Below are 69,395 nucleotides of genomic sequence, written 5' to 3' on the forward strand. Positions count from 1 at the left end.
TGGGCCTTGCATTTGCTCTTCCTTCTGCTCAGAATACCCTTCCCCATCTTGGTGTGAATAACTTTGCTCTCAGGTTCATGTATCAAAAATTCCACTGCAACAGGAACTCTCTCCCATTCCTGTATTATCCTATTCATAAGTTCATTGCTATCTGAGATTGTTTTATTTGCTTTGTTTATTTCTGAAACTATGATCTGATTCTCCTACTAGACCACCAATATCATGAGGGTGAGGGTTTAATCTGTCTTTGTCACTGCTTCATCCCCAGAACCTATTACAGAGCCAGGGATCAGTAGGTATCCAGGGTATTTATTAAATAAACAAATCAGTGCTATATGCCAGGCACTGTACTAGGGTCTTCAGATTCAACAATGAGGGAAAAGCAAAATCTGTTCCTTCTCCATGAATCACACAGCGATCCTCCCCGTGAGGAGCATGTCATAGAGATAGCCAGCTCTTGAACGACTTCCTAGCAACACTCTCTCTGAAGATGGGCAAGCCTTCTCTCTCCACCCAAAGAAGCTTTTCCAAAACACACACCACTCCAGAGCTAATGGCAAACCCACTGGTGTGCAATGGGGTGCTAATTTCAAAGATAATGAAATCTGAAAAACAATGCGTGTTAAATTTGGTGAAATGGTATGAATGACAGTCCACTGGCTTTGGAATATGCATCTTTTTATTGAATGTTTATCCCAAATTCGATAGCAAATGGGAAGAGGATGTAGTGAGAGGTGAGAGGCAGCTCCCAGTTTATCAAGCTAGAAGAGTGTAGCTCATTTTTCTTATGCTCTGAAAGGGCACAAGAGGTTTAAAATGTAAAAATGTTATGGTTCCATTTACAGGTGAATTGTCAAGACTCAAAGACATTACATGGCTGATCAAGGCCACACAGGTAGGAGGAGACTCAATGCTAGGGCTTCTGTGTCAAAATTCAGTATCTAAACTAATGTCCATCAGCTAATGAATGAATAAACACAATGCATTACAGGGAAATATTACTCAGCCAGCAGAAGGGCACATACTACATGGATGGGCCTTTATAATATTGTGCTAAGTGAAATAAGGCAGTCACGATAAGCCATATATTGTATTATTCCATTTATATGAATTATCCAGAACAGAGAAATCTATAGACACAGAGCAGATATGGTTACCAGGGGTTGGGAAAAGGGGGTGACTGTTAATAAGAATGGGGTTTCCTTTGGGAGTGGTGAAATGCCCTAGAATTAAATAAGGGCGTTGGTGCACAAACTTGTGAATGTATTGAATGTTACTAATGGTAAATTTTACGTTACATGTATTTCACCACAATTAGAAAGAAAGACTCAAACCAAAAAAAAAAAAAAAAAAAAAAAAAAAATCTGTTCCCTTTCCTCCCTGATACTGCTTAAAAAAAAATAAAATAAAATAAAAAAAAAAAATATATATATATATATATATATATATATATATATATATATATATATTTCATTGACTTCAGAGTGGAAGGAAGAAGGAGAAAGAGAGAAAGATCAATGATGAGAGAGAATCATTGATCAGTTGCCTCCTGCACACCCCCAACTGGGGACTGGGCCCGCAACCCAGGCATGTGCCCCCGACCAGAATCTAACCCAGGACCCCTCAGTCCACAGGCCAACACTCTATCCATTCAGCCAAACCAGCCAGGGTGCTCCCTGGTACTGCTGTAGCCAGTCTACAGGCTGGCATGGCCAGTGCCTACCATACAGTGGGCACTCGATAACTTGTAGAGAGAATTGGGCGAGGGGGTGGCTGCTGTTTAGGGACAGGAACTCTCCAGAGATGGCCTACATGCTGCTCGAGGTCACAGCCAGGATGTCCGGGGGTGTAGAAGAACAGAGAAAAAGAGAGATGAGGAGGTCTGAAGAAATCGGCAACAGGAGAAATGGGGCAGAGAGAAGAAAGAAGCAAAGAAAGGGGGAAGGGCCTAGGCCCAGGAGAAAGCAGGGCCAGAAGTAGATTCATGGGTGTGGATGGGTGTGAGAAGAGAAAAATTGAGAACTCCTACTGAGCATGGATTTCTTCAGGGGGTGATAAAAATGTTCTAAAACTGGCCATAGTGATGCAAAAAATAAATTTTAAAAAATCACCAAATAATAAGCTTTGAATGGACGAGTTGTATGGTCTATGAATGATCTCTCAATAAAGCCTTTGGATTTTTTTTAAGCCCTAATCTCAAGGCCCTCTTCTTGGGGAACACAAACTAAGACCTTTAGAGCCTGTCACTGTGCCTAGCACATAGTAGGTGTTGGGTATAAATGGAAGTACATTTAGTTATTCGGAATAACTAAATGAATGGAAAATAACTGCGAACACAGGCTTCATGGTAGTCACACAGACAACTTCAGAAAGAACTACAACTACCATTCCCCCAAGCTCACCCTCAGCCCTTGCCTCATCCCCCACTGGAAACAAATGGAAAATCTCACAGCAGATTGGAATTGTCTTCATGTCTGAAGGGAGGAGAGTGGCATGTATATGGGTGGCAAGGAGATGGTGAGGGCAAGGAAGGAGTGTGTGTGCATGTGAGTAAGTATGTATTTGTATGTGAGAGTGGGACATTTGCATCTGTGCCTGAGAATGTGTGTGAGTTTGCATGTGGTGTATGTGTGTGTGTGTGTGTGTGTGTGTGTGTATGTGTGCGAGCACACTCGCATGCATGTGTGGTGATGCAGAGTCCACAGGAATCTAGCAACAGAATCATTGGTGGTCTCCTAGCTGCAGACCACCTCCCAAGACAGAGCACCCAGCACCCACCCAGCCCCTTCGTGTTGCCCTTTGGCCCAGGAAGCCCCTGCTATTGGAGTCCCTGACTGTTGGGGGTACTGGCAACAGATCACTGTCACTTCCACAGATGGCCCCACCTGAGGCCCCTCGGCCAACACTCTCGGCTGTTCATTGCTCAGCTGGTCGCATCTACAGGACTGGGCGGCTGAGAGGAGAAAAAGGAGGCAAACTCCCAGCATAATCCAATGTTCCAGACCTTTTCTTGGCCACTAGCAATAAATTCAGTTCTTGACCGATTTAGGACATAATTCCTGTGAAAATGTGCTTCAATGACCTTGACTCAACATTCCACTCAACTGCCCTGGCCGCCTTCCTCTGCTGAGCTTCAGAGACTGGGATCCAAGCTGCCAGGCACCTCCTGCGAGGCTGTGCAAAGGTGGGAAACACGCTGGTGATCAATGTGAGGCCTGGCCCTACACTGACCCCTGGTAGACAGGTCCTTCCCCCCACCCATTTTCTTAGTGTGGTCACATTCTACTCTGACATGGGACAGCTTGCAGCCCTCCACCTTGTTGGCCACTAGGACCACCTTCCTTCCTCACACCCCACAGTTTCAGGGATTCCTGGCCACTGCCCCATCCACTCTGCAGGATCCTGAGAACTCTCATTCTAGCTGTTCCCAGGCCAGGAGCATTTCAGGGGCAGAAGAATAAGTCTTTCCGCTGGTTCCGGACTCCACCTCCCTGGGCACCGGCCCTTCCCACCTCCAGCAGATGGTCACAGCCACAAGCAGGAAAAGAAAAAGCATGGCACCCAACCCAGGTCTCCCCTGACGGTGCCTGCTGCCACCCTCCACCCTCTCTCTGACTCCTCCCCAGCAGAGAGCCCTGTCTACGTGTGATTGCCTTCGCCCATCCCAGTGCACCTGCTGACCATGTAGTCCGTTGTCATTCAACAAATATTTTTGGCCTATCTGCTCTGAGCTAGGGCCTGGCACAGTGCCCAGGGAGACCAAGATAAATGCTCTCAAGGACCTCAGACAAGTAGCACACATCATAATAAAAGCAAGGATAGTGTTTATAAAACACAAGAGAGCTCACCGTGTACAATCTCTGTGTGTTTGCTTGGTTGTGTGAATTGCTGTCTTAAGCATTTTACTTCTGCTAGGTCATGTAATTTTATAACAACCCCATAGCGTGGATATTACAGATACAGACGCTGAGGTTCAGAGAGGTTAGGTAACTTGTCCGAGGTCACCCCAGCTAGTAAAGGGAGTGAAGAAGAATTCTAGGTTGCTTCTGGATGAGCACAGGAGAGAGAAATGCAGGGGCCAGGGCACTCAGCTGCCTGGGGGGATAGTGGAGGTTGTTGGACCATCCACGTTCTCTTCTCAGACACTGAACTACCTTCAAGTCCGCTCTAAGCACAAGGGATTGGCAAGATTAAGTCTTAGTGTCAAAGCCCTTTCACACACTGAAGAACAGCAATGCGGGTCCTTGGCATGGAAGGGCGGGGAGGAAGGAAAGTCGTGGTGCCAATAATCTGTGACCAGGAGAGACCACTAGACACCATTTCTTTGGCACCTGGTACCACTGCATAAGGGGGTAGTCTGGGGGCCCCTTTATATCATCCACTCCCGTTGTACTATATACTTCCTTGGTCATAACTCACCACACCTCACGGTTTCATGGTCATTCTGTTTGTGTTTCCAAGTTCCCTGTGTCTTAACCAAGGTTGTGCCCCCTGCAGCCAGCACCATGCCTAGCCTGGAAGACACTACGGTTGTTGAGTGAATGGATTGGTTGGTGACTGAGGAAGCTGATCCCTACAGTAGCCTGGGAAGAGAGAAGAGATGGTATTATGCCCACTTATGGGCTTGGGGTAGCAACATGGCATGGCACAGCTATGGTGAGTCTATTTTGAAGAAGTGGCGTTAGAAGAAGTTTAAGTTTAAAAAATTTAGCTCTCCAAAAAAATTTCAGTCGTTGTACTGTTGCTATTTGGCTCTGTAGACTAATGAATTTGCTGACTACTGATCCAGCACATTCATGGAAGGCATTCTGTGTACCAGGCAGAGTTCTTGGCACCAACGACCCAGGCCAGCCCTGAGAGGACTCTCCGTCTAGCTGAGGAGACAGAGAAAGTTACTGATAGATCCTCCCTTTCTCCAGTTGATGGACAGACGTTAACTCCACCTGCAGCCAGAGATTCCTGAGCTCTGAACCACCAATCAGCACCTGCCAAATACCCTAAGCCCCCCCCCATTCCTAACCTAGGTCCCTAATCACCAATCAGCGTGTGCTGAGTGTTCTAAGCCCCGCCCCCTATCCTTAAAGGTGCTTGTACGCCCCTCGCTGGCGCTCTTCTGCTCCTCTCCGTGGAAGCAGCCGGCTGGGGTACCCTTCCCTCCAATAAAGCCTGTGTGTGTCCTGCCATCCCGGTCTCCGGTCTACCTTCTCTATTTAATCTATCAGTTACTTCTTTGAGGGGCCCAGACACTGAGATGAGAAATAGCACAATTTGTGGGCAGCAGACGTGGGGGTGCATCACAGGAATGTGTGAGGCAAGGAGGGGCAGGAGAGGGAGCAGGAGAAGCAAGCAGCGACATCACCGTCCTAACTGCTTTGCACAGAAAACTCGTTTAATCCTCACGAGTCTAGGAGGCAGGTGCTTTTAAAATTCTGACTCCACAGAGGAGGAAACAATGGCACCGAGAGGTTCAGTAATGTGCCCTTGGTCACACAGCAAAAAAGTAGCAGCAGGATCGGAACCTGGGAAGTGGGCTCTATGCTTCTGATTAGACACTGCACTGCCTTGGCAAGCAGGAGCCGAACCGTAGCCGGATTTTTTTCGGTCGTGCTAATGAAACAGAAGTTTTGGACTGGAACCCAGATTCTTAGTCTGTCAGAATCAAAGAATGAATCCACACACAGAAAGTGGTACAGCAAAGGTGGAGACTTAATGAAGAACAAGTACAGACTCCCACGTTGGGAGAGGGAAAGGGTCCCCCTGAGTTCCTTTTCCCTATGGCTCATAAAGGCTGCAGACTCTGGTGCCTTCATATCCCTTCTGATTGGTCACTATCCCTTAGGCTGGTTACTATAGTAACTCCTGGGCCCAAAGGTCGAACCTCACATGGGACAAGTGAGGGGTTCCCCCCCCCCCCCATTCCCTTCCTCATTGTTCTTTTCTTTCCGGCTTTCTTCCTTCTTTATTTTGTAAATATAGATCTTTTTGGCTACTTCCAGCTCCCCTGTCTTATGCAAATGCCACCTTCGCTGCTCCCTGTCTTAGGGAAATGTGACTACACCTGGCTTCCTTGTGTTATGGAGATGGACCTTCTTCAATCTGTAGCCCTGTGTTTTTCCATGGACCTCAATTCTTTTTTTTTTTTTTTAATATATATTTTATTGATTTTTTACAGAGAGAGAGGAAGAGGGATAGAGAGCCAGAAACATCAATGAGAGAGAAACATCAACCAGCTGCCTCCTGCACACCCCCTACCGGGGATATGTTTGCAACCAAGGTACATGCCCTTGACCAGAATCGAACCTGGGACCTTTCAGTCCACAGGCTGACACTCTATCCACTGAGCCAAACCAGTTTCGGAAATGGACCCCAATTCTAAAGACTCCCCAAGTCTGCCTATATTCCCCTAAAATTCCTGTTCCACTAAGGAGCCCAAGAGGACCTCACAGAGATGGGGAGACCTTGAGGACTTAAATGGGAGAGTCAGCTGCTCACACTGATCCAGGGGACCAGCCTGGAGCACCTGTGGAGGATGGGTTTTAGGGGCAAGGAAGAGAGATCTGATCTGTGAGTGTTATCAGTGGAAGTGAGGGATCCACCAGCGGAAGTGGTATCCCTTTCCCCACTGGGTGCTGGGAGTCAGGTCCTTACTCTATCTTGAGAAAAATAATCTTCTGAGACTGGCAGGGAGGATGAGTGATTTTTATTGGCATGGAATTACCTCCGGGGGCTTGCAAAGTCCCATTTCCCTTAGCCCGGTCCTTGGAGAGGCGTAGCTGGAGATCCAGAAGAGCTAAGAGCAGATCCAGTGTCCATGCCATGGCGGAAGAGCTGTGTCTGGTGTAGCACCGGGCTAGTTGCAGTCATTAGTCCATTGTGGTGGGTGGGGTCCACATGGCTGTGAGCCATGTAGGGAGATGTGAGAGCCCCCACATGCCAGGAACACAACGAGAGAGAGAGAGAGAGAGAGAGAGAGAGAGAGAGAGAGAGAGAGAGAGAGAGATCCTTTGTTTAGGAGCTTATGTATCTCAGATCGTCCCATGCTCACAGTGGCCATGCCTATTTGGAAGTTCCAGTGCTCACCCAGCTTCCAGTCCCAGTCTTGCTGCAGTGTCTGCTGCCTGTGGGGGGGGGGGGGGCACTCACAGGCCCTCCCATCTCCAGCCTGCCCTGCCCTGATGGTGGATGGGACTTTCCTCCTCTGGTTCCTTTGCCAGGTGTGGGAACGTTATCTTCCTCTATGTGACATGGCATTGAGACGCGTTGGTAAGCCGGGACAAGTGACATAGGGAAACTGAGACAGATAGCTACATGGCCAAGTAGTTTATAGCCATCTAGTAGGATCACTATCTTATCTTCCCTAACCAAGCACAATTAACAGGAAAGGGTTCACATGTCTCCCCAACTGGAGGGTAAATAGCTTAAATCACCCTACTCATGGAGACAGCAGAAATCCGGTTTGTGCCAACCACACCCAAGGATGGATGAAGTCAGGGACACAAATCTCACTTTGGCACTTCAGCATAATGCTGATGAGTATTCTATTGAGATCTTCCCCTAAGACCTCCCCTAAAACTCCCAACTGTGGGAACAGGTGAGAACCCTCCAGACAAAGACCCAGCCCGACCTCACCTTTCCCTCTCTCAGGGGTGCATCCTTATTTTTTCTCTCCTAAACTCTAAGGGTCCCTAAGAGACTTGCAACCAGGGGAGCAATGGGTAGTGGCAGCTCGTCCGGGCTGACCTGGAACCTGTCTCCAAGGCCCCCTTTTTTCTGTTCAGTGAAATGTCATGGCTCACTTCTTTCCTCTCACACTTCTACAGACAGAGCAGCCTGCCTGGTCCCTCCTGTTGCTTCTTCTACCCTAAGCCCTTCCTTCCCAGCTTTAATAAATATTGTCTTAAAATTACCTGGACTTGTGCTGAGAAAGCGTTCCTACACGAAATAAGAACCCATGGTGGGCAGTTAGATGCGAGCAGAGCAAGGACAGAGGGCCAGGCACAGGTCACCAGGGCAGAAAGCCCAGGTGCCTAGCAATGGGCAATTGTAGGGAGGGACCTCGCCCCCAGGATGACCTTTCCTCCCCCAGCACATTTCTGGTCATTCGGACACCCTGACCCGTTCGTTCCTCCTTAGAGATAACATCTAGGCCTCAGTTGTATTTCAGCTCCAGGCCCAGAAAAACAACAAAACCAGCCACAGCTGACCTCAGGACCAGCTGCATTGGATAATGACCCTGCCCAGGCGCCAGCCAACCCATCAGTGGAGACCTAGACCCTAAAGGACACACCTGGAAAGCTGCTGAATATTCTATTGATCCTCCCCTGGGGCCGCCCCTACAGTCTTAAACCGTTAGGACAGAGGACCCAGTCAGTGTGCTCTCCCTCCCGGGCACAGCAGCACCCTCCCCTCCATTCTCCTGTTTCCCTCTTCACTGTCCTCTGCCCTTCCCTCTGCCCCTCCTCTCCTCCTTTCCCCTCCTCCCAGGCGGGTTACCATTCCCTTCCTCACTCCCAGCTCCTAGGGCCCTTCCTTTGCCTCTCGTTTCCCCAGCCCAGAAGTAATTCTTCTACAATTACTTCTACCTCTGTGATTTTATAAATAATGTTCTCCTTATAGTTTCAGTCTTGATCTCTCACGGGAGGGGGGAGGGGAGGAGAGGGAGGCTGGCCAGGAGACCTAAGTGCTAATCCTGGCCCTGCTACTGACTTGCCCCGTGGCCTCAGGCAGCGGAAGGACAGAAGCTTTGAGCTTAGCTGTGCTCTCAGCCTCCTGGGAGCGGGGCGCCCACAGGGACGAGGAGGGCCCTGGGCAGCACACCCAGCCGGGTGTTTTAGCAACAAGCAGGACAACAGAGGGCTTAGCAGGAGCTTATTCTGCTGTTTCCGTCTGTGTGTCGGGACACGCCAGGCCGGCATCTGCACCTGGGCGAGCCTCTTGCTACAATAGCATTCCCCGCAGCTCAGTCACTGGGACCACACGGTAATCTGCTCAGGAAGAGCCCAGCCCTGCCTCAGCCTGGGGGGTGGAGGGGACATGTTTGGGGCACGGCCCCCGCCTGCCTTTGCAACCGCTCCTCTCACCTGCCTCCCTCTGTCCCACGCCCAGGGTGTCACCTTCAGATGCCCTACTGGCCCTCCAACCAGAGATCCGCTGATGGATCTCTCCCCACGGAAAGGAATCAAGGGGCACACTGGGAAAAGTGGTCCCAGTGCTGGGTGGTAGAGCGAGGGGTGTGGCCTCTCTCTGTTTAAAAGAGTTCTTGAATATTTTTAGTCTAAGGTAGAAGTGAGATGGCGGAGATTTGGCTTGAAGCCTCCTGAGCTTTCTGGAACGGAGCTGAGTGGGGCTGAGGGAGGAGGACCAAAGCCATTGGCGAGGACCTCCAAGACACAGTCCCCCTCATCCCCCCTCTCTCCTTCCCCTCCTGAGGTGCAAACTGACTGTGAACCCTGAGTCCTAGGGTGGGGCTGTCTGACCACAGGAATCTCTCTGACCCATGGTGTCCTCTTGGGCCACACAGTTCTTGGCCAATAAAACATCTCTGACCTGAACTCTCAGCATTTGATACTGGTCACCCCTCCCTCCATTTGGAAAACATCTCCTTCCTCAAATCACCAAAACGTGGCACAGTTCTCCTTTTCCTCAGTGTGTGTGTGTGTGTGGGGGGGGGAATGACCCACTCTCAGGAAACAAAACTAACAAGAAAGGATTCATTTATCCTTGTCTGTCCAGGGCTCAGGCGAAGAGCGATGAACTGGCCTGGGTGACCCCGAGGGCCGGTCTCCTCCAGCCCCTGCTCCGTCTTCCTCAGCCCAAGGCTGGCCCCCCTTGGGGTCCCAAATGGGTATCAAGGGTTCTTGGCCCCACCTGCCTCGTTGTTCACGTCCTGATGGAGGGGGCTTCTTTTTCCCAGCGTGGCCACGATCAGTGTGTGGTTCTCCTTGGCCGGACTCAAGACCAATGTCCCTCTTGAACCCATTATGGTTGCTGGGGCTGCCCCGTGCTCCCCCCGGGGGGAGGGGCTGCTGGGTGGGAGAGAGGATTGACTCCCTCCCCCTGGGCCGCCCCTTCTAGTCTCTGTCCCTGCCCCACACTGCTCCCCTACACCCTCACTCCCTCTCCCGGCTTCCTTGTGGTGAGTCCCTCCTTTCCTGTTTCTCAAGTCCTAACTTTCTTCCAGCACCCCACCCTGTATCCTGAGGCGTTTCTACTTGGTGTCCTCACACTCCTCCTCATATGAAGATACTCCTCTTTCCTCTGACATCGCCCCTTCCCCTCAGACACACCGCTGGGCCCCTCAGCTGGTCCCACTGTCCGAGTCCCATCAGGCCCGACATCTGCTGTTCGTCCAGACCCACACCCTCTCCTCATGTCTCCCGCCACTTTAGGCCTGGACCACAGAAACGTCCTCCTCCGCTTGCTCCCCGGTGTGCCTGTCTCCCAGTTCCCTTCCTGTGTGTGTGTGTTGCAAATAGGCCATTTATATATATACATTTAAAAAATTGTAGCCACAGTTTACATTCAATACCATTGTCACCAGTTTCAGGTGTCCAGCAGAGTGGCCAGAAAACCATGCACTCTGCAGAGTGGTCCCCTCACCCCCACTACCCAGCTGGCTTCACATCCCGTTATCTTGACATTGTTGACTATATTCGCCTGCCATCCACACTCATCGCTTTCCTATCAGCCTCTCTGAGGACTAGCTGAAACTCCCTTGTCTCCTGCCACACCCACCCTCAGAAGCCTCGATGTCTCCCCATCGCCCACATGACCACCCTCCTCTCTGAGCCTGGCATTCAGGCTCCTTCCGAAGGGTTTCATGGGCTCCCTGCTGCCCTCGCTCTGCTCTCTGTCACAGACCGCCGTCTGCTTTTAGAGACAGACCCTGAAGAACCGTGAGCATCCCTGCCCTTCCCTCTCCTCCCAAGGCCATCTAGGCCGCCTTCCCTGACCACTTCCGCCCGACAACTTCTTCGTCCCTGTCACATCTGTGTGTAAGTGCCCGTCTGCCCTTGAGCTCACAACTGCATAAAAAACAAACAAACAAAAAAACAACAACGGTGGACAGTCTGGCTGGTGTGCTCAGTGGTTGAGCATTGACCTATGAACCAGGAGGTCACGGTTCAATTCTCTATCAGGGCACATGTCCACGTTGTGTGCTTGGACCCTAGTGGGTGTCATGCAGGAGGCAGCTGATCTGTCATCATTGTGTTTCTCTCTCTCTTTCTCCCTTCCTCTCTGAAATCAATTTATATACGTGGCCCGTGGACAGAACAGTCACTGCCCTCTTGCATCCTGGGGAGCCTGTTCTTGGTAGAAATGAGCTCACATGTGTGGAAGCACTTGGAACAGTCTGAGTTCCATGGGGAGGAGGGCTGGTTTCTTGATTCACAGCCCAGAGGACAAGGGATGCTGGAAGAACCGCAGAAGGTGGAGCCCCAGGGGGACAGGTCTATAAGGACAGCTAAGGACGGCTGCTGACCAGGAGAGAGCCACACCTGGCATCAGAAGACAGGATTCGAGCTCCAATCCCAGACACACGGCTAACCGGCTGTGGGACCTAGGGCAGCCACTCAGCCGCTCTGGGCTTCGGTTCCCTCACCCGGGGAGGGGCATTCCCCACCTGCTCTGCATGCCAGGGCCATTGGGGATGACTGGGGGAGTGGGGGGGCTGTGAGAATAGACGAGAAGGAGGAAGTGTGGAGTGACCGGGCTTTATGGGGCCTGCCTCTGTGGGCACCAAGGGTGAGAAGGAAGTCTGAACCTCCTCCAGTGAGAAGCTATGCCCTCACCGGGCCGCCAGCAGGTCTCTGGGAGAACAGGAGCTGATCAAAGGCCAGGGTTGTCAACAGCAGGGTGGCACCTCTTCCCTCCAACTCCCACACCCCGGTGGCTGCCAGCGGGGCCTTCCTGCCCTCTAGTGGGCGCAGTTAGGAGGTGCACCAACTTCCACACCAGCAACAAGGTCTGGATTTCAGAATACCCCCTGGCATCTATGAATTTTGTCCTCCTAAGACTTCTCAACAGTCCTTCCAGGTCTGTGCCAGCATCTTTCTGCATCTCTCTCTCTCTCTCTCCCTCCTCTCTCTCTCTCTCTCTCTCTCTCTCTCTCTCTCTCTCTCCATATATATATTTGTTTGTTTGTTTTACAGAGAGGAAGGGAAAAGGGTAGAGTTAGAAACATCAATGAGACAGGAGCATCCATCAGCTGCCTCCTTCACACCCCCCACTGGGGATGTGCCCGCAACCAAGGTACATGCCCTTGACCGGAATTGAACCCGGGACCCTTCAGTCCACAGGCCAATGCTCTATCCACTGAGCCAAACCGGTTAGGGCAGCATCCACATCTTATAGGCTGAGATGCCCAGAGTAGGAGAGTAGGGGCTTGCACAAGCTCCTATAGTTCACGGTGGTGGAGCTGGGACCCCCAGGCCAGCAGTGTGTGCAGGGACCCAGGCCCCTTTAGGATTCCCCCGGGGAACTGGCTCAGGGCTGGGAACATGTGGGTTCGTTCTTGGAGGCGTTTATCACGCGAAAGCCTGCAGGCAGCTGGCTCCGGGTCGCCCATGGCCTCCTTCTGCTCCTTTGGAAGCCCCAAAACTGCCTCCCCTCCGACACGAGGGTGTCCCTGTGGCCCAGGCCCTTTCCCTCGGAGGTGGGGTCCGCACACTTTGTTGCAAAGGGCCGAATAGTAAATATTTGAAGCTTTGTGGACTGTATGGCCTCTGTTACCACTGTGGCAGGAATCCATCAGAGATAAGGCATAAGTGAACGAGCACACTGTGTTCCAATAAAACTTTATTTATTGAGATTTTTCACTTTATGTAATTTTCAGATGTCATCAAATATTATTCTTCTTTTGAAATTTTCAACCATTTGACAATGTACAAACCATTCTGGGCTTGTGGGCAGTCCAAAGAGAGGCAGGCAGTGGGCGGTCATGCCCAACCCTCCCTCTGGGATGCAAGAATTTGTCTTTAGTGTCCAGCTTTCCCTCCCTCGTCGGTTCCCTTGTTCCGGTTCTTCTTGCAATCCCCTCGATGCAATCCCCTCAAGGCGGCCAGAACCCTCCGTCCCGCCCTCAGTCCTCGGTTCTCTCCACCCTCTCTCCACAGACACGCACGCATACAGTGTCCCTAGCCTGGTGCAGGGGGTCCCGGCATGCACCCTCTTCCCACCACTCCTCAGTACAAAGCCTCTGTCCAGCTCCCCTGCAAGGGCACCAGCCCACCCGCTGGTCTTACACCCCCTCATCTGTGTCTTCTCCCCTCTCCAAACCCCAGCAGGGAGGTGGCCCACTGCCCGGAAAGCACCCCAGGGCTGCCATCACTCTGACGGGTCTAAATCCTGATTCCGGCACCTGTCAACACGTGGCGTGTCTTGTCCTTCTCTGGGTGTTCGTTTGGTCCATGTTTTACGCTGTGATCTTGGAGAAACGGTGGTGCTGGGATAGGAGGACTGAGCGAGGAGCCAGGGCACCTGGGCTCTGCTTCCAGCTCTGACCTGTGGGAGTTACGGTGCTGGGCGGTGAGAGCCGTTTGCATGGGGATGCACAGACCTGGTCTCAGAAGAAGCCTTGGGGCACACAGACCTGGATCTCAGAGGATGGCCCTGATGCACAGACATGGTCACAGAAGAGATAAGGATTTAGGCAGGCCCTAAACGGTTTGGCCCAGGGGATAGAGCGTCGACCTGTGGACTGAAAGGTCGCAGGTTCGACTCCATGTACCTTGGTTGCCGGCATATACCCAGTGGGGGTGTGCAGGAGGCAGCTGAATTGATGTTTCTCTCTCATCGATGTTTCTAACTCTCTATCCCTCTTCCTTCCTCTCTAAAAAAATCAATAAAATACATTTTTTAAAAAAGATTTAGACAGAGACCTCTCATCACTCCCCAAAATCCTGACTATGTGGGGTAATGAATGTGTTAACTAAACTTATTGTGGTCCTTCCACAATATATACATATTTCAAATCATCACACTGCACCTTAAACTTACACAGTGTTATGTCAATTACAACTAAGTAAATCTGGGAGGGCGGGGGGAAACCTGGAATAAAATATATGTATATTGAAATCAACAGCATAAAGATGGTCACATAGCCCTGGGAAAGGATGACGTCACTGGGAATGGAGAGTAAAAAGGAAAAATCCTGAAAAACACCCTCAGAGCCTGTCTTAACCCTCTGTGGCCAGGAGGTGGCGGCACAGGCCATTAAGGGGTGTTACGAGGGGCAGGAAAGAAGGGCTCAGGAGAGAAAGGTAGGCCCTCCCCCCAAAACTTTAACCTCCTGTTTGGGCAACAGTGCTTGGCACCACGTGTGGGAGGAAAGGGGATCTGAACCAGAGCATACATGGGTGTACATGTAGAACTTTTCCCAACCAAAAGCTTCCTGGATGGTGATCAGAGCACTGGACTAGGACCCCTTAGAGTAGCACAAACCCTGGGGAAAGCGGAGGAGCACAGGTTACCTGCTCCCAGGCTGCCTCGGTTCCAATCCCAGCTCTCCTGTTTACTGGCTGTGTGACCTTGAGCAAGTTACTTAACCTCTCTGTGTTCCAGCTCCTTTCTAGAATGAGAGTGTCTATCTCCACGGGGTTGTGTATTAGAGTAATTGATACACGAAAAGCTCTTAGACTGGTGCTTGGCGGGTAGAAAGTATTGTACTTCGTAAATCTCAGCAATTGATGCTGTTATCTTTAAGATCCCACACTGACCGGGAAACCCTCTAGGTCACTCCTTCGCGTGACGAGGCCCCAAGATCTCAGCCTGGGGGCTCAGAAAGGTGGCTGCCATCTTAGCTCAGCCACTGGGGGGTGGGGGGGAGGTGAGGAGAAGAGGGGTCCTGGCGGGGGCTTAGCAGGTCACGCCACCCCAGGAGCCTCAGATTTCTGAGGCAATGCCAACACTGGGGTCAGAGGGCACACACGACTCCCCCTGCTGCCCCAGTGCATCTCTGATCCTGAACCTGGGCTGCACATTAGGTGACTCAGGTTCCGAGGTCCTGGCTGGGTGACGCTGAGTGACTTATTTCCCTCTCTGACCTCAACGGTCCCTCTGGTTCTGGCACTGCCTGGCCTTTGGATCGGCCGGTGGCTCCTCTCTGCCGGTCTCCTCCGGCGTCCTGCCCCACCGCACTCCGGCGTCCTTGAGAAAGGCCCCTAGCCCATCCGTCTCCATCTTCCCGGTAGGATGCTTCTCGGGGCTCCGTGGGTGAGCCCGGGCTGCCATGTGGGCTCCTAGGAACCAGAGTCTAAAATCAGCCGAGAGGCTGGGCTGTGGAGGTCTGATGCCCAGGAGCAGGCTGCACTGAGGGAGGGGTAGCATCCAGTCGCCCCGGTGCCAGTCCTGGGACATGCAGCATCCGGAGCGCCTGCCTGCCATCATTTCCTGACTTTGTTGCTCAGGGCCTGTCCCTGCTCCAGCCTGCAGCCCTCCCCCTGGTGGGTGGGCTGGGGGGGTCTCGACACTTCCAGGCTGATAGAGCAAGAGAGAGGAGAGTCAGGAGGGGGGTGGTGGCATCAGGGAGACCTCCCTCCATTGCCAGGAGCCGGGGCTGGCAGGTCTCCCCCAAAAGGGCCTCTCTCCAGAAGGAGCACAAGCATGACCTCCTCCTGACCCTGCGCAGGTGCTGCGTGCCAGAGGGAGCCTCGGTTCTGCCTGGCGCTCCCCGGTCTCCGTAAGCAGCAGCGAGGAGCAGGGGCGCGGGCAGAGGAGGTGTCCTGGGCAGGGAAAGTCGAGAAATGATGAGCTGATGGCTTGTTCCAGAGTGTGGGGCACAGTTAATCCGTGCTGGTCAGGGAACTGAACCGAAACCGATAAGCAGGGCTGGCAAGATCATTGGCAACTCAGTGCGACGTGAAAGCACAGGACTCCTTGTTCAGAAAGTATTCCGGGCTTCAAGGAGGTGGCAGTGAGGCAGGAAGCCAAGGGGGGGCCCTTGTGAGCACAGGGCCTGTGAGATCGCACGAGCAAATGCTCATGAAGCCAGCACCCCCCCCATCCCCCACCCCCGCCCCAGGAGCTCTCCTTCCTTAAGCACCCACTACGCGCTAGACCTGTTCTGTCTGCTACCTCATCTAACTCCTGAGCAGCTCTGGGAGGCAGGGGGGTGGAGTCTCTCCATGGATGAGGAAACCTCGAGCAGGCAAACCACCTGCCTAAGGTCACGGGCCCTAGCGAGTGTGACCCGAGCCCAGACGCCTCGGAGGCCCGCGCTGTGCGCTCTGGATGGGGACTGCCTCTGTCCTCCGGCTTGGGCTGCCAGGGCTGGCATCTGAGTGCGGACACGCTGAGGTCAGAGCAGGGACGCCTCCCCAGTTTGACCTGCCCCGAGGGCTGGGGACTGAGGGCGTGGGGCAGTGCCTGGGGTCACTTGAGCATCCAGGTGCCAAGAAAACACTCTGGACTCAGCCAGACCTGGACTTGTGTTCAGCTCTGCTTCTCACCAAGTGACCAGGAAAGTCTCTTGACCTCATTAGGCCTCAGTTTGCTCACCTGAAAAACGGGATAACGGTGTCCACTTTGTGTTATCGTGAGGATTACGTAAAGTGCCTGACACCTAGCAGACACCCAGGAGAGTCCATCCCGTCAGAAAAACATTGGCTTGCCCTAACCAGTTTGGCTCAGTGGACAGAGCATCGGCCTGCGGACTCAAGGGTCCCAGGTTCGATTCCAGTCAAGGGCATGTACCTTGGTTGCGGGCACATACCCAGTGGGGAGTGTGCAGGAGACAGCTGATGGATGTCTCTCTCATCGATGTTTCTAACTCTCTATCCCTCTCCCTTCCTCTCTGAAAAAAAAAAACAAAAAACAATAAAATATATTAAAAAAGAAAAAGAAAAACATTGGCTTCCATCTCACCTCCACCCTCCATTTCTCTTCTATTCCCCCTCTCCTCCCTGGAGAGTAATCCAACTCCTTCTCCCTCTGAGCTCTCCTCCAGGCTGGTGAGGGCGCCCCCCCACCTCCCGCCCAGCAGCCTCTTCCAAGCCACTTGGCAGGGCTCTTTCACGAGGGTTTCAAGGTCCACCGTTAATCCCCTCGGGGAGAATGAAAACACCGAAGGTGGCGAAATGACCAACTTTCTGGATTCTCACAGTCCTGGCGCGTCTGGCTCCTCTCTGAGGTGGCACTGCCAGCCCTGATGCCCATGCCCGCCTGCCCTCACTCCCTGTGGGTCTCACTTTCCTCTTCTCTGGCTGGGGAAAGCGGCTGGCCCCTTCCTCCGGAAAGACCTCCTGCTCCCGGGACCCTCCCACCGGGCGGTCGGGGCAGAACCTGGTGCCTTCTGGTCTCGAGGGAGGCCTGTGGGTTCTGCCCGCTCCTGGCTGGAGTTCCTCCGCTCGACTTCCACCCCTCACAGGAGAGGCAGGTCCCTCGGGACAAAGTCCCCTCCAGTCCCAGAGGCCCAGACCAGGAAGCGGAGGCAGAAGGTTCAAAGCGGAAGTGGAGCTGAAACCGGTTTGGCTCAGTGGATAGAGCGTCGGCCTGCGGACTGAGGGGTCCTGGGTTCGATTCCGGTCAAGGACATGTACCTTGATTGCAGGCACATCCCCAGTGGGAGGTGTGCAGGAGGCAGCTGATCAATGTTTCTCTCTCATCGATGTTTCTAACTCTCTGTCCCTCTCTCTTCCTCTCTGTAAAAAAAAAAATCAATAAAATATATATATTTTTAAAAAAGCGGAGGTGAATAGTCCGGTGGAGGGATAAGTAAGCCCCAAGAGACCCTCCGTATCTGAGAAAAAAAGAGCAAGTCCTCCCCTCCCCCCCACTCCCCTTCCCCAGAACTCAGCCAACTGCGGCTTCGGCTGCCGAGCGACGCCTGCCCCTTTGCCCTCTCGGGGAGTAAATATTGGATCAGGTTCAGGCACCAGCTGTTTAACTAGGAGCGAAGCTGTGGGTTCATAAGAGGCTGAGGTCCTAGGAGAGGAAGGCTGCCCCGCACTGGTGCTCCAGGGGGACCCTGGCAGGCTCCCTGGGCAAACAGGGCAGCGGGCGTCCAGGAGGCCCCTCTCCTTCTCCAGGTGCACCAGGCTCTTGCCAGACACCAGCCCGGAGGCCGCACTGTCACCTGGATTGGCTTATCCTTGCCTGGGCGTTTGGTGAGAGGGTGTGATGTGGGACAGTCCGGCATATCCGGGAATGGTTCCTGGTGCTACCTGTGCAGACTGACCACCACCACCGCCTGGACACACGGTGCAGGTCCCCTGGTGGGGCCTGACTCACTCCGATGTGAGCTGACTGGCCCCATCTGTTCATTCGTGTGCGGGAGCCCTGGGCCCAGCTGACCATGCAGGTGTGTCTGAGCTGAGTGGGTCTGGCACCTGCCCCATCTCACAGTGTATGCACCTGGGAGGTCCCGGGACACCCCCCCCCCCACCCCCGTGGTTCTGGGATGGTGAACATAGCCCCCGCTCCTTCCTCAGGCCTCCATTTGTGCCCCCATCCCTGGGCCAGAGTCCTCTGGTTCCTGCCCCCTCCCACCTGCCAGGCCCCACTTCCACCTGTCAGGCCACACCTGGCTGCTCTGGGGCCCCAGCCCCCCTCAGGCAGCGGGAAAAGGGGAAGCTGGTGTGGGAGGGGCCCCGGGGAAATGACCTGTGGCTCCAGGGAGCCGTGGTCCCCAGAGCTGGGTTCAAGGTGGCAAAGGCCATAGAAGATCTGGACCCGGAAGCTTGCATCCTGCAGGCTGAGGTGGGAGAGGGACGCTGCCTTCCCTCCACAATGGACACAGGTCCCCATGCCCGGCCAAGGGCAGCGGAAGCGTGAGGCTCAGAGAGGGCGAGAGGCGCTCCCCTGGGCAGGCACGTCTAGGGCTGTGCTGACCTCAGAGGCCAGCACCGTGGGCAGCCACTGCCAGGCTGTCCTCACCTCCCGGGGTTGCAGGAAGCCGGAGCGGGAGCGGGAGCAGGGTTGGCCTGGAGCCAGTCAGAGCCAGGATGGCCCGGAGGAGATGGGCAGGAGCCAGAGGGGCTTGTGTCTATCTGCAAAGTTAATTCCCGGCGTCTAGGTGGGCGCTGGCCAGCTATCCAGCGGCTCAGTTTAAACGAAATGCCTCGCCAATGGATGCCAAACAGCGTCCACCGCTCCTCTCCGTGCCCTGGTTACAGGGGCTGTGTCTCCCTGCCTCTGCCCCAGTGAACCCCCTTTTGCCTGTGCCCAGTGGTTTTCTCCGTGGCTCTGTCCTCCCCCATCAGCCTCCAGCCGCTGGAGCCGGCTCTGAGCATTTCATCGTCAGGCCCCAGCCGCTCAGGCGAGGGGTGAGGGTGGGTGGCAGGGAACTGCGGGATGACCCGTGCCTCCACAGGAGTGCTCTTGTACCCCTCCCTGCCCCTCTGTGCACCTCCCCAGGCCCTGGCAGCTGCATCGCTCCTCTCCTCCCCTCCCCTCTCCTCCCCTCTCCTCCCTCTTCTCCGCTGCTCCCTCCTCGCTCTGGACCAGGCGGCAGCACGAGGGAGGATGCAGGAGCCCGAGAGCAGCCTCTCTGTCTGCCGCTGTGGTCATGGCCGGCTGGAGACGTGCATCCAGGGCAGGCCAATGCCATGGCAGCTCCAGCCGGATGTCTCCTCAGTGCATTTGCTCCCAGTGGATCTAGAAGAGGAGCCGAGGGCTCGGGGTGGGGATGGGGAGTGGGGGGAAGAACTGCTGGTGCCAGCCTCGGCCCCTCTTGCCTTTCCTATTGATTTGTGTTCAAAGCAAAAGCAAAAGCTCTGCTGTCAGCCAGCCCCCACCCTCTGTCATCAGAACAGTCTTGACCATGAGGGGGACTCCCCTCTCCCGAGAGACTTATCCAGTGAATTCTCCTACTCATATCTCCTTACGTCTCCACCGGCAGCTACCCACCCTTCCTTCAGCGTGACTGCCATCCGGCCTCTGGGGGCTGTCTTGTCGTCCCCCCCAAACCCCCCATGCCAGCCCTGCTCCAGCATCCATTCCTGTCAGCTCCCATCCGGTTGGAAACCAATGCAGTGTGTGTGTGTGTGTGTGTGTGTGTGTGTTTTGCGGGGGTGGGGGTGGGTGGGTGAGATGTTCTCAGGCGACCTGAGCAGGGACTTCACACCCGGCCTCTTCCTGGGCCTCACCCTAAGGCAGGTCCAGCTCAGGTCTCCCGGGGCGGCCCACGGGTGTGTTTGCTCTCGCCGGTCTGGCGCCCAGGTGGGAAGGCAGATCCTTCCTCTTATCCCAGGCCCTTTCACTTCCTCTCCCGGAGGACTTCCCAAATCTCCTCCCAAGGTCATGGGCGGGCCCCGGGCTCCCCACTCCCAACTCACTCCTCTCGTTCCCCTCCCCGCACCCCACCAGGCAGGGCCTGCAGCGTGGCCTCCTCCTCGCTCCCCCCTCCCCCCCAATGCACCTTGTCTCTGTCCTTCAGAGAGGGGCGGGCGTGCGCCTGGAAGAGCCAGGATTTGGTGTTTAATTATGGAGCAGGCACTTGGCAAGGAGGCAGCTCCCAGCAGAGTGCGTGCGGCGTCTCCGGGCCCCTGGCTAATGAGACGGCGCAGAGACAGCTGACAGAGGCAGGCGCTCATGGAGCGACCCTCCTGGCTGCGGAGGTCGGTGCTTCCTAATGAGATCAGGAGCAAAGGCCACCTCTTCCCCTCCTGTTCCCCTTCCTCCTCCTCCTCTCCCCTTTCCTCCACCTTTTCTCTTGAGTTCGCCCAGCCAGGAAACGGAGCTCTGGCCTCTACTAACATGTGATTGCGACCCGGACAAGCTCCTCCATGGCAGCGGGGGTCCCGCCAGCACTCTTCCTCCTGAGGGACCTGTTTGGAGCAGGGCCGGAGCCACACGTGGTGCTTGGGAGATGCAGAGAGGACGTTCAAGGTGCCCTGAGTGCCCTCCGGGCTGTCTTCCCTTCGCACCTGCTACAGCGTCAGCTCAGGCAGGTCCCCAGCCCTGGCCCACTGGGTCCTCATCGTCTCTGGATCCTGGAACCCTTCGGGCGAGCGTCTCCCCAAGCTCACCTGGCTCCCCCTCTATCACAAAGAAGGACGCTAATTGTCCTCCGATTAGGGTCCAAGGACAGGGCTGTTGTGCATTTAACCCTCACCAGGCCCGGCGGAAAAGGCACGGTGTTATCCCCGTTTTACAGATTAGGGAGTCGAGGTGCCCGGTGGAGAATAGTTTGCCTTTATCACACAGATAGAACTTGAATCCAGAAGACGGACTCCACCTGGACATGGTCACTTGTAGAGACTCTCTCTTCAGAAACATGCTCTGGCTCTCTCTCTTTTACACACACACACACACACACACACATTGACATATAAAGTTCTGGGTTTTCACAGACTCACTGAAGTCCTCCCCCTGCTCAGAGGTATAACCCTCCTGCCCCCTCTCTCTCCCCCCAATCCCCTGTGTCTGAGACCCAAACTATGAGAGACCTGAGAACAGGGACTGGGCCAAGCATCGTGCCCAGTGGGTAAATTGGTGTTTGCTGAAGGAAGAAACAGGGAAGTGAGGGAAAGAGGGAGCCGGGGAGGGAGGGCATGATCCCTGCCTTAAGAGGTTCAGCGTCTAGTGGGACAAGGTGGGCAAACTCAGCCCTACCTGGTTTGGCTCAGTGGATAGAGCATCAGCCAGCAGACAGAAAGGTCCCAGGTTCGATTCCAATCAAGGACACATGCCTGGGTTGCCGGCTCGGTCCCTAATTAGGGGGTGTGCAGGAGGCAGCCGACCAATGACTCTCTCTCATGATTGATGTTTCTATCTCTCTTCCTCCTCTGACATCAATAGAAATATATTTTTTAAAAAGATCAGGGCAAACTCAGATGCTTAAGTAACAGCTCAAAAGGAGGGAAGAGCCACCGCCGTCCAAGCAGGACCCACTATGCTCATTGGACAAAGCACCCAAATGACAGAAGGCTGCGGGTGCTGCAGGACTGGGTGGTGGGAGGACCAGGCGGCTGACGGAGGTGCCGTCAGGAAGAAGCCACCAAGGTGCAGCTGGCGCTCCTGACGCAGCTCTGTTTGCTTTCTCTCCAGGCCGAGGGGGCTGAGAGCTGGGCTGGGAGGCTGGGAGGCTGGCACGCTGCTCAGGCTCCTGCCTGCTCTGCCTCTTCCCAGCACAGCCTGCTGGCCCAGCAGCTCCCAGCACACCCCCTGCTCTTCCCCACCCGCCATTCGCCCCTTAGCTTCCCACAATCAGACTTCGGCCCAATCGGACCCCCACCTCCAGAACTGCCCTCGTCAAGGTCAGCAATCTCAGGCGACGGACCATCTCTGTTTGCCTAAGACTTTCAATTCTAGAACTTTCTGTTCTAGTCCCAGGAAAACCAGGACCCTTGGCCACTCTGTCGATGGCTTCCTAGTTGAGAGGAATGCCTTTCTTCTTGACCTCTAGGCTCCTCCTGGAGCCTCTGGCCTTCTTGACACCCTCTCTCTTCTCCTGTCCTGTCTTCCAGTGCAGCTAGAGCTAAAGGTGTGGTCTCTGGCCTCAGGAAACACAGCCCAGGGGAGAAGACAGACAGCCCCATTTGCTGGGAGAGAGGATGAGAGAAGCATGTAGATGGAACAGAAGAGCTTCAGACTGCGGAGTGATCAGCACTGAGAACTCGGACAACGAGTGTGAATACCCACGTCCCATGTGGCTCAGGATTCAGGCTCCGGAAGAAGGGCCACATGCAAATAAAAGAAATAAGACAAGAAATAATAATTTGGAAATATTGGGGGACCAGGCGGGAGCCCAACTCAAGAGGAAGGACTCTGCTTGGGCTCCGGTCTTGCCATCCTTTTATTCAATTTGGGAGACACCTATAGCCCTTAGGTAGGCAATGTCCAGTGACAGGCAGACTATCTTATCAGTAAGGATTTACATGACTGTCTGGTGGGGAAGCTGCTTCAGCTACCATTGTCTGGACTAAACAGTGGGTGTACAGCCCTGGCCTTTGCCAGAGCTCCAGGGTCACCAGCTTTCCGGGTTCCTTGTCCGCACCTCTCTGCTAGTGAAGACAATGAGTGGCTTCCCGAAAGAGATGGTACCTCCTGAGCTGGGCTTTGAAGAATGAATAGGAGTTTTCTAGAGACCAGATGAGGGAGGAAGCTTCTTTGGGTGGTGAGAATAGGAGCAAAGGCATGAAGCAGTGGGATTTAGTTGCGTGCACGAGGCAAGGCCATCAGTTTGATGTGGCTGATGAGAGAGGCAGAGACCCGGCTACCAGGACCTCCTGTGCCCTGCCTGTCTCACGAGTGAGTCCGTGAACGAGCTTCCAGAGATCCAGAGGCCCCCAGATGAGTGGGAAATACACATATATTTTTTTATGGCGAGTGAGTTCCACAGTTTCCTGCAGATTCTGAAGGAGGTCCTGGGGCCCCGAGGACCGCTGTGGGAGAGCTTCAGAAGCAGCTGGCAGCGTAGGCCACTGGCAGCTTCTCCTTTTTTTTTTCATTAGGGCCTCTCTGGGGAGACATGACTGTGGGGAGGACGATGAGCTATAAACGCTAGAAGCTAGTGTAGTGTAGGGGGGCCCCCGCGGGGTTGACGCTTCAGCCCTCTTCCTTGGCAGAAAAGTCAAGTCTTCCCGAGGCAGTCCGTGATCCCAGCCTGCGGGCCTGTCCAACAGGCCTTCTAGACATTTCCACCACGTTCTCCCTGGCCACAGCTGAAACCAGCGTCTGAGCCCGGCACATGCTAGAGACCATATAAACGTTTTCAGATTGAACTGAGGCCTGCTCTATGGGGTGGGTGGGCACAAGTAGGCTTATGGCTGTGAGTACACGAAACACCGAGTTTATCCTGCATTCTTATTGATTAACGATTGCATTGTTTTCCGTATGAACAGCTGTAAACCTACCACTGCAAACCCTCGGAATGAGCGCAGGAGCTGGATTTTAGGCTTTGATTTTAGATCTCTTTTGGAGATCAGCAACTCTTTTACCCAGAAGTCTCAACATTCTTAAGGTTTTTTGGAGGAAAATCTATAGTTCGTGCCGAAACAGGTGTGGCTCAGTGGATAGAGCGTCGGCCTGCAGACTGAAAGGTTCCGGGTTCGATTCCCGTCAAGGGCATGTACATTGGTTGTGGGCACATCCCCAGTAGGGGGTGTGCAAGAGGCAGCTGGTCGATGTTTCTCTCTCATCGACGTTTCTAGCTATCTATCCCTCTCCCTTCCTCTCTGTGGAAAATCAATAAAAATATATTTAAAAAAAAAAGAAGAAGAAAATCTATAGTTCCTTTCCTTACTTATCAGTTGAAAAGCAATGGCATACTCTGAGCACTCACTATAATACAAGTAGCAGTCTCTGAGCCCATCTCTATGTGAGCACACAGAGGCCCAGGGCTAGAGAATGGCCGTGGGAAGTCCAGTTTGACCATCCCTCCCTCCCCTCCCCCAGCCTGCACGGGGACCCTCTCGGTGACTGGCCGAGCCTTGTTGCTAGGGGCCACTTTCCCTTTCCTCCACTCTGTGTGGTGGTTTCCTTGCTGTGGCGATGCAGCGACCAGACGAATTGTGCTGTGCGTGTGGTATGTTTGGAAGGCACTGCTGGATGCAGAGGTGGAGTTCTAATTGGCTTGATGGTTGCTAGGGTCAACAGGGCTGTGATTGGCTGACTCTGTTTATGTGTCCCCCACCCTGTCCCAGAACCTTCTGGGGATGCAGCTGTTGCTCCCTCTGAAGTCTGGAGAGGCCATGCGTGGTGTGTGTGGGATGTGTGTGAGGGGGTGTGTGAGTGGGGGTGTGTGTGCACACTCGTGTGCATACACACACATGCTTGTACATGCGGCACTGCTTGGGGTGGTGATCCATCACTGGAAAGCAATGGCCTGGTTTTATTCAGAGGAGGAATAAGAACTGGCTAAATCCAGCCAAGTCCCGTTGTCCCTACTGACCACATCCCAGGGAGCTGGGCCACAGGGCCCGTCCACGGGCTCAGGTCTCTGCTGCCATTCTCCCTCCTCCCTGCCAAGCGCCTATCTGCCCCGGGGAGAGTTTTGCTTGTTTGTTGTTAAGATAACTTCTTAAAAAATAGATATTTTTATTGATTTCAGAGAGGAAGGGAGAGGGAGAGAAAGATAGAAACATCAATGATGAGAGAGAATCCTTAATTGGCTGCCTCCTGCATGCCCCACACTGGGGATCGTGCCCACAACCTGGGCATGCACCCTGACCTCCTGGTTCATAGGTAGACGCTCAACCATTGAGCCACTCGGGCCGGCTCACTTTCACATTCATACTCTCACTGAACCCTCCTGAGCGGAAGGCATTCCCACCCAGCATTCCTGTTGTGCAGAGGAGGAAAACAGGGGGCCCGGAGCAATGAGGTGACTCCTGCACCCCGCAGGGTGTGCCTGTATTGCATGGCATGGGAGGGCCAGAAGGAAGGGCCATGGCGATGTGCAGAAAGGAGAGAGCTGTTTGCTGAGCGCTCCCTGACTGAATGCTGAGCTCCCAGGGGAAAGTGGGGCAGGCTTAAATTTGTTTTGTTTTTTTCAGAAGCTATTCCCATACACTGCCCACACGATCTGTGAGTGCGAGCTGTTCCCAGCTCCCCGCTCAGCCCTCAGGCGCCCAGGGCTGCCTGTCCTGGCTGCGGAAGCGGGCATCGGGCTGCGGAGAAGGGAAACAAGCATGGGCTGGGCACAAGTGTCCATCCCACGGAAACCTCGCAGCGCCCTCACGGGAGCAGGACTGTGACCACCTCTGTGTGACAGGTGGGAACCCAGAGAGGCGAGGAACCGGTAGAGGTCACACCGTCTACGTGGCGTTACGTGGTTTCAAAGCGCAAGGTCCTGCTCAGTGCAGCAGGACGGGAGTCCTCGTGCGTGGGAGACCCAGGCTGAGCTGCATCCACTGAGTGAGCTTGTTGACAGAAGTATGGGGGGAAACAGCATGGACACCAAAGGGCTCAGAGGGAATTTTTGTATTTTAAAAATATATTTTATTGATTTTTCACAGAGAGGAAGGGAGAGGATAGAGAGTTAGAAACATCGATGAGAGAGAAACATCGGCCAGCTGCCTCCTGCACAACCCCCACTGGGGATGTGCCCGCAACCAAGGCACATGCCCTTGACCAGAATCGAACCCGGGACCTTTCAATTCACAGGCAGCTGCTCTATCCACTGAGCCAAACGGGTTTCGGCCAGAGGGAATTTTTAGAAAGGCACAGACAGGGCACAGACAAATTAGGACGGCTCCCCATCCAGCTAGTAGGCTCTGCCCACCTGCCCAGAGTCTCCCTCACCTGGTGCCCTTTTCTACCTGCCCATCTGGGACTGCCAGTGTCTCACCTGCCATTCGATGGGCTTCTTCTAGACAACCATCGGCTGCCTACCCCGACCCCGAGGAGCGAGAGAATGCCTTGAACACGGAGTATTTCGGAGATTCTGAATCACCATCCCATGCCGGGGGTGGGGGAGGATGCCACCGTCTCTGAGCAGGGGGCTGCCCCCACGTTGTTGAAGCTGTCACCTTTCCTCTGTGAAGCTGCCCCTGGTTTTCTCTGGATTCTTCCTCTGCCCCAGCCCTGAGGGCCTTGCAATGTGACTGTTCCCCTGTGAGTCCCTCTCCCTCGGGGTGTGACCTCCTTGAGAATAAGGAATGAGACTTAAAATCATCCCTCTATCACCTGGCTGGCATGGCTCAGTGGTTGAGCATCAACCTATGAACCAGGAGGTACCGGTCAGGAGGTCACGGTTCAATTTTCGGTCAGGGCACGTGCCCGGGTTGCAAGCTCAATCCCCAGTGTGGGGTGTGCAGGAGGCAGCCAATCAATAATTCGCTCTCATCATCGATGTTTCTAGCTCCCTCTCCTTCTCCCTTTCCTCTATGAAATCAATTATATATATACAAAAATCATCCCTATGTCTCAGGGGTCTGGCTCAGAGCAGGTGCTCAATGAATGCTTGTTGAATGGGCAACCAATGGTAATTGCATCTATTTATTTTTTTTTATTGAGTTTCCATGATGACCCAAGCCCGGTGCTTTGGTGCACATTATTTTTAATGTACAAGATCAATTTTAGTAATTCTGTTTTACAAATGGCAAAACAATGCTCAGAAAGGTTAAGTCGCTTACCTGCCCAAGGCCACTCAGCCAACACAGGGGGGTTCTGGGAGCCAGGGCATCCCTAAGGGGCTCCCCGCCTGGCCTAGCACACCCAGGGTTCCAACCCTGACACTCTCTGCTCCCTTGTCTTCTAGGCTGAAACAGGCACAAAGTTCTGTGACCCGGCCTCCTAACCGTCTCGAATGTAAATTCCCTCCTCTCCTTCCTCCGGCCTCTGCTCTAGTCTCAGCCTAGAACTGCTTGTTCACCAGGACTCACCTCCAAATTGGGGTTCTCGCCTCCAGGTTTGCCCTCACCATCAACCCTTCACCGGGCTGCCAGAGAGTGCGTCCGCACTCCCAGCCTGGTGATCGTCTCTCTCCTCTGCTCCACGTGGCTGTGTGTCCTCGGGAGGGTCCTGGCTCCTCATCAGGACGGAGTAGAAGGGTCTTCAGAAACCGGCATCTGCCTCCCTTTATGGCGTCACCTCCAGCCCCACTGCTTCTAAACTCTTGCCTCACAGAACTGTGTGTGTGTGTAAGGGGGGGCGGGGGGGGGAGATGGGGAAGGGGGGGCGGTGTTCTCTTGTCCATGCACTTTGCAGGCCGGGTGAGACCTCCTGGAAAAACAAACAAAAACCCTTCCCCGTCTCCAGGGCCCTCTCTTCCCATAGGCCTCAACTCCAGCAGCGAGTGACCCTCCAGACAGACAGCGCCACCTCAGTCCGGAGTGAGCATGTTGACAGGAGTATGGGGGGAATCCTCAAACACAGTTCCTTTTCCATAGCCCCTCTCTCTGCCCTCCCCTGCCTCCGCCTGGCCTCCTTGTCCCCCAGTCTTCTCATCACAGACATGGATTCTAGAACCAGGTAGGTTGCTTCCTCTCCCCAAGGCCTGGAGGTTCTAGATCCATCCCTCTTCACATCCCTTCAACACTCAGCAGTTGTTGTTTTTTATTTTTTTTAATTTATTTATTTATTAAAATTTATTTTATTGATTTCTCACAGAGAGGAAGGGAGAGAGATAGAGAGCCAGAAACGTGATGAGAGAGAAACATCGACCAGCTGCCTCTTGCACACCCCCCACCGGGGATGTGCCCGCAACCAAGGTACATGCCCTTGACCGGAATCGAACCTGGGACCCTCCAGTCCGCAGACCGACGCTCTACCGCTGAGCCAAACCGGCTTCGGCATCAGTTGTTGTTTTTTAAATTAAAAAAATGAATTGTGCCCTAACCAGTTTGGCTCAGTGGGTAGAGCGTCGGCCTGTGGACTCAAGGGTCCCAGGTCCGATTCCAGTCAAGGGCATGTACCTTGGTTTTGGGGAGTGTGCAGGAGGCATCTGACCGATGTTTCTCTCTTGTCGATGTTTCTAACTACCCCTCTCCCTTCCTCTCTGTAAAAAAAAATCAATAAAATATATTTTTAAAAAATGAATTGCATGTATTATTTTGTTAATCCTCACCGGAGGATATTTTTCCCATTGGTTTTTAGAGAGAGTGGAAAGGAGTGGGAGAGAAAGAAAGAAACATCGAGGTGAGAGAGATACATCGATTGGTTGCCTCCCACATGGGCCCCGGCCAGGGCCTGGGGTCCAGCCTGCGACCCAGGCATGTGCCCTGGGCCAGAATGGAACCTGAGACCCTCTAGTCACCGAGCCAAACCAACCAAGGCTCCGCAGTTTTATTATTTTTTATTTTATTATTTTTAATTTTTTTAAATATATTTTACTGATTTTTTACAAAGAGGAAGAGAGAGGGATAGAGAGCTAGAAACGTCGATGAGAGAGAAACATCGACCAGCTGCCTCTTGCACACCCCCTACTGGGGCTGTGCCCGCAACCAACGTACATGCCCCTGACCGGAATCGAACCTGGGACCTTTCAGTCCGAAGACCGACGCTCTACACTGAGCCAAACCGGTTTTCGGCCGCAGTTTTATTTTTAATAAAATAAAATAAAATAAAAAATCTAAAATAAATAAATAAATAAAATAAAATTTAAAAAATCTACCTGCCCTGGCAGAACACACGGAGGTGGCAAAGAGTTGGGAGCCCCTTCGCGGTTGCCCCTGCGGACTGCCTGCGGGACAGCCTCCTGCAGGGCCCAGCTGCTGCGTCCTCCACCACGCCCTCCCCGGAGTCTAGAGAGGCCCTACTGCCCGCTGTTGCTGGAGGGCAGATGGCTGGCCGGAGGGTGAGACCGTGGGGCCCAGTCTTCTGGACAGGAAATTGTTCTAATCTCAACAACTCCTTCTCCCCAGGGAGAGGCCCCGGCTCAAAGCCTAGGACCTAAAGGGCGGCGGTGACTTCCGATCAATCCTAGGAAAGGGTTCTTCCCAAGACACCTCCCCTGTGCCCCCGCCAGGACCCCCAAACCAAGGAGGCCACGCCCACTGGCAGGGCAGAGGACACAGACCTTGCTTTGGTGCCCATCAGGCCTGAGGAGCCACCCCCTCTCCTCCCAGCGCTCAGGAGGAAGCAGGGCTGGGGGACCCCAAGGGGCCACTTGGCCTGTCCCCCCATCTCAGTCTTCCTTTGATGCCTGAAGTCGGATGTGCGGGTGGAGTGGCCACGGGCTGGGGTCCTAATCGTGGCTTGTCATGAACTGCTCGTGGGGCTTTGGGCCAGTTCACCCCCTTTCGGGACCTCAGTTTCCCCTCATGTACATGAAAGCTGGACCAGTCCGTCAGTATTCTTGGACGCTTCAGCTTCTCAGTGGACCTGCAGGGCCCCATTCTGGAAGGACAAACTGAAAGAGCCTCCGGGTAGGAAGTGGGGGTGATGGCTATTGGTAGGGCTCCTTCAGGCCCTAGAATTGGGGCCATCCAGGCGGGAGCTTTGTACGTCAAGGGAAGTGACAAGTCCCAGAGGACAGGGCAGAGGAAGGGCCCCAGGGCTACTGCTGCCAAGAACTCTAAAGGGCCGAAAACCAGTATGGCTCAGTGGATAGAGGGTAGGCCTGCGGACCAAAAGGTCCCAGGTTCGATTCCGGTCAAGGGCATGTACCTTGGTTGCAGGCACATCCCCAGTAGGGTGTGTACAGGAGGCAGCTGATCAGTGTTTCTCTCTCATTGATGTTTCTAATCCCTCTTTCTTCCTCTATATAAAAAATCAATAAAATATATTTAAAAAAAAAAAAAAAGAACTCTGAAGGCCAGACTGACCTACTGGACCTGTCTGTGCACCTTCCCTCCCGCCAGGCGCTGGGCGCAGGGTCAGGCTCAGAAGGTGGGGGAGCTCAGGCCCCTCAGTCAATCACCCGGGGCCTGGCCCCGTCCTGGGGTGCTCCAGCCCAGAGGGTCTCACCCCTTCGTCAAGGCTCTCCCGCCAGCCCCAGAGGAGGGCCGGCAGGCAGAGCCCAGGCCTGGGACCCAGGCCGGAAGCGGTGCTCGCGCAGGGTGCCCCGAGTGGGCGAAAGGGGTGGGCGCCCCGGGCAGAGGGAGCCGCGGAGATTGGCAGCTGCTGTGCTGCCCGGGAGGGACGGGGAGGAGTCAGCTTGTACACGTGAAAAACTCCGGCGGCGGGGCCGGGCTTTCCCTTCCTCCTCCTCCTCCTCCTCCTCCCCCTCCTGCTCCCCACCTTCCTCCCTCCTCCCCTCCCCTCCCCTGCACCCTCCCAGCCAGCTCAGGTTGCAGCCGCTCGGGGAGCCGCTCACCTTTCGGGAGCAGGGCCGGCACCTCGGAGCCGGGGCAGGGACCCCGACCGGGCGCGGGGCGCGGGGCGCGGCGCCCACCCCGGGGCCCGGGACGCGCGGTGAGTCCCGCCGGCCGGGCCGGGAAGGAGGGGCGCGGGGGGCACCGCGGCGCCAGCGGAACGGAGCAAAGGTGAGCTGGGCAGCTCTTAAAGGCGCCGCTGCCCCTGCTGGGGGCGAGCGGGTGGGGGAGCCTGGGGCAGGCTGGGGCAGCGGCGGCGTGGGAGATGGGGGGGGTCGCGAGGCGTTGCTGGGGGTGGCGGGCGATGCCAGTCTCCCGTCCCAGGTGCTCCGGAGGGAGGGCGAGTTTGCATTCTCTCCCCCGCACCCCCCACTCCCTCTCCTCCCCGGAGTCCGCATCGGGACTCCCCTGGACCCCCCGAGCTCGGGCTGAACCCTGGCAAGCAAAGTTTTCCACTCGGCGGCCGACCTGGCCAGGCTTTCCGAGCGCCCTTCCTCCTGGGGAGGGCAAGGGTCAGGCGGCTCCGGCGACGAGGAGGGAACCGGCGAGTGTGGGGCCAGATCGCTGCCCCAAGGGCTTTCGGGGATCCCCGGGGAACTTTCTAGAGCCCAGCTGGGCGGGCGAGGCGGGGCGCCCTGGGGTGAAGGGGGAGGCTCTGCAGGGTCCGGCGCTGGAGGTGGTGGGAGGGGGTGGGCGCAGCCTCTGGGGTTTGCCGCCTCCGCTCCCTCCCCACCCAGGAGCCCAGAGGGGCATGGCCCCGGGGGAGCCCCGGCCCAGGGTTAACGGCCTCCCTGGGGGGTGGGGGGAGGAGCGGGGAATGGTGGGCGCCTGCGGGGGAAGGCATGGGCAGGAGGGCGGTGCTGTGCGGGGCCAGGATCCGCGTGGGAGATGCGGTGCGGAGGACCAGGACGCAGGCCTGTGCTGGAAGCGCCTGTGAGACAGCGGCTGGTTTTCTGTGCGGTGGGGTCCCCATCCCGCCAGGCACCCCTGGCCTCTTCCTGGTGCTCTCTGCACCCCTTCCTGGCACAGGGGTGGGAGCTGGGGAAGCGCGGAGCGGAGGTCAGCCCTGAGAACCCCACCCCAGGCCCGGCCAGCCCTCAGAGGTTGCCCAACGGTGGCTGGGGCCCTGGGTGACTCACTGACACCAGTGGTGTGGCCCTCCTGTGTCAGCGTCCTGTGGGGTTTGGCATGCTCGGTGGCCTTTCCCGCTGGGGCCGGCCACGCAGCACCGTCCTGGCCCCTGGCCCGAGGGAGCCCAATCCTCAAAGACACCCAGTCCCCTCAGGCCCCCTGCCTGGAGCCTGGCCTTGGCAGGGGCTGGGGCCACAGTGGCTCAGGGTTCGGGGAAAGTGAGGCAACGTTGGCTCCTGGGTTTGGGTCTGCATCCTGCAGGCGGGCTGGAGGGGTCACGCTGCCAAAGCCGCCATCTAGGACGGCCCTGCCCCGGTGCCTGCTGCGTAGCTGATGGGCCAGGGAGGCCGACCTCCTCCCACTCCTGCAAACGCACTGCCCATTGGGTTCCCGGGAGACTCCCCGCCGTCATGCTCCCCAAACTCGCCGGGTCTCCAGAGCTAGAGGAGCTTCAGTGGGTTGCCCTGGTGGCCACCATAGAGTGTCTACTCCGTGCCGAACAGAGTGTCACATGGCTGTAGGAGTGGGTGTTGTGTGTCGTCCCCCCCCCCCCCCCCCCCCCCCCCCCGTCCCAGGGGAGGACACAGCTGCTCTGAGAGACCAGCTTTCCCAGAGTTGCAGAGGTGGGAGCCAGGCCACGTCGAGGGGACCCCCAGCTCCCTGCTCAGCCTCTGCCCCATCAAAGGAGAGAGACCCCAGCCCACCCGGACTCCTCTGGCTCCCGCTCAGCCCCAGGGGAGGGGAAGGAAGGATGGGGGTGATGCTCCTGTAAGAGATCCCTGTGTGTCCTGTGCCAGGCAGAGCCAGCCTCTCCATGGGGTGCAGGAGAAGGGGCACCAGATCTGAGGAGCGAGTAGGTTCCTGGTCTGGGATCTCATGCGCTCAGATGCCCGCCTTGGAAGCTGGATCCCTCGTCCCTCCTCCCCGTCCCCTCTCCCGGGGCCTCTGGGAGACAGAACTGCCTTCTAGCTGCATTTGTTTTCCCTATCCTCTGCCCACCTGTGCCTTCTGTGCCCGGGCACACAGGCTCCATGCTGCTGGGCGGAGCTTGGCTCAGCTCCTACCCCAACCTTGTCTCTCCTTTCCCTGCGACACCCCATTTGTACTTTTTGTCCAGCATCTCCTTTGCTCTCCCCTGACTCCTTCTCTCCGTGTCTCATTTGAGGTCTAAAGAAGGTGGGAGGAGGGGCCGGACGGAGGCCCGCTCCAGCACACACCAGCTGTGCGACTCCTCTCTCCCGGCAAATTTCTGAGCCTCTTCCCCCGGCCTCGGCCGCCTCATCTGGGAAACGGGGATCCTGATCGGAGGGTTGTTGCGTGGATGACGTGAAGGAGCACGGTTCCTGGCACGCGGCAGCGGCTGCGTGACCAGGCGCTGTTCGTACCGCTGCTGGTTATTTAGTAAGGGATTTCCTGGTCTTGGCGCTGCGCTGGCTCTGGGGCAGAAAGAGACCGAGGCAGGCTTTCCTGATCCCGTCAGGCCCGGCTCTCGGTCTCTCTCCTGCGCGTCCAGGCTCGGGAGGAAGGCTCTGCCTAAGAGAATGAGGGGACTGGGGCGCAGGCTGGATGGAAACCTGCGGGAGGAAGCCAGGAATCTGTGCCGTGGGGACATCCTCTAGCTCCCAGGATGAGTGAGGTAGGCACTGGGAGCTGGGAACCTTCAGCCTCCTCCTCTGAGGCCTCCGGGGCAGGCCTCTTCCCCCGGGGGTAAGACGCCCCCCTCCCCCAGCACTTAATTAATTGCAGTCCCTGTTCTGCTCTGTTGTCCATGAGGGAGTGGCTGGCCTGGGTCCAGACTCACCTGATTAACTTCTCGATCCCTTTGGGAACGAGTCACATTTCTCTTCCCCGGCCCCGTGTCCCGCCATAACCCCTTCTCCTCTCCCCACCTGGACCCTTCACCTTTGTCCTCCCGGCGTTCGCTGCTGAGTGGGCACTTCCCCACCTCCGGGGGCGGGAGCAGACAAGCACAAGCAGGGGAGTCTTGTCTTGTTCTGGTCCCCACAGCTATGAACACACAGGCAGAGCCCACACCCAGGCTGGGCTCACGTAGGTCAGGGACAGGGTCAAACACCCAGGACCTGACACACCTGTGGCTGGGCCCACAGGGGCTCCGAGCGGGACACGGGGGCACAGCCGCCCATCGGGAGGAGGAGAGCAGCGGCCCATCTCAGCCAGCCCTCCTGTGTGAGGGAGCGCCATCTGCTCCTGACACCTCCTCGGTGGTGCCGTCTGCAGGGGAGGAGGGATCAGGCGGCGATGGGTTTGGCTTTGAACCGAAAAGGGTCTTGATGCTCTCTTTAAAAAAAAAAAAAAAATTTTTTTTAAAAATTTTTTACAGAGAGGAGGGGAGAAGGATAGAGAGTTAGAAACATTGATGAGAGAGAAACATCGATCAGCTGCCTCCTGCACACCCCCCACTGGGGATGTGCCCGCAACAAAGGTACAAGCCCTTGACGGGAATCGAACCTGGGACCTTTCAGTCTGCAGGCTGACGCTCTATCCACTGAGCCAAAGTGGTTTCAGCTTGACGCTCTCTGGTCACAGGAGTGGCCCCTGAGGAGACAGCTGTTCCGGACTTCGAAGGGGACCGTGAGTGATGAGACCCCGGTCCTGGAACTCGGCATGATGGTCCCTCCCTGTGCCTCTGCCCCACCCCCAACACTCACGTCTTCCCTTGTAGGGGTGTCGAACTCAATCAGAGAAGGGGCCAAAATCTAAAATCCAGCCTAAATCGCGGGCCGAATGGTTTACTGAACAGTCATAAACTGTCATTGTGATGGAAACGCAGAGGAGTGCAGTGATGACAGCGCGGTGTGGGCCACATTGCAAGGCCTGGCGGGACGGATTTGGCCCGCGGGCCTTGTGTTTGACACATGTGCCTTAGGGGCTGGGATGACTCTGTAATGGCTGGTGCAGTCGTTCATTTTCTGCCTGTTGAGCGTCTCCCTCCTGTCAACGGCCAGGGTGGATGCCACGTATGGGCTTTGGGGTCAGGGGTCAGCTCACATCCTGCCTCTGCCATTCCGTAAGTGGCTGCCTAGAAGAGGGAACTTGCTCACCCGTGTTTGTTTCCTCATTTGGCAAATGGGGAGAGTAATTAGCGTTACTTCATGTGGTTGTGCGGATTCCAATGAGATAATGCCCACAAACGCTGAGCTACTTAGTTGTTTATCCTTACCTGAGGATATTTTTCCATTGCCTTTTTTTTTTTTTTTTAAGAAGGTGGGAAGGAAGGAGAAGGCAGAGAGATAGAGATAGAGAGAGAGAGAGAGAGAGAGAGAGAGAGTCAGACATCAATTGGTTGTCTCTTGTATGCACCCTGGCTGGGACTGGGAATCAAACCTGCCACCCAGGTACATGCCCTCGACTGGGAATCGAACCCACAGCCCTTTGGTGCATGGGCCGACGCTCTAACCATCTAGCCACACTGACCAGGGCCACCGTCTCCTAACTTCTTGCCTTACGTGGTAGGGTGGGTGCTAGATTCTAGTGCCATACAGGCACCGGATGCTCCGGGGCAAGGCTTGGCCAACCGTGGCTCTTGGCCAAAGCCAGCCTGTTTCAGGAGGGCCCATGAGCTAAGAATGTGCTCTGCAGTTTTATGTGGCTGGGGAAAATTCCACAGGAGACGCTAATATTTTGTGACACTTGAGAATTGTACACAATTCAAATGTTATTGCCCACGAGTCCAGCTCACTGAGTTTCCATCCGTCTGAGGGCACTGGCCCCTGGGTCGGAGTCTGGGGTTGCTGCAGAGACTGAATGGCCCCGGAGCCTGAAGCACGGGCCGCCTGGCTTTGCCAGAAGACGCTTGTTGACCCTGCTCCAGATAATTCCCGTCCTCCCAAGGCTGGCGCTGAACAGCCCTGGAATCTCGGCCTAAAAATACTTTGCTTTCACTTAGAAAGAAGTGTTACTTCTTTCGACCTGAGCAGGGAATGCTCATTATGGGAAATATTAGATGATGTAAATCAGCAAAAAGAAGGCTTAAAATCACCCACAATTCTGCCCCCCAGGGGTAACTACTGTCAGCATCTTAACACCTTTCTGGACTATAGATGGTGTTCGCATGTACATGTGTACATGGATGACACGTGTCTATCTAGCACACAGAGAGCTTTTACAAGTTGTACACGTCTGCCTTTTTTTTTTTTTTTTTTTTTTTTTTTGCTTAAAAACACATCTCGGATTATTCACTGTCTCTCGTTGTCCTAAACCCACTGGGGTGATTCTTGTATCTCTGACCCCCGGTGAGGGGGTGGGCATCCAGGCAGAGGTGCCCGGCAGGCGGCCGGCCCTGCCCGTGTGAGAGTCAGGGGCGCAGTGGGCCACAGTCACGAGCACATGGGTGGTGGTTTCCACCGCTGGAAAACATGAGGTCACCAGGAAGAGCGTGCACAAAGGGCCCAAGAGGGAACTCTGGGGAGTGCCGACGCACAGGGACAGGGAGAGGAAGTGAGTCCGCCAGACACAGATACGGAGGGAGAAGTACCCTGTTTCCCCGAAAATAAGACAGTGTCTTATATTAATTTTTGCTCCCAAAGATGCGCTAGGTCTTATTTTCAGGGGATGTCTTATTTTTCCATGAAGAAGAATACGGTACACATTTATTGTTAAATGAAAATAAAGGAAATTTATTACCTGTATACGTTACGGTAGTACGGTAGTTGTCAACACAAACCAGACAAACTGTGAATCCTACAGTATCAAGAATTTGCTCATTTATTCAATGACAGTCACGTCATCATCTTCTGGAACATCATCCTAACAATCCAATTCCTGAATTTCCTGGTGAATTTCTTGTGACTCCATTTCTTTCAGAATCAGTGGACCAAATCTCTCATGTTTAGCCTGGGGGGGGGCCTTATTTTCAGGGGGATGCCTTATAGTTCACTCAGAAGGAAACCTGTAAGTAGGTCTTATTTTCGGAGGATGTCTTATTTTCGGGGAAACACGGTAGGAGGAGAAGCAGGAGGAGAAGCTGGAGGAGAAGCAGGAGGCCAAGGGAAGGGAAGGTATGGAGCCCAGGACAATGCCTGGAGCCCAGCAGCTACTTGTGAAATTAGGAAGTGACAGAGAGACTAGCTCCTCCCTTCAAGAAGGGTGCCACGGATGGGGCAATTAGAGGGCAGGTGAACAGCCACGTGCAGCCGCTGCCCAGAGGTGCCTTCGAGACAGGGAGCAGTGTGTGTGTGTGTGGGGGGGGGGGGGGGGGGTAGGAGAGTCCCGGTGGAAGCAGTCGCCTGGGCCCAGCCTGGCGGCTGGGAGGCCAGTAGGCACGTGAGAGGCGGCGCGGAGAAGGCTGGCCCGGTTCTGTTGGAATGCGGACAGGGGGTAGCGCGGGCCCGCCTGGGGGCGGGTGGGGCTGAGAGTGGAGTATAAATAGGAACACGGTCCAGAAATGCTGGGAAGCCCTTCCCCGCTGCCCTCCCTGCTCCTGAGGCCGAGGGGTCCCCGGGGACGGCAGCCCGGACGGCCCCCGCCGTTCCGTTGCTAAAGTTGGGCATGGCGAGAGCCGCTCACCGGGGTCCCGTGACAGGTTCTCATGTCGGGACGAGGGGAGGCCGGGGAGTGGGTGGATTTGCTGCTCTTCCCCCCCCCCCCTGGTTTGAAGGAGATGGTGAGCACGTGTGAGCGCCCTTCTTTGGGACTGAAGGTCGGCCTTAGAGAAGTCTCTGGACTCGGGGCTTTTGAAACCATGGGCGGTAGGTAGGCGAGGGGCCTTCTCTGAGGATCTTGAATGTAGTGGGCGAGGCTCTCCTCTGCCTAGAAGGCAAGGCTGCCTGGAAGCAGGGAGAGGTGGGGATGGAGGTCTTGCCTCGTCGGCCTCTGGTCTGGGAGGCTCTGCGCCAGGACCCCGCTGACAGACTCTGCATGGCGCCTGGTCCCCTCTGATCACCTGCAAATCCAAAGCCTCGCCAGAGGCCGCGGGCCAGCGGCAGCCGGGGCTCCAGAAAGAACATACCGGAAGGTGATCTCTGTGCCTCCATTTCCCTAGGGCTGCTGCGGGGCCACAAAGAGGGGCTGGAGGTGGGGAGGTCAGGGAGTCAGGGGGGTCAAGGTCTAAGTCTGAGCTTGGGTTGTGTGCCTGACCCATGAGTCTCTGGAAATGTGCCCCTGAGAGATGGGAGCCTATGAGGACGCCCCCTGCCACCCTCCCCCACCCCATGAGCCCGGAGGCCGCAGCTTTTTAAAAAAATATATATTTTATTGATTTTTTCACAGAGAGGAAGGGAGAGAGATAGAGAGCTAGAAATATCGATGAGAGAGAAACATCGACCAGCTGCCTCTTGCACACCCCCTACTGGGGATGTGCCTGCAACCAAGGTCCATGCCCTTGACCGGAATCAAACCTGGGACCTTTCAGTCCTCAGATGGACGCTCTATCCACTGAGCCAAACCGGTTTTGGCAGAGGCCGCAGCTTGATGACTGTTCGGTTGGAATCTCTCGTGAGGACTTTTCCCAGCCCGAGGCCACCCTCACTGTGGGCGGCCCCTGCCAGCCAGGAGACCTCTGCAGGCCTCACTTAGGAAGCTGCTGCCACTCAGGAAGCCGCCCCCTCTGCCCCTGCCCACCCGCTCTCCCCACTGCCATCGAGGCCAAGAGCTGGCCGGAGGAGGGTTAGGTTAGGCTGAGGCTTTGAGTCCAGGCAGGAACTGACGGTCTTCTGTCCGTCATCTTGCCTCCAAACAGCTCCCGGAAGGAGGAACTCCCAGCTTTCCTCTCGCCAGTCAGGGGAGGGTCGGCCCTGGGCCAGGCCCTGGGTCGGGCATGGGGTGTAATGATGAGTCGGACCCAGTGCTTGTCCTTAACAAACTCACAGGTAAACGGGGGAAACAGACACGTGAACAGGACAGGTTGCCCGGGGCTCTGCTTGGGGGGTGTCCAGATGCTGTGGGGCCCGGAGGAGGGGCTGGCCCGGCTGGGGCCGGCGGGGTTTCCGGCTGGAGGAAACAGGGGCAGCGCCGCAGGTGTGTAGGGGAGGTTGCTCCTGGATGGAGCCCTGAGGACATGAGCACTTCGCTGGCTTTCCCTGGTCGCTGGCCCTTCGAGGCCCCGGCCCGCCATCCAGGGTCCCACTTCCCGCTGAGAGCCGGGAGCAGCCAGGCGGAACAATGCCCCGGGGAGTCCAGGGCCGCTTCGCTTGCTCTAGTGCGGTGGTGGGCAAACTGCGGCTCGTGAGCTGCTGCGGTTGGCCGCTCTGTTGGCGAACGAGTTTGCCAACCACTGCGTCAGGCATTACCCTCACCCAGAAGTTTTGACTTCAGGTGAAAGACATTGGTACGTTATTAAAATATTTTAAAAGTGTTTTCCCCTAAGGCAGTGGTCGGCAAACTCTTTCGTCAACGGAGCGGCACACTACAGCTCACGAGCCGCCTGTGGCTCGAGAGCCGAAGTTCGCCGGCCACTGCTCTGGTGTGTCCAGAGAGAGGGCAGGGCCAGGCCCACCCTAAACCCTACCTACCGAGGGTGCGGCTGCCCTGATGGGGAGAAACCTGGACCCAGGTCCCTCATGGGCCAAAGGAGCCGGGAAGGGAGCCAGATGTCTGTACACAGACAGACGGAGTGTCCTGGCGACTCAGCAACGCAGGCCTGTCCTCAGTGGGGCTGAGGCTCTCCATCTGTGGAGGGAAGAGGCTTGAACAAGCCTTAAGGTACAGTGGCCTGGGTCTGAGCCCCTGGGAGGTCCTGGTCCCTGATGCCATGCAAGGTGCTGCCCCGGGGTGTGGGGGTGGGGAATGTTGACTGCTCTTGGCCTGAAGGGCACCCCAGTCTGGCTGCACGCAGAAAGGAAGCATCTCGTTTCTCCTGGAGGAAGGAGGCGGTGTCCCATGCGGCTTCTCAGGCGAAGGACACTGGCGTTGAGGAGGAGGTGGGGTCACCAAGGGGACATGAGGAAGGGCGTCCAAGGGCAAGTGAGAGGCTCGTTTCCTCTGCGAGCGAGTGCCCAGCACATTCCCCGGAGGGGTGAGAGCCGAGGCAGGGAGGCAGGGGCGGCAGCATCGGAGGTCCGCCCTGCCGGGCCCTCCAGTCGGGGCTTCTCCCCGAGGGCAGTGTCCCATGGAAGGGGAGTGACGGCATCAGAAAGCCGCCGAGAAAGGGAAGCAATGGCAGGCAGAGGGGAAGTTAGGTGTTATCCCCACGTAGCAGACAAGGGAACGGAGGCTCAGGTGTCTGCCCAGGTGGGAGAGCTGGGATTTCTCCCCGGACTTCAAGCTGCAGACTTTGGGAGAGCAGGCCTGGGTGGCACCGGGCGCTCACTGCGAGCCGTGCCACCCGGCTGAGCCCCAGGCGCTGGGCCTCCCTCCCCACCTGGCGTCCCTCCTGGAGTTTCGTGCACCTCGCTCTCGGAAGGCCTTCCCTCCTCCCTCTGCATCCTGCATTCCAAGCAGAGGCTGTGGGGATCCTCTCGGAGCCCTGAGCCCTGAGTGTCTGTGCATTGGCAGGGCGATGCAGGCCGCGCAGTCTTCCTAGATTCTTGCCACCCAGAGGGCCCAGGCTGGCCGCCTGGCCTGCAGGTGGGAGCTGGGCGGGGCGAGGTCTGTGCTGAGGGCCCAGGGCTTCGGCTTCTGCCCTTGCCTCCCGGCTTCAGGCAGCTTCCCCTGAGGTTCCTCCCAGGCGAGGAAACTAAAACCTCAGGCTGTGCCGGCAGGGCAGGGTCGGTGAGAGGGTGAAGGGAGAGATGCTCTCTTTGGCTCCCTGCAGGCACCTTTCTCACGGGGCGGGGAGGGAGTGTCTGAGGTCTCAGCTCCTGACGTCTGCGCACTTGGTCGGCCGTGGCCTCCGGTTCTTTTGAAACCTGCCCAGAGGCCCCACGCGGCTGAGGGGCCGAGGTGGGGGCAGGGAGTGGGCCGCAGAGGGGATCAGCAGAAGGTGGTCAGCCTTGGGACTGAGGGTCAGACCCGCTGGGCTCCAGAAGGTGTGCCGTTGGAAGGGATCTCCTTCAGCCTCTGCCCCAGGGCCTCGGGAGACTGAGATCCAAAACACAACACCACAAAACAAACAACACGGAACGAGGGAAGTGTCCCACCGGCACCCGGAACCGAGCGCGTACTCCTCGGGGCTGGGAAACAGCCGGCCCAAGCCAGCAGCCGGAGGCGGGGGTCAGAGCGGGTCCTGGGGGCTCCGGGAAGCTTCTGAAGACCCAAGACCAGAACTGCATGCAGGGGCCTGGCCTGGAGCAGAGCGAGGGTGGCAGGGAGGGAGGAGGAGAGCAGAGCCAGAGAGGAAGGGGGCCCAGACCGTGAAGGGCCTTGGGTGCAGGCTGGGAGTGGTGCTTCATTCGGGAGGTTGTCTCTTGTATGCACGCTGCACCCAGGCCTCCAGCCTGCACCCAGGCCTCCAGCTGCTCCCGGAGGTGAAGAAGGGAAGCTGACCCCCACCCTCCTCAGAGCACCTCTGGGCTGTGAGGGGTGTCCGAGGAGCTTTCCGTGGGGCCCCTTTCCGGGCACATCACGTCTGAGCGGGAAAGGGGAGGAGAGCTGACCTTTTTCTGGGCGCCTCCCCGGGGCGGGTGCCGTGTCGTGTCAGCTCACGCATCGTCTCCACGCACATGTCCTCTGGCCATCGGACACTTGCCCAAATCCCACTCCTCCCCGCGCCAGGCAAGCCCTGCTCCCAGCATTCCTCACGCCCATCCTCCCGGCTGCTCTGGCCCGAAGCCTCCGAGCCCTGCTTGGCCCCTGTCTCACAGCCCAGGGGCAGCCCTTCTGCGCGGGCCTTCGGCTCCCCACCTTGCAGATGCCTCCAGAACCCTCCCTCTCCTCCCCACCCCGCTGCTCCCACACTGACCCAGACTCCGCCATCTCTCTCTCTGGACCTCTGATAGCCTCCTGCCCACAGTCTGTTCTCAACCCCACAGCCAGAGGGAGCTGCTTAAAACCTAAGTGGCTCGGCCATAACCGGTTTGACTCAGTGGATAGAGCATCGGCCTGCAGACTCAAGGGTCCAGGGTCTGATTCCCGTCAGGGGCATGTGCCTTGGTTACGGGCACATCCCCAGTTGGGGGTGTGCAGGAGGCATCTGATCGGTGCTTCTCTCTCGTCGATGTTTCTAACTCTCTATTCCTCTCCCTTCCTATCTGTAAATATATATATATATATATATATATATATATATATATATATATATATATAAAATAAAATCTAAGTGGCTCGACTGGTGGGCTTCAATGGTTGAGCATCAACCAGGAGGTCATGGTTCGATTCCTGGTCAGGGCACATGCCCAGGTTGTGGGCTTGATCCCCGGTCGGGGGCGTGCAGGAGGCAGCCAATCGTTGATTCTCATCATTGATGTTTCTATCTCTTTCTCCCTCTCCTTTCTTCTCTAAGATCCGTAAGAATATATCGAGATACTTTAAAAAGCAATATATCGTTGTAAAAAATTAAATCACATCTGAGTGGGATCATATCTCTCATCCACTTGCACCCTCCCAAGTCCTGAGGGGCCCCAACGCAATCTGCTCTGCTCGGTGCTCCCCTCTGGCCTCCTCTCCAGCCAGGCCCCCACTTCTGCCTCAGGACCTTTGCCCCTGCTGTTCCCTCGCTCACCTGCTTCCCCAGATTCCACACCACCAGCCTCCTTCCCTGGCCTACTTGGAATTTTCCCAGGAAGACGCCACCCACCATCTCCGGGAGGCCTCCCGGCCGCCCGAGTCAGGTTGCCACGCCCCCGCCGCTCTCGCCTCCCAGCCGTGTCTCCTCCATCGCCCCGCCACCGCCCAACGTGCCCTGGTGGTGACTTCATTTACGTCTCTGCCCGCGCCCACCCTCCCTGCCTGGACTAGGACGCAATGAAGTGGGGGGGGGGGGGGGGATATGCATGTCTGTTTTGCTCACAAGACTCCTGGTGTCAACCACCGTTCCTGGCACATAGTAGTTGTTCGACACGTAATCATCGAACGAGTGCCCAGAGCCAAAGCGGAGGATTCTATAACGTGACCCCCATCCTGCAGCCTGCTGGTGGTGGCACCCGATTTAAGCCCGGGCGGGCTTCTCGTTCAGGGTGGGGGTGGGGGAGGCTGGAGGAGGAGAGAGCCACACGGCCTCGGGCACAGGGAGGGGGACTCGGGGACGGGCAGTGGGGAGCGCGCCAGGTCGGAGACCACGTGGCTCCTTTCTCCTCCTCACGTGGCGACTCCAGGAGGTTCTGAGCGAGTCCGTTCCCCTCTGTGAGCCTGGGGTCCCCGTGGCCAGCGAGGGGTCGGGACGGTGCCTGGTGCCCAGGTCCCGGGACTCCAGCCCTGGCTCCTGGATAGGCAGTGGCCTCCGGGCGAGTGTCCGTTTCCTCCTGGCCCGGCGCCGCCTCCTTCCTCCTGTGCCGTCCACGCCTCCGGCAGCGGCAGGACGTTCGGGGCTGGCCGGTGTGTGCCCAGGAGGAAGCAGGAGGCAGGCAGGCAGGGAGCTTTTCAGACGTACCTGGGCATGGGGCACAGGAAGGAAGGCCTGTGCAGGGCGCTCTCCCTGCCCTGCCCCACAGCTCCCCGCTCCGGAGGGCGCTGTGCCCCTTCCCCATCCCCCACCCCACCCCACCCCAGCCAGCACCCCTGGGCGCCCATCTCCCTCTTGCCCTGGCACCAGTTGCACGAGGACAAGCCCAGCTGGCTCCCTGGCCTGGGGACAAAGGCCACCCTGTGCCCGGCCCCGGGCTGGCCTCGCGCAGGGTCACACTGGGCCCTTCTGTCCCCATATGGGGGTGGGGGCAGACACCACAAGGTGACAGGCCATTTTCCTGTCCCCCTCCCCCCCGCGGCTCCCAAATCGGAGGAGCGGACGCTCCCCAGGGAAAAGCGACAGAGGCATCTTGTGTCTTGACCTAAGAAACAACAGACCATTCACTGCCCAGTCTGCCCTGTCACCCCCAAGACCCTGCTGGGCTCAATGCCCCGATTGTCCCCCGCGGAGAGAGGCAGCCACTCTCTGCCCTGGTCACCACCCTGCCACCTGCTCCCCTGTCGCCCTCCGGAAGTCCATCCCTGCCTCTAACCTCCATCGCGCCCGCTGCTGCCGCCACAGCCACTTCCCCTCGGTCTCTCCGCGGGCCGGGGGACCACAGCCGGTCCCCATCCCTCCGCCTTGCCTGCCCCAGTCAGCTGTCCCGGTCCCACCCGCCTCGGCTCCCCGTCCCAACACCCCCAACCCAAGCGGGTGACTCCTTGCTTTTGAGGGAACAGGGGGAGGGTAGGTGCCATTCAGGCCTGGGCCTCCTTTGTTGTGCAGAAGTTGGGGGCCTCCCCCCCCCCCCGTGGCTTTCAATGAGCCCCCCGCCCTCCTACACAGCGAGAGCAAGGATATGAGGGTCCTGGTGGCGGATTGCTGAGCACACACAGCTTTACAGGGGCAGGGGGTCTCCTGTTTTCAGAAGGGGGCGTGGCTGGCCCTCTTGGCAGAGCTCAAACCTCAGGGAGCCCAGTGCCTGGCTCCCCCGACCCCCTGGGTAACGGTGATCGAGTCTGGGGTGTCAGTTGTGCCTGGCAGACATTCCCTTCCCTTCTCGGGGGTCCTCCTGCTCCACTCCATGTGCTCTCCACCCTCAGCTGCTCCCCAGGTCCGAGGATACCCCATTGCGGCCAGGCCGGCAGGCGGGACCCGGGTTCGTCACCCGCTCTTCCTTGGGCCTCGCGCTTCCACCGTGGCTCCTGCCAGATCCCGGGGAGGCTTTTTATTAAGATGCTTTTTCCCGGTGCCATCCTCAGATCCTCAGTTCCAGAACCAGAGTGAGACCCAAGAATCTGAATTTTTTAAAATATATTTTTTATTGTTTTTTTTTTTTTTACAAAGAGTAAGGGAGAGGGATAGAGAGTTAGAAACATCAATGAGAGAGAAACATCGATCAGCTGCCTCCTGCAATATCCCCTACTGGGGATGTTCCCCGCAGCCAAGGTACATGCCCTTGACCGGAATCGAACCTGGGACCTTCCAGTCCGCAGGCTGATGCTCAATCCACTGAGCCAAACCGGTTAGGGCTGGAATCTGAATTTTTTTAAAAAACATATTTTTATTGCATTCCAAGCGGAAGGGAGAGATAGAGAGAAACAGGAACATTAATGTTGAGAGAGAATCGTTGATCAGCTGCCTCCCGCATGCCTGCAACCAGAGCGTGTGCCCTGACCAGGAATCGAACCGTGACCTCCTGGTTCCTAGGTCGACGCTCCACCACCACTGAGCCACGCCGGCCGGACGGGAATCTGAACTTTTTACAAAACCTCCTGGTGATGCCCATGTCCTGCCAGCCTTGTGAACCACTGACCCTTACCATGGAGCCGTCTCCATGCTCCCGTCATGCTGGGCAGTGAGTGATAGGCAGGGTATGCCGAGGCCCCCTGTCACTGGGCCCCTAGGCCCCTCTAGCACAATGCCTGGCACACAGTAGGTACTCAGTCCTCGTTTGTTGAGCAGAACTGAGCGAGACTTCAGGGCCCACTGACCGAGGAAGGCTTAGCTGGCAGTGTGGACCCAAGGCCTGGGTTCTGAGAGGCACAAGCCCGAGGAAGGAAGCTTGGCCATGCCCGGTGTAGTGTTGGGGCTCCGGGGAGTTGGGGGGCCCAACCTTAAGTGCATTTGGGGGCAGCCAGGAATGTTCGGGCCCAGGGAAGGGAGGGACCCTTGGCAGGGTTCTTTCCGGCCGAGGACAGGAGGATGTGATCATTAGGCCAAGCAAACATGTTACTGACCCATAATCCCTTAAACCAGGAGGATTCGGGAGGGGCCTGGTTGCCTTGGCAACTGGGTAGTAGCCAGTGACAGGGCTGAGAGCATCCTCTGGGGATGGGCAGTGTCTGGTGCGTGGGTAAAGCTGGGAGGGGGTGCAGGACCGGCCCCCATGCCTTCCTGGCAGATGTGTGGGTGGGGGGCCCTTGCGAGAGTCCTTGGCCCCGGCCCCACTGCAGCTGAGGGAGCGTGGGCAGCGCAGGATGAGGGGATGGCCGCAGAGGGAGCTTATGAAACGGTGGCGGGAGGAGGGACAGCCCCAGTCTGGCTTTTCCGGGCAGGACACGGAAGGAAGGGTCTTCGGGAGGAAGCAGTGCACAAGTCCCCTCGCTCGGAGGCAAGAGGGCTGAGGAGCTGCAGGGGGAACCCCTCCGGCTGGGGAAAGGGCCCCCAAGAGCCAGCAGAGCGGCCCACCCCTCCCCCGCTGTCCTCTGCAGTAGATGCCCTTCCCACTTGGGGCTCCTCGGGGGGCCTCTCTGAGTTTCCCCTGAGACCTTCAGCGGCTCCTGCCCTTCCCCTTTTCAGCTGCAGAGACGGGGCTGGGCCAGCTCAGGGGCACCCACCTCCTCCCTCACTTCCCGGGACAAGCCAGCCAGAGCCTCCAGGATGAATGGGGTTTGGACCAGACTCTGTCGCGAAGGTGTAAGCCAGGATGATACTTAGTGTGTAGGCATCCGTCCGTGAGGCTGCAGACAGGTCCAAGCTCACACAGAGGTTGGTAAAGAGCTGGTGCCCTCCCTGCCACTCAGCCTTCCCTCCAGACCTCCAGCCGCTAAAAGGTCCCCCTCTGGCCCCGGGAGGCCTCCAGGACCCCCTGGGCCCGTCCTGCTGCCATGATGAGCGGTGCCGCCCGTTCTGCCGGGTCCTCCTGTGCGTGTTTCCTGGGAGCAGGGAAGCCCAGGTCGGCCCCCAGGGAGGAGAGGCCTGGGAGCTGGAGCCGGTGCAGAAGGCTCAGCCCGGCTCCCCGGGCAGGGCCCCAGAGCGTGACGGAGAGACGGAGACACGCCGCTCCCTGTGGCCGCCTTCTCACGCTGGCCCTCCTCCCCGCTGCCTCAGGACCGCTGCCTGCCTGCCCGGCCGATCATGAATAAGATGAAGAACTTCAAGCGCCGCTTCTCCCTGTCCGTGCCCCGCACCGAGACCATCGAGGAGTCCCTGACGGAGTTCGCAGAGCAGTTCAGCCAGCTGCACAGCCGGGACCAGGAGGGTGAGGCCACTCCCCCAACACCCCTCCTGGCCCTGGACCCCGCAGGCCACACCCCACACCGCACACCCCACACCGCACACCCCACACCGCACACCCCACACCCCACACCGCACACCCCACACCCCACACCGCACACCCCACACCCCACACCCCACACCCCACACCCAACATCCCACACCCCACACCCCACACCCCACACCCCACACCCCACACCGGCACTGCTGGCCGTGGGGGAGGACAGAGGGAGGACGGGGACTTCCCCCGGGCAGAGGGGCAGGGAGGGCAGCTGATGCCTCTCCCTCTCAGATCTGCAGCTCGGTCCTCTTGGCAGAGACGCCCCGCCAGAGCCCAGCACCCTCTCCCCCACAGACGGCCTGGAGGAGCCCAGGCCGCCGTCCCCCGGCAGGCAGTACCGGCGGCCGAGCCAGCGCCGCTTCTCCATGGAGGTGAGGGCTCGGGCCGTCCCGTGGGGCCTGGCAGGACGCAGCCGCTCACGCGTGCCCAGGAGGGAGGTGGCCCTGGAGCCAGACCTCACGGGCTCCGATGCCAGCTCGGCCATTGATTAGTGCGGTGACCTTGAGCAAGCTCCTCCGCCTCTGTGCGCTGCAGTCACCTTGTGCTCACATGGGCACCATGAAGATTAGATGAGCTAACGCATGCCAAGCACTTGGGACAGTCCTGGTACATAGCAAGGGTTTGACAACCGAACTATTGTTCTTGTGAGCCAGGGACCCGAGCGTATGAATTACAGTGTCCGCAGGAGCCCCAGTGCACAGGTGGGAACACTGGCCAAGAGGGGTCAGGGCCTCCAGAGGACACATAGCCACCAGGCTGGGTGTTCGTGGAGGCAGTTGGGAGCCTGGGTCGCAGCCAGGGGCGCGGCCCCGCTGAGTTGCTCTACAGGGAAGGCCAGGCCCAGGGTGTGAGGCACGGCTCTCACAGCACCAGCTGCCCTGGAGCAAACACTGCCCACGTCTCATCCCGGCCCCTGCAGGACATCAGCAAGAGGCTCTCCCTGCCCGTGGACATCCGCCTGCCCCAGGAATTCCTGCAGAAGCTGCAGCTGGAGAGCCCAGAGATGCCCAAACCGCTGAGCCGCATGTCCCGCCGAGCGTCCCTGGTGAGTCCCCAGAGCATCCGTCAGAGATAACCAGGGTGGGACACCATCTCCCAAACATGGACACGCACATGGCTCGGCCTGTGCTGAGGCCGCAGCAGTTCCTAGGGATGGCCCTGGGCCTCTGGCGCCACCTGCTGGTCATAGCGGATTCCTACAGACCTACATCCTTGGTCAGCATTCACTCTATGGGTGGGTCCCACCAGGGCTGGTGGTGAGCCTCTGGGCCCCAGGGTCTCCACTGCAGTGACATCAATAGACCAGCCGGTGCCTGCTTTCCAGTCCTGGCTGCTCTCGTATTTCCTTGGGAGCATTTTCCTCAACACCGACTCTGGTTCCCACCCTGGGTACCCACAGAATCAGACTCTGGCCCGGGGTCTGTATTGTGAAGGGTTGGGTATCACTGAGCTGGAGGAAGTGAGCTGACGAGAGAGGCTCCTGGGGTGCAGGGGTGTGAACTGGGCAGTCGAGGTGCCGGGGAGGGAAAGACAGAGTCCCTGCGTGACCTCACACAGACCGAGCTAGACAGGGTGCTCCCAAGGCCTTCCTCCTTTAGCCCAGCGGGAGAGGGGAGAGGAGAAGAGGGAGGGTCTGTGGCCTCCGTTGTTCTCTCTTCCCCATGGGGGTCTTGTTACCTTTCCTCCTGGGGAGGTGGGGTGGGGGAGGGGTGGTGAGGCCTTCAGCTCACAGGACCCCACGTCTCTTCCTCTCAGTCAGACATCGGCTTTGGGAAACTGGAAACGTACGTGAAACTGGACAAACTGGGGGAGGTAAGAGGCTGGGTCTGGCCTTCTCAGGGCAGCCAGCAGGATGGTGAGGAGTGACAGGGTCTTGCCCCGCCCGCCCTGACCTATCCCCTCGCTGCCCCTGCCCACAGGGGCACACGGTCCCGGCTGGGCAGCTGGGCTCAGCCTTTGGCAGGTGCTGAGGGGCGTCTAGGTGCTGGAGGAGGGTGTGAGGATGGAGTGGCCCGTAGGCTCTGGGCAGGATCCAGTGTATTTTTAAACATATATATAATTTTTTTTTAATTGATTTTTTTTTTTTTTTTTACAGAGAGGAAGGGAGAGGGATAGAGAGTTAGAAACATCTATGAGCGAGAAACATAGATCAGCTGCCTCCTGCACACCCCCCACTGGGGATGTGCCCACAACCCAGGTACATACCCTTGCCCGGAATCGAACCTGGGACCTTTCAGTCCGCAGGCTGACGCTCTGTCCACTGAGCTAAACCGGTTAGGGCTCCGGTGTATTTTTTTTCATGCAAGTATTTCTTGTCTGAGTTCGAACCCGAACCTGACCAGGTACCGGCTCTGTGGCCTTGGGCCCGCTCTGCGCCCGCTCTGTGCCTCGGGTTCCTCCTCTGTCAGACGGGGACCTGACTGGCCGCCCGCACAGGCCTGCTGGGGGTTGGCACTCGGTGCCTGGCATGCAGCTAAGGGCTGTCAGCTGCTCCTGAGACCACAGGCTTCATGTGTGAGGCTGCAGGCGGGCGGAGGGGTGCAGAGCGGAGGAAGACAGCCCTTTCCCTGCAGAAACCCAGGGACCTACGCAAACAGCAGCCGCAGGAAGAACACACGGGCGTTAGGATGGAGGGGCCCTGTGCGGTCTGCTGGGGGCTGGGGAGGACAGTCACACTGAGCGGGAGGAGCTGGGGATGCTTCACAGAGAGAAGGAGGGGGAAGGGGACAGGGTGCTCCCACTGGAGTCAGAGCCCCAGCCGGGGCACAAGTCGGGGGGGTGGGGGCTGGGCAGAGGAGAGCAGCACCCGAGCGTTGCCGGGGCCACGGGGTGCTTCTCCCCAGGGCACCTACGCCACCGTCTTCAAAGGGCGCAGCAAGCTGACGGAGAACCTCGTGGCCCTGAAGGAGATCCGGCTGGAGCACGAGGAGGGCGCGCCCTGCACCGCCATCCGAGAGGGTACAGCGCCCCCTGGGGTCCTGAGCCCCGGGGGTCTCCGGGGAGGGGCCTGGGGGGGAGGTGGGTCATTGCAGGAAGAGGGGGCCTGAGCGGCAGGCGGGGTGCTGGGACCCAGGTGGCCTGTCTCCCCAGTGTCTCTGCTGAAGAACCTGAAGCACGCCAACATCGTCACCCTGCACGACCTCATCCACACGGAGCGGTCCCTCACGCTGGTGTTCGAGTACCTGGTGAGCGGGAGCCTCTCCCCTCAGGGCGGGGGCGGGGGCGGGGGCGGGGACGGGGGGAGAGGGGATGTCCCAGGTCTTGTTCTAGAATCAGTTCTCCGATGTTCCAGGCCCAAGGGCAGCTTGGAGCAGGGACCTGTCCCACTCCTGGGCTTCGGCCTACGCGGAGCAGGTGGGGTGGGAGACGGATGGGGGGTGGGGGGCTTCCAGCCGGTGACAGGATGGGGCACGGCTGAGGGGCTGAGCGGCTCTGTCTTCCAGGACAGTGACCTGAAGCAGTACCTAGACCACTGTGGGAACCTCATGAGCATGCACAACGTCAAGGTGAGCGCCTCTGGCAGGGACCCCGCACGCACGCAGGCCCCCTCCACCTCGGCACCCGCCTGTCCTCAAGCCCAGCGTGGGAGCTCCCTCCCCTCCAAGGGCCCTGGCTGGCGAGGCTGCCGAGGCTGGCGAGGCTGCTCAGAGCTTCCGAGGAAGACGGAGGGAGGGGCAGTGCCCTTCAGAGAGGACCAGGCACTGCGCGGAGCGCCTCAGCCCACCTCCCAGACACACCCTCTGCAGCTGTCTTGCTGTTGATATTCTCCTCCCCCCCCCCCCCACCATGAGTGCTCCCGCCTGTCAGCTGGAGCAGGAGTCTCCTGGCAGGATGGGGCAGCTCAGAGGGACGAAGGACCTCCTCTGGTGTCTGTCAGAGAACCAAGCGCATCCCCCCATCTCCCCAAGCTGGGCTTCCCGGCCTAGGACTGTCCGCCTGCCCTCCCCGTGTTCCTGTTCTCTCCCCTCTAGTTGGGTTCCCTGGGGTGCATGGAGCCCAGGGGTGGGTGGTGCAGTGTGGGCAGGAGAGCCAGCCCCTCGCCCTGCCCAGTCCCTGTCGCCATCCGAGGCCCAGCCATGGGACATGCACTCCCTTTCACTGACACACACACACACACACACACACACACACACACACACACACGCGTCTCTCCCCTCCCCCCCAGATCTTCATGTTCCAGCTGCTCCGGGGCCTCGCCTACTGCCACCGCCGCAAGATCCTGCACCGGGACCTGAAGCCCCAGAACCTGCTCATCAACGGGCGGGGGGAGCTGAAGCTGGCGGACTTCGGTGAGGACGGACGGACGGACGGCAGCCGGGGCCGCCGGGAGCGCGACAGCCCCCTCCGGCCGCGGGCGCCCAGGGGAGGAGAGGCTGTGCCCCGTGACACGTGTGTCCCTAGGCCTGGCCCGGGCCAAGTCCGTGCCCACGAAGACCTACTCCAACGAGGTGGTGACGCTGTGGTACAGGCCCCCCGACGTGCTGCTGGGCTCCACGGAGTACTCCACCCCCATCGACATGTGGTGAGTGAGTGTCCCGGGGCCCGGGGTGACGGGGTGACGGGGTGAGGGGGGGCCTTCCACACCCCCAGACCCCCTTCGGCCGCCCCACGTGGTGGCATCCTGGCGGACGGGATGCTCAAGGGTGGAGCCTGCACCACATTGGGGTTCCCGGCCTCTGGGCAGACCCCTCCGAGCGGTGCTTCTGAAATATTTTCCTGGCGTCCCCCAGCCCTCCAGCCCCCCAGTGAAGATGATGATTTGCCCAAGCATCCGTTCTGCTGGACGTTTTAGAAAGAATATATTCCTTTAAACATTGACACGGATCTTATTTGTTGTTGTATGAATTCAAAAGCCAAAATGGAAACACAGGCTTCCGATGCTGGGCGATTGTGCCCAGGGCCTTGGGGGTCTGCAGGGGAACAGGGTGTGGACAGGGTTTGAGGCAACACAGCTTAAGGAACGGTCAGGGGGTGCTGGCCGTGCAGAGCAACCCCTACGGAGGGAAAGGGGCGCAGGCAGCGCGTCCTAGAGCCCGGGACACCCCCATAGAGGCTGTAGTGGGGGCTGGGCCAGCCACCCCAGCGCCAGGAGGTACCTGAGCCCCCCCCCCTGTCCGGGTAGGGCATCGCGGGGGAGCAGCCGTCCCTGACGCGCCCTGCCCGTTGCTCCCCGCAGGGGCGTGGGCTGCATTCACTACGAGATGGCCACGGGGCGGCCCCTCTTCCCCGGCTCCACAGTGAAGGAGGAGCTGCACCTCATCTTCCGACTCCTCGGTCAGTCTCCTGCGCTCCCCCCATGTGACCGCCAGGGGGCGACAGAACTCTGTCCAGCCCAAGCGCACCCAGGGGCCTGCTCCCCGCAGGGCGAGGACCCAGGGCACTTGGCCATTTTCCATCTCCTCCCTTACAGTGCACCCCTCCCTGGCCCCTCACCACGCCCCCCACCCCTTTTGTGTCTCCCTAGGGACCCCCACAGAAGAGACGTGGCCGGGAGTGGTGGACCAGCCTGAGTTCCGTGCCTACAACTTCCCCCGGTACCTCCCCCAGCCGCTCATCAGCCACGTTCCCAGGTAGCCTGCCTCCCCCCCCCCCCTCCTCTCCTGCTTGTGGTCCTGGCTGTCCCTCCTGGGGGTGCCCCCCTCCCACCCCCGTCCCCCAGGCCAGGCCTGTGCCAGCTCCTTCCTCCTGCAGGTTGGACTCCGAAGGCATCCACCTCCTCACCAGCCTCCTCTTGGTGAGTGTGCCCGCCGCGGGGCCAGGCAGGGGCAGCCAGAGGCAGCCGCAGCCCACGACCCCGCCCGGGCCCTGCACCCGCCTCTGTGCTCACCCGCTCACACGTCAGGACTGCCCCTTCCCCGCCACTGTCCACCCCGCCCCACCCCCACCCCCACCCCCACCCTCCGGGCCCCAGAGAAGCACCATTTCCCCGCTGACTCGGAGTGGGCGCGCTCAGAACCAAAAGCCATTTCAGACCCCCTGAGTGGCCGTGCAGCCTGGGCCGGCGGCGGTGGGACGGCTCTGTGCCTGTGTCCGCCAGGCAGAGTGGAACCTGTCGGTCCTCCGTGCAGTGCACGCCAAACCGAGAGGATGGCAGGCACGCACGTAACACGGGGCGCGCCTGGAAGGAAGCGCACTGGGCGGAGAGGGTACTGGTCGGAATGGCATACGCGCTGCCGTTGCTGTGAATGCTGCGATCGCGGTGGCTTTAGCGGCTGCATTCCCATCCGGAGAGGAGGCCACGCTCCCCAAGTCCCGTTCCTGGTTTGTCTGCGGGTGGGACCTGAGCTGAGGCTGCCTTCAGGTGGGCTGAGCGGGGAGCTGGCCGTGGACCCAGGGCCTCTCGGTTTAGACTCGGCCCCCTCTAGCTTAGTCGAGGGGGCATCTAGCTTAGCCCAGGGGGACCGCGTCCCAAAGGGGTCCCCGCAGCCCGCCAGCCCGGCCCCAGCCGGCCCCTGTGCTTTCAGTACGAGTCGAAGAGCCGCCTATCCGCAGAGGCAGCCCTGAGCCACCCCTACTTCCGGTCTCTGGGGGAGCGCGTGCACCAGCTCCCAGACAGTGAGTGGCGGAGGGATGGGGGTGGGGGTGAGGGGCACCCCGGAACCAGGAAAGGGGGCAGCAGGTGTGGGCAGAGGAGCTGTAAGCAAAGGCCAGGGCCCTCGGTCCAGCTGCTCAGCCTGGGCCCAGGGCTTCCCCTCCTTCGGTTCTCATTGGTGAGCCAAGGGTCAGACTGTGGGCCTGAGACTGCCCGAGAGGGTCAGTCCTAACGGAGGGGTTCCCCAGCCAGGGGGCGCTCCCAGCCCCATGCACTCTGGGTGTGGGGCGCAGGGCCGGCTCCACCCAGCTCTCTCCCTGTCCTCCCCTCCAGCCGCCTCCATCTTCTCCCTGAAGGAGATCCAGCTCCAGAAGGACCCAGGCTGCCGGGGCCTGGCCTTCCAGCAGCCAGGTAGGGCCTTGCACCCCTGAACCTCCCCCCACTCCCCGCCCCTTTAGGAGAGGAGGCAGGACAGGCTGCTCCTCCCTCTCAGGGGACAGGGATGGGGCCCCGCAGCCCCTCTGGTGATGGGAAACCAGCATGGCCTCCTGGACGTTGGCCTCCCTTTCGGGGGCCTCTGGGGACAGGGAAGGACTGGTTTCCCTATCTCCAGCCCAGGCTTCCTCCTCTGCTGTCTCCCTCCCCACCCCCACCCCCACCCAGACAGACTGGCTCCTCTCACAGCCCTGAAGGCACACGCTCTGTGCATTCTCAGCACGCTCCGAGCTCTCCAAACTAGCCTGCCCCCTGGAGAGCCGTACTTGGTCTGGGAAACAGAAACAGCTGACAGCACTCCCCATGCATTTTCTCATTTAATCCTGAAAACACCTGCGGTTGGTGCGAGTCCTGCTCCCCGGCCCATGAAACTGAGGCTGTGAAGAGGTTAGGTCTCGACTGCGTGCGGCTCCTAAGCCGCAGAGACAGGATTTGAACCCAGGACTGACTGGCCCCCACGTGCGTGGTGCCCTCGCTCGCTCGCTCTCCCCCCAGTTCTGGAGCATGCACCTCCCTCCGGCCCGGCCTGGCCACCTCACTGCACCCCCTCTTCCCCTCTTCCCCTCTGTGCTCCAGGGCGAGGGAAGGGCCGGCGACAGAGCATCTTCTGAGCTGCGGCCGGAGGGAGAGGGCGCCGGAGCAGCTGCGGGCCAGTGGCTCAGGCGGCCCCAGGAGGACGGAGGACGGAGGATTGAGGGGGCGGCCGGCCCGGAAGACCTTTGGCAGCCCTGGGTCCTGACCCGCTCCCCACGTCTCCCCCGTGGCCGCGGCCCAGACACCAACCCCTCCATCAGCTGCCCGGGGAGGAGGGGAGAGGCGCGGGAGGACCTCGGAGGCTTTTCCGTCCCAAAGCCCAGAGCCCACGCGGACAGGAGGACCCCGCGGCCGGGTGGAGCCTGTGCCCCGGACACGCCTCCCCCCGGCCGGCCTGTCTCACCCGTTGGTAGATCCCCCTTATGGGCCCCTCGTTCCCCTTCTCCCCCTCTGAGAGCAGGAAGCGACGTGGCACCTTTTCCGGGACCTTTGTGAACCAAAGCCCCTGAGGAGCAGGTGCCCCCTCCCCCCAGAACAAGAGGGGAAATAGCAGGCCTTACCCCACTCCATTACCCCCCCCCCCCGTTCCCATTCCCCCTCCTCGCTAGAGGCCCCGTATGCTGCTGGCTGCCCGCTGAGTCCGGAGGCCTGGCACTGCCCCTGGCACTCCTGCGCCTCCGCCCGCCCGGCTCCCTAGTCTGAGGGGCTGATTGCCTTAAGCTGGTGGGCGGGGAGCACACACTGCCCTTGAGCTCCGACCCGCGCTCTGACCTGCCCGGCCTTTCCCGGGAGCCGCTCCTGCTGGTCACCCCCGCGTGCTGATAAGCCAGCCCGGGGCCAGGGCCCTGGGACAGCGCCGAGATAGGCAGGGTCACCCCGGCGCCGGTGCCAGGCTGGCCTTGGCTCCGTGGGCCTGGCACAGCCTCCCCAACCCCCCCCGTGGCCCTGTCCTTGCTCCGCCCGGTCCTGGCACCAGCCACCCCGAAGGGTGGTCATGAGAAGGACAGTCTGAGGCAGAGGATGGCGGGGCAGGCAGCACAGGGGGTGGCGGTGTGAGGGGCCTGGGCCCCAGGAGAAGGCCCTCTCCAGCCCCCCTCCCCCCAGAGTGTGCCCGCTGTGTCCCTGAGGGCACCTCCATGCGTGGCTGAACCTTGAATGCCAAGGCTAAGGGGAGGCTGGCCAGGCCTTGCTCTACCAGCCCCTGCCCCGCCCCGCCCCAGCCTGAGGGGCTGCCCTGGAGGGTCTCCGCCTCCCCTCCCCCACGGTACTGTGAACTGTGAACGGCCTGGGACTCAGCACAGAGACAGACGCCATATTTAATTCATGCGCAGAGAGGAGCCGCAGACTTGCAGAAAAGCTGAGTTGGACAGATGGATGCCAAAGACGGAGGCCTCCTGGGCCTCGGGAGTGGGTGTATGTGTGAGTGTGTGTGTGTGCTTGTGCATAAAGTGGAGAGAGCGTTCGGCTGTGTGTCTCTCTGAACCCCCGGGGCTGTGGGAGGATGGCCTGGGCCCTCCCTGCCCTATTCCCGGCGCCGCCGTGTTCAGGGCCAGGCCGGTGCCTGTGGGCGTGGCGGCCGGCGGCCAGCCCGGGCCCAGGCCGGTGCCCGAGGAGGGGGTCAGCCAGGGAGCCGGGGGCAGGCCCGGGGAGGGCTCTGCAGTTCGGGGTGCTCCCCCAACCCGCCGGCTCCCTGGCTTCCTGGGAGGGAGGACGACTCCAGAGGGCTGGCGGGGAATGGCCCGGCCAGGGAAGCAGAAACGAGGGTCCACGCCTCCGTGACTCTGGGCGCCCTCCGCTGCCCGGTGGCCTCGGGCCTGGGGTCTGTCTACACCCTCTTTCACACACGTTGTCGTCCAAAGCTCCCGGCCTCGTGTCTGTTTTCCAATTCCTAGATCAGGTGTGTTCTCCCCATGACCACTGGGAGACTGTGAGGCCCCCTCAGCCTCGCACCAACCTCCCCTGTCCGGGGGCTCAGCCGCAGGCAAGGACTTTCCAGGGTGCGGGCTGCTTTCCAGGGAGGGAAGCTGATGTGGGAGGTGGGGTGATGTCTCCCGAAGCCCCGGAAGGAAGGAAGGGTGGACGTGGACCAGGGCTTGATTCTCCAGGTCAGCAGCCTGGACCCCCTCACCCTTTAGTAGACAGCCAGCCATCCAACGGCAGGGTGACTGCAGGAGGCGTGTCTCTCTCTCTCTCTCTCTCTCTCTCTCTCTCTCTCTCTCTCTCTCTCTCTCTCTTTCTCTTTTAATATAGTTTATTGATTTTTTACAGAGAGGAAGGGAGAGGGATAGAGAGTTGGAAACATCGATGAGAGAAACATCGATCAGCTGCTGCTTGCACACTCCCTACTGGGGATGTGCCCGCAACCAAGGTACATGCCCTTGACCGGAATTGAACCTGGGACCTTTCAGTCCGCAGGCCAAGGCTCTATCCACTGAGCCAAACCGGTTTCAGCAGGAGGCGTCTCTTGATCTCCGTGTATCCCCACTTTGCGGGGTGACAAGGCTTGTCTGGGGTCACATAGCAAATCAGAATCCCCGGTCTGCCTGCCACCCCAGCCCTTGGCCTCGAGGACAGCTAGGAGAGGAGAAGGGGGTGGGATAGACAGTGCGGAGCCCCAGGAACGAGGGAAGCAGGCAGGGCGCCGGGCAGACGGCAGACGCCGGAGCACCTGGCAGGACCACCATGGAGGCTGGCCTGGCCCCCCCCCCCTCCGGGTCAGAGGCTCCTGCTCTTCTGAGAGTCTTCCCAGGGGCAGGGGCAGCTGGTCCTGGGGCCGCAGCTCCAGGCCTTTTGTGCAGGCTCCTGGGTCTGTGAGCCTCGGCCCCAGAAAGCCTGGGGGTCCCGTGGACAGGCTCACACTCTGTGGTCGGTGGAGAAACGGCCTCTGGGAAGGAAGCTGGCGGGACCACGTGGCAGAATTGCCAGGGCTGGTTCCCTCGTGACCAGACGGCCACAGTCCAGGGCCTGTGGCCTGGCGCCCTCTTTCCTGGGCACCCCGCCACCCTCTCCTGCCTCCCGATGGCTCTTGCAGGCAGCAGCCCGTCCCATCCCGCTGGGCTCTGGGCCAGAGCACCTTCAGGCAGCCGTCTCCCCCTCCGGCCTCCTGCCCTCTGCTCCTGGGACGGGTCAGGAATGCCCAGGGCCTCAACTGGCTGCTCCTTTCCTGTGCCCACAGCTGGGAGCCCTGCAGGGCCTGGCGGAAGGTCCTATTTGCAAGGGTGTCAGTGACGCCAGCTCACGTGCCAGACCCTGCCCTGGAAGATGGGACCTGGGGCTGGCCCCCCTGCCCACCCTTGCCTTCCCGTGGGCTCCCAGTCATCCTGTCCCTACTGTCCGGTCTGGTCTGGGCCCTGCCATCACCACCTTCCTTCTCGAAGCAGCTCGGCCCCTTGGGCCCATCGTGGCCCCGCCCCCTGCTCCCCCTGCTCCCCCACAGCACCCTGTGAGCCCCTCTGTCTCCCGAGAGCGGGCCCTCGGCACCAGGAGCGGGTCATAGCCGGGCCCCATGCAGGACTCCACCCCCGCCGTCCAGAAGCTCAGCCCTGCTGCGGAAATGGCCTTCCTCAGAGCAGGTGCTCATCCAGCGCCCCCTGTGTGCCAGGCACGGTGCTGGGCACCGAGGGTGGGGCAGGAATAAGACCGCGGTGTCACTCTCCTAGAGCTCAGAAAGGCACCGCCCACAGGCAGGCGCGGCCCTTCCAGGGGTCCGATGGGCCGAAGCCGCTGGAGCAGGGCCCGGGAGATGTGACGGCATGGGTCAGAGGGGGAGCCGTGGGGGCCCAAGGACAGCCAATCCCAGCGAAGGCCCTGAGGGAGCGTGTGTGAGGACAAGCAAGGAGGCCCTGAGGCCGGGCACAGAGGCGGGCAGAGCGGCAGGCGGCTGGCTCCTGTCTCCCTCGGACAGTGTTCTGCAGGCCCACTGTGGGGGTGGGGGGCCCAGGAAGCACCCACAGCCGGCTCAGAGATCCTGGCAGCAGGGGGTTTGCAGCTCCCACTGGCCCTGATGGCAGGCCGGGGCGAGAACCGCTCAGGTGGAGCTGTCGGGCAGCGGGGGCTCCAGACTTCTTTCTGAGAAGGGGAGACACTGACCTCTGTTTTGAATGGCGCGGAGAGGCTGACAGATGTCAGCTCCCACGAGGACGGTGCTGGGGGGGAGGGGAGGAGGACACCCTTCAGCCTTGCAGGCACTGGGGGCGGCTTCGGTGGAGAAACGGCCTCTGGGAAGGAAGCTGGCGGGACCACGTGGCAGAATTGCCACGGCTGGTTCCCTGGTGACCAGACGGCCACAGCCCAGGGCCTGTGGCCTGGCGCCCTCTTTCTCGGGCACCCCGCCACCCTCTCCTGCCTCCCGATGGCTCTTACAGGCAGGAGCCCGCCCCATCCTGGATTCCTGGGGACTGAGCAGCCCCCTCACCCTCCTGGCAGCAGGGCTGACAGCAGCCAGTAGGTGCCAGAGGGTTACGTTGGTCATGGTGCCCCCCCACACACACACACTGTGCCCCCTGGCATCACCCAGCCCCCTCCTCTGGACCCTCTGGGCCATCCCACCATCCACCAACTCCGAGGGCAACATTGGGCACCAGAGGCCCTGCTTCCTGCTCCACATGGTGCCCAGCGTCCTTTCTGAGGGTCGGTGCCAGCTTCAGTGACGGTGTGCCAGCTCTCCTCTCACAGGATGGAGGGGGGAGGGCAGCGCTGATGGAACAGCTGATGCCCCCCGCCCTCGGCCCCTGCCTTCCATGCTCATCCACCTTTCCTCCATCCCTCCCACCCTCAGTCTCTTTTTCTACCTTTCTCTCCCTCTTTCCCACCATCACCCCCTTTTCCTGCCCCTGCCTCCCTTCCTCTTCGGAGTGGCCCCAAGCAACCCCTGTTATGGGCGACCCGCGAATGACGACCACCAGTCAGCCACATTGGAATTCAGGAAGCCTTTATTACAAACTCGAGTCCGGGCTCCCGTCTCAACTGACACAGCAGCGAGCAACGAGAGCCCCGACCCAGTCTAAGCACGCTACTTTTACCCCCGTCTTAGGGATGCCTGGCAGATTATGATTGGCTAGAAGTTTTAACAAAGAAACGTCAGTTATAAGTTATAGAAAAATTCCACTAGTACAGCAACGTTTAAAGTTTGTACAACACCTGGGGTGGGGGTTTATTTTCAGCTTAAGCAGTCTCTGTTTGACCTGGTTTGGTCTGTTTGCCCTGCCTTGCGGCTACTGGTCACAAGACATGCCTGCCTGGGGGTTGAGCCTTGGAAAAGAACTAGTTTATGACTAAAAGTTATGCTGCATTCTTTGTTGTGGGTCTGGTTGCTCGTTCCTTCCCTGGCCTGGACTCCTGCCTCGACAGGGTGTTGCTGGCCATCTGGAGCCCTGCCTCCACCGGGTCTTGCCGGCCACAACACCCCGAAACCGGAGATCAAGCCTCTCTCCCTGACCTCTCCTCACGGTCCCCAGGCCTCACATCCCAAGAGTTCTCTTGGGGTCAAGCATCCTTCCCCTCTCCTGATCCCGGTCCAGAGGATCAGAGGAGGGTGGGGACTGGGATGGGCAGGCCATGGAGGCCGTGCCGTGCGGGGTCAAGAGCACAGCTCTAGTGCCAGGCTGCCTCGGCTTGAATCCTGGCTCCACCACCTCCTAGGTATGGGATACATGCCTCAGTTTCCCCTTCTGTAAGTGGAAGTGGTCATAGAATGAGCGTGGGGATTGAGTGAACACATGGGAAGCTTCCAGAATCTACTGGCCTCATAGAAAGCACCACATAGGTGTTGGCTGTTAGGTCACCCGTCCTGGGGTGTCAACTCAAGGCCCGGGGTGCAGTGGCAGCGGCTGTGTGGCCTGGGGTTCAGCGGAAGAGTGGCAGACCTGTGGCCCCGCCTTCCTGGATGCGGCCAGCACCCCCTCCCCCTGCTCGAAGCTTCTAGCCCATTCCTCTTCCCGGACCCCCTGAGCCCTCCTCACTCACTCATCCTTCGCCTGCAGCTTCCCGCATGGGGCGTACGTGGCTCTGCCGTAGACCCTCCCGGCGGAGCTCAGAGCCTCCGGGTCCGGGAGGATGGGGTCTTTGCGTTCTCTCATGAGGTCTCAGTGACGTGGAGGAAAGGAAACTGTCCACTGGCCATTCTTTAACAATTTACTGATTTTTTGGGGAAAAATAATTCAGACACAAACACAAATGCTCTGTGCCATCCTTACCTTCTCCCAGGAGGAGGGTCCGGCTGGGCCTGGGCTCCTGGGAGGAGTCTGGCACATCCAGGCCCCAAAACACGCGGACGTGGATTCGAATCCCAGCTCTTGCCAGCTGTGCCCCCTCGTGCGTGTGACTAACCCTCTCTGTGCGTCGGTGCCCTCCTCTTTAAGATGAAGGTTTCTATGGGGGTGGGGGGCAATGTTAAAATATGTACACAGAAATAATTGAATAAAAAAAAGAAAAAGAAAAAAAGATGAAGGTTTCAACACCCTTTTCACAGGCTGTGGGTCCCGTCTCGGCGCTCAGTAAGTGGCAGCACTAACGTCCCCCTGCACGTGCCCACCCCCTTCTCTACCAGCAGAACTCCCAGTCCCAGCATCCAATGGGGTCACGCTTTTTCTTTTCTTGCTTTCTTCCCCCTCCATCAGACCTCAGTGAGCAGGAATGTACTAAGTATATCCTAACGAAAATACTGAGACATTAAGAGGATGAGCTCAGGGCCCTCGCCGGGTTTGGCTTAATGCTTAGAGCGTCAACCTGCGGACAGAAGGGTCCGGGTTGTGAGCTCAGCTCCCAGTGGGGAGCGTGCAGGAGGCAGCCAACCCATGATTCTCTCTCCTCATCGATGCTTCTATCTCTCTCCCTCTTCCTTCCTCTCTGAAATCAATAAAAATATCTTAAATTAAAAAAATTTTAAAAAAAGTTGAGGAAGATGACCTCAGGCCAGAGCTTTATCTCCAGAGAGGTTCCAGTGTAGCTGGGGAAGGGAACCCGGGGAGAGGATCTGCGATGAAGAGCAGGGGCCACAGGTGTCACCAAGCAGACCCGCTGTCTTCTGGAACAGGGAGCACTCCGTCCCTCGGAGCATAGCAGAGGCCGGGAGACCCCTAGATGGGAAGCCAGGGGCATGCATACCACTGGGAGAACTTACCAGGTTTGGGGGTGGGGTGGGGAAGGGGCCCGTTTGAGATCGGCCAGATCTGCCCCTGGTCTGACACTATTCCTCAGGGCTCCGCTTTGCCCAGAGGCAGCGGGAGAGAAGTGCTCCTCAGAGAAGCGGAGGGGGCTGTGGCCTCTGGGCTGGCAAACGCCTTCCTTCCCTCTGATTCCAGAACGTGGGCTGGCAAACACCTTGCCTCTTCCCACTCTGGCTGCTCCCTCAGCGGCCAGGCTGCCCTGGCCTTTTCAGACCTGGGACTGACTCTGGGGTTAGGAGTAAACTCACCTGGGATTCCTAAAGCTGGAGCTGATGAGGGGGAGGGAGGGCTACCTCGGGGAAGAGGGGATGGGCCCAAAGCTTCGGGCCCATTTCTGTTTCCGGCCTTGGGTTACCCTCAGCTGCCGGTGGCCTAAACCTCCAGGAAAGCACTGCACTTGCCAATGGAATTGGCTGCCCGGCTTCCTGGTACCAGAGGAGGGCGGGGACTGGGATGGGCAAGCAATGGAAGCCGTGCCGTGCGGGATCAAGAGCACAGCTCTAGTGCCAGACTGCCTCGGCTTGAATCCTGGCTCCACCACCTCCTAGGTATGAGGCACATGCCTCAGTTTCCCCTTCTGTAAGTGGAAGTGGCCATAGAGTGAGCATGGGGATTGAGTGAACACATGGGAAGCTTCCAGAATCTACTGGCCTCATAGAAAGCATCACATAGGTGCTGGCTGTTAGGGTCATCCATCCCCAGGTGGAAGCAGGCATCACTCACTAGAGGGAAATGAGTTGTAGGGGGCACAGGAGTGAATGCAACCTCTTCCGCCTGGCCAGTGTGGCTCAGTGGCTGACTGTTGACCTACGAACCAGGAGGTCATGGTTCAATCCCAAGTCAGGGCACATGCCTGGGTTGCGGGTGGATCCCCAGTAGGGGGCGTGTAGGAGGAGGCAGTGCATCAATGATTCTCTCTCATCACTGATGTTTCCATCTCTCTCTCCCTCTCCCTTCCTCTCTGAAATCCATAACAATATATTTTAAAAAACAACCTTGTCTCTGTGGGGACCACCCATCCTCCCACGCTGCCACAAATTCTGAAGCCCCTAATCCTAGCCCCGTGGTCGGCAAACTGCGGCTCGCAAGCCACATGCAGCTCTTTGGCCCCTTGAGTGTGGCTCTTCCACAAAATACCACGGCCTGGGCGAGTCTATTTTTTGAAGAAGTGGCGTTAGAAGAAGTTTAAGTTTAAAAATTTGGCTCTCAAAAGAAATTTCAATCGTTGTACTGTTGATATTTGGCTCTGTGGACTAATGAGTTTGCCGACCACTGTCCTAACGGGTATATGTGTTAGACAAAGTGCTGTGAACCTAACCAACATTATCTAAATTTAGGGGGGAAATGTAATTTAACGAACATTTTTAAAAATCTCCTTGTCCCTAACCACTCTGTGAAAACTACAGATTCAGAAGTAAGTCAGCAGTGCTCTCTGCTCAGGAACTCACAGTTTGCTCAGGGACAGAGAAGTCAATTGCAGAAATAATAACAATAATGGTTTCAAAGTGGGCTCTGGTACCCTCATTTCCCAGATGCTCAGCAACAGTCCCAGAGGGTGTGAGCAGCCGAACCCGGGGCTGGCTCCCCTCTGCCTACCTCCCACCTCCCGTGCCCCTCCTCCGCCTGGGCAGTGCCAGCCTCAGGAAGTGACTTGGACCTCCACCCTCTTGGCCCAGTTCTACGTTCTGAATGAAACAAATCAGCATCAAAATGAGACATCTGATACCTTAGGAACCTTCCCCAATCCCTCCCTTCTCTTCCCCTGTCACTTCACTTTATTTTTAACATATATTTTTATTGATTTCAGAGAGGAAGGGAGAGGGAGGGAGAGATAGAAACATCAGTGATGAGAGAGAATCATCAATCGGTTGCCTCCTGCACGCCTCACACTGGGGATCGAGCCCACAACCTAGGCACGTGCCCTGACCTGGAATCAAACTGTGACCTCCTACATCATAGGTCAATGCTCAACCACTGAGCCACGCAGGCCGGGCACACTCCAGCCTCTTTAGCTGTGAGGGCCCCTTTACAGTCAAATGGTCTTATTTCTAGGCGTTACCAAACTACACCTCCCCAGCCCATATCTTCTCCCAAGAATACGCAGAAGAATGTGGCCCCCAAGCTGCAAAGGAGTTCAAGGCCCCTCATAGACTGTCCACTGTCATCCCTAAGGGGTGACCCCCGCTAGCCAGGTGCCCATGGCCTTGTGCCCAGCCGGAACCGCCTCTCTCTCCAGCTCAGGGTCTGGCCATCCGCTGCACACTCTGCATGCTTCCACCAGACTCAGGCCCCACCTCTCCCTGAAGGCGCCTTCTCCCTCAAGCCGTTGCCCCTCCACCTGTCCACGCTCCCTCCACCTGGACTTCCCTCTACAGCTCCACTCAGTCCGGCTCCCCGGCCATGGGCAGATGCTGTCCCCTTGCTGGGACTCAGTGCTGCTGTCCCTGTAATGAAGGGGGCGGCAGATGACCTCTGAGTGTCCCCCCTGCTCCCCGTTTGACATCACCCTATCTGTTCCCACTTTGGTGTTTTGCAGGAACCATTTCTTTCTCTTCTCTCAAGCATGCCTCAAACCCTCCTCCTCCAGGAAGTCTTCCTTGGTCAACTGTGCGCACACTTGATGGGCTGGTTCTGTTGGCACCAAGTGGGCTTCCCCCAATGCTGATGCGAGGGGTTCCATGAGGTCTTAGACCCTCATAACCTCCATCGTCCAAAAGGCCACCCAGGTATACACACCCTAAGTAAAAACAGAGGGTTTGGTAAGGAAATCTGAGTTCTAGGTCAGACCTCTACCTCACCCCACCCCACCCCTACAACCCTATCCTCAAGCCCTACGATCTAGAAATTCTAACCGTCTGTAGTCTGCACTCGAGCTTTGCAGTATCTACTAGGTTCTAGGGCCCAGTGGTTGGCAAACTCATTAGTCAACAGAGCCAAATATCAACAGTACAACAATTGAAATTTCCTTTGAGAGCCAAATTTTTTAAATTTAAACTTCTGCCACAACTGGTTTGGCTCAGTGGATAGAGCATCGGCCTACAGACTGAAAGGTCCCAAGTTCGATTCCAGTCAAGGGCATGTACCTTGGTTGTGGGCACATTCCCAGTGGGGGGTGTGCAGGAGGCAGCTGGTCGATGTTTTTCTCTCATCGATGTTTCTGACTTTCTGTCCCTCTCCCTTCCTTTCTGTAAAAAAAATAAATAAATAAAAAATATATTTTTTAAATAAAAAAATAAACTTAAACTTCTTCTAACGCCACTTCTTCCAAATAGACTCGCCCAGGCTGTGGTATTTTGTGGAAGAGCCACACTCAAGGGGCCAAAGAGCCGCATGTGGCTCGCGAGCCGCGGTTTGCCGACCACTGACCACTGGTTTAGGCTGACAACGGCCTGGGTTGCCTCTTGAGTGTGATCTCTCCCAGGTGCCCCCTGCCCCCCCCCCCCCCCCCCGTTGCTTTGTTAGTAGCAACACCAGTTGGTGATCAAGTAATTCCTTTGTCATCAGTGAGACACGTTGGAGCCCAGTAGGCTATTTTGCTCTGTAACAACCTGTGAGATGGAGCAAGCCCATGCAATCACTCTCCTCGGACACGGGAGCGGAGGCCCCAGGAGGCTGAACACCTTGCCCTGGTCAGTTTAAGTAGCAACACCAGGCGTCCCACCACACCGCCTGCCTGCCTGCCACACTGCCTGCCTGCCACACTGCCCTCTGGCCTGCTGTTTGCCAGCCCAGGTTTGACTCCGCTCCGGGGGCAGGCTGTGGAGCAGAGGCCGGGCTGGCAGGGGAGCCAGAATAAGCAGATCTGACTTCTAATCGGACTGGCCCAGCTGGTTCAGAGCGCAGCCAAGCTGAGGAAGTCCGTGGCGCTCCCGCTCCTCCCCTTCCCCTGGTGCACAGCTGCTTCCCCCGCCCCGCCCCCTCCCCAGCTCTGGGAGCCCCGGGTGGGGTCCCAGGAGGATGTGAGCCCAGGGACGGGTGGGATGTTTTTTCTGCTCAGCATTGTTCTGCCCTTGTCAGCGGTGTGGGCTGGGAGCTGGGCGTCACCAGGCGGCCTGGCAGGCTCTCGGCCGCGGGCCTGGGAACATTTCCGGAGGGAACTGACCCGCTAAGAGTGGCTGAAGCTTTTCAGCAGCTCTGGCTTTCCCCACCAGCCTGGGGAGCCCAGGACAGGAAGCGCTTGGAGGCTCCCGGCTGCTGCAGCAGCTACTGGGGGCCTTGGCAGACCCTGCGCTGGCCCAGGGGGGCCTGGCCCGTCAGCATGAGGGTCTGGGAGTGTAACGTGGAGGGGAAGTGGGGGTGGGAGTGGGAAAGGGCTGGTGGGTGCAGGGTTTGGGTTGGGGCCATTGAGCCCAAATGGAATGGTGCAGGGTCGGCAACCTTTAAGACATAAAGAGCCACTTGGACCCGTTTCCGAAGGAAAAAAAAACCTGGGAGCCGCAAAACCATTGCGACATTTAAAACAAATATAACACTGCATATATTGTTTCTTACCTTAACGCTATATACCGGATCCTGCAGTTAGCTGTCAATCTGAAGAAAAAAAGGACTTTTTCACCTAACAATGTAAAATATATTTTTGCAAATTAATAGCTAAAATATTTAATTTACCTGGTTAATGGGATTTTTGCTCCTGAACCTCAGTGCACAGTGTCAGCACATCAGGGCTATAAGACGTTACCTTCATTTTCACACGGGCTTGCCAGTTGTCGGAGCCGCGGTAAAGCTTCAAAAGAGCCGCATGCGGCTCTGGAGCCGTAGGTTGCCGACACCTGGAATGGTGTTTTGTTGACAACATCTAACCCCAACTTGAGATGGCTCATCCCTGAGGATGGGACGGAACCTGGTCTTGAAAAGCTTCCTTGTGGTCTCCCCAGAGGAAGGCAAGGTCGGAATTATTTTAAAGCAGCCCATTGGCCGAAACCGGATTAGCTCAGCGGATAGAGCGTCGGTCTGCAGACTGAAAGGTCCCGGGTTCGATTCCGGTCAAGGGCATGTACCTTGGTTGCGGGCACATCCCTGGTGGGGGTGTGCAGGAGGCAGCTGATCAATGTTTCTCTCTCATCGATGTTTCAAGTTCTCTATCCCTCTCCCTTCCTCTCTGTAAAAAAATCAATAAAATATATTTTAAAAATAAAAATAAATAAAAATAAAGCAGCCCATTGTTTGCCTCGGGTGAGTAATGCTCTGTGTTCCAATGCCCTCCCCGGCGAAGGCATGAATTGTGCCTCCCTCTCGGCACCCTGGGCCGGGTGTGCTCACAGAGGGCTCCTGGGTGCCATGTGCATCCGTTTGCTCCGGATTTCACTGCATCCTCACAGCAGCACCAGCAGCACGGGGCCCCATTTCTCACAGACGAAGAAACGGAGCCTCCAGACCACACAGCCCGTTTCGAGGCAGATCTGGGGTCGGAAGCCAGGCCGGTGACCCTCCAAAGCCCATGCTGCCCGCCAGGGTTCCTCAGGCGCTCACAGGCAATCGGCGTCGCCTGGGGTGCAGGCTCAGAATGCGGACTCCGAGTAACACCAAGGGGTGGTCCCAAGTCCACGTCCCTAGAGCGGGGAAAGCCCTCGGAACTGTCTGGATGCTTGGGAAGCAGTTGGTGGAAGGACTTTGAACTTGGGGAGATGTATTTTTTGTTGTTGTTTTTAAAATATATTTTATTGATTTTTTACAGAGAGGAAGGGAGAGAGATAGAGAGCTAGAAACGTCGATGAGAGAGAAACATCGACCAGCTGCCTCTTGCACACCCCCTACCGGGAATGTGCCCTCAACCAATGTACATGCCCCTGACCGAAATCGAACCTGGGACCTTTCAGTCCGCAGACTGACTCTCTATCCACTGAGCCAAACTGGTTTCGGCGGGGGAGATGTTTTTATAGTCTAGACTTCACAGGTCTGCCAGGGTCCATCCAGGGCGTGTGCCCACCACATCCAAGGTGAGCTCCCGCTGCCCTCGCCGGCAGGTGCTGTCGATGGAATTCCGTGGCTTATCCTCTGGGCAAATCTCCTGGAGAATAAGGATAAGGATGAGTGCCTCAGCAGTTGAATTTTTTTTTGGGGGGGGGGGGGGAAGGGGTACGGGAAGGGGCTGGCTGTGAGTACCTCCTAAGCCAGGGCCCAGATGGACAGAAAAGGAATGTGACATCTGCTCCTCTCTGCCTTTGCGCAGGCGTCTTCAAACTACGGCCCGCAGGCCACATGCGGCCCGCAGAGGAGTCTGATCCAGCCCGCCAGGTTTTTTGGGCAGTGAGCGCAGCCGAGGTGTTACAGTAGGAATTAGTAGTTCATATAGTCCGGCCCTCCAGCTCTCTGAGGGACCGTGATCTGGCCCCCACTTTAAAAAGTTTGAGGACCCCTGCGAGTCTACGGCTTCCACGTGAGCCGGGGGTAGGGCCTGGAGAGACGAGGGTGGGTAGCTGGGAGCCCCTAGGTCTGTGCCCTGAGAAACTGGGAAGGAGTGGGGTTCCGGGGGAGCTCTGCCTTCTGCAGGAACCTGCCAGAGGGCACAGACCCAGTCCTCCTGGGGAGGGAGGTGGGTGGTGGGGTCTGTGTTAGTCCCTCCTCCAGCCCCGTCTCCTCCTCTTCCTGCTACTTTCCCTCTGGATATCAGCAGGCTGTTATCCTGCTAACGGGGCGTTGGGGGTGCAGGGGGCTGTGAAAGTCTCTGGGGGACATGTCACCTCATCTCCCAGCCCCACTTGCTCCCACAGACATGAGGAAAGGACCCCTTCTCCCCCTCTTCTCCCTTCGGCAGACCAGCTGTCCTGGGAGAGCACTGGGAGTTGGTCCAGGCAGGTCCTGGTTTGGAAGATGCCGCCACATGACGATGCTGCCAGGTAGAGGCCTGGCAGGAGGGGAGCAGGCCTGCAGCCAGGGCAGGCAGAACACCAAGATCACACCCCGGCGCTCCAACAAGCAGAAAGGGGACACCGAGTGATGTGAGGCCCGCTGCCAGCAGCAGCTCGGTTAGCACCTCCGCCTCACGGTGGGTGTGTGTGGGGGGGACCTGGGGAAGGGGGGGGAAGCAGCTGGAGGCCGCTGGGCCACATGGTCCCAGCCTTCATCCTGAGTCAGGGCCTAGGCCATCCCGAAAACTCAGTGACTCCTGAGACAAGGGCCACACATGTGAGGCATCCCGTCCGGAGGAGACATGTGTCACCTGGGCCGAAGGAGGGAGCCACTGATTCTATCTGGGAGGGACATTTGAGCCAGGCAGCGAAGGCTGGGTCACATTTCTGCAGGTCAGTGGAGAGCAGCCAGCAGGAGGCCTGTTCAGGGGTCACAGGCCCTCCCGTGGGGAGCCCCGGGGGATGATGGGTGAGGATGGACATGCAGACAGGGGCCTTGACAGGCACACGGACGGGACTGAGCTTTTCCCTGGGGACGGCAAGAGGAGGTTGCATATATGCTTTCTTCCTGATTATCAGAAGCAGCATGTCCTTATCCTAACCACTCGGGGGGAGAAACAGAAAAAGGATAAAAAAGAAACTTAAAACCACTCATATGCCAACTACCCAGAAATAACCACTGTTAACATTTTGCTGTTTCCCTTTCCGATCTTTTTTATATTAAAAAAAAAAAGGACCTTTAAAAGGAGTATATATGTAGGATAAATGCAATATGGAATATATAGGCATACTGGCATAGCAAAATGCATCTCCAATATTAAAAGGTTATGTTATATTAGAGCAAATGAATTCAGAGAATCTACAGAGTAACATACAAGTTATTTCACAGGGCTGGACAAAAGTAGCTTTGCAGTTGTGAGTAGTACATGAAACAGTTTATTCTTGTGTCATTATTTATTAATTATTGTATTATTTGTATTACAACTGTGAACCTACTTTTGCCCAACCCTGAATAATAACTTAGCACAATATATGTGCTTACTTAAAAACAACAC

General features: G+C 57.9%; 1 protein-coding gene across 3 annotated transcripts; it reads left to right on the top strand.

Annotated features, from left to right (window-relative positions):
• The first annotated feature begins 30,565 nt into the window (after positions 1-30,565).
• Positions 30,566-55,788, top strand: CDK18 (cyclin dependent kinase 18). Of its 3 annotated transcripts, none has more exons than XM_045583050.1 (16): positions 30,566-30,738; positions 46,540-46,690; positions 47,060-47,136; positions 47,685-47,810; positions 48,521-48,577; positions 49,609-49,723; positions 49,856-49,950; positions 50,209-50,271; positions 50,931-51,054; positions 51,167-51,287; positions 51,942-52,039; positions 52,230-52,335; positions 52,457-52,499; positions 53,230-53,320; positions 53,631-53,708; positions 54,369-55,788. In XM_045583050.1, the coding sequence occupies exons 2-16, from the start codon at positions 46,567-46,569 to the stop codon at positions 54,401-54,403; spliced, it is 1,353 nt and encodes a 450-aa protein (XP_045439006.1). In that variant the 5' UTR covers positions 30,566-30,738; positions 46,540-46,566; the 3' UTR covers positions 54,404-55,788. The 3 variants fall into 3 exon arrangements, with proteins under 3 accessions (XP_045439006.1, XP_045439005.1, XP_036298572.1); XM_045583049.1 differs by having other exon boundaries at positions 30,567-30,761; positions 46,559-46,690; positions 46,997-47,136; XM_036442679.2 differs by having other exon boundaries at positions 30,567-30,738; positions 46,997-47,136.
• Positions 55,789-69,395: the final 13,607 nt, after the last annotated feature.

Source organism: Pipistrellus kuhlii, unplaced genomic scaffold (genome assembly GCF_014108245.1).
Source record: "Pipistrellus kuhlii isolate mPipKuh1 unplaced genomic scaffold, mPipKuh1.p scaffold_m20_p_18, whole genome shotgun sequence".
In the NCBI taxonomy this organism is placed as follows: Eukaryota; Metazoa; Chordata; class Mammalia; order Chiroptera; family Vespertilionidae; genus Pipistrellus; species Pipistrellus kuhlii.

Bases quoted from the DNA above. Each gene is read 5' to 3' on its own strand.
- CDK18 (XM_045583049.1), top strand. From the start codon at position 46,567: ATGAATAAGATGAAGAACTTCAAGCGCCGCTTCTCCCTGTCCGTGCCC. The intron at 52,336-52,456 runs GTAGCCTGCCTC...TTCCTCCTGCAG, and splicing joins CTCATCAGCCACGTTCCCAG to GTTGGACTCCGAAGGCATCC. The intron at 53,321-53,630 runs GTGAGTGGCGGA...CCTCCCCTCCAG, and splicing joins CGTGCACCAGCTCCCAGACA to CCGCCTCCATCTTCTCCCTG.